The sequence below is a fragment of the Delphinapterus leucas genome, chromosome 2, assembly GCF_059928025.1.
Source record: "Delphinapterus leucas isolate spDelLeu-1000000601 "Yukka" chromosome 2, BTC_Dleu_Yukka2, whole genome shotgun sequence".
NCBI lineage: Eukaryota > Metazoa > Chordata > Mammalia > Artiodactyla > Monodontidae > Delphinapterus > Delphinapterus leucas.
In genome coordinates, this window is record NC_143130.1 from 36,530,938 (window position 1) to 36,603,026 (window position 72,089).

Consider the following 72,089-nt stretch of genomic DNA (forward strand, 5'->3'; position numbering starts at 1 on the left):
GCATAGAAAAAGATTGACAGGAAATACACCGAAGTATTAATCGTTTTTTCTCTAGAGAGGAAGATTATCTGAGTTTTTTACTGCGTGTGTGGTGTGTGTGTTTGATTTTTCTAAAAAGACCACTTTAGTTCTAGAATTTTAAAGAAGTATTTTAAGGAGAAAAGTAGTTCTTCAACCTTTTAGCCTGAGACAGTGTAGTATGCATTATTCTAGAATCTTCCTTAGAGAAGCCAAGGGGCAGGGGCTGGGTTGACTGTAGGAGAGCCTCTCAGACCTGTGCTCTGTAGCCCAGGACAGTCATCTTAGGGCACACAGAGTGGCTGCCTGGGGTCTGCCAGTCATTTATATGGTAATTCTCGAAGCGGATTATTGAGCTCTTATGTGTAAGTCTTCGAATCCCCACAGAACCTTCAAAGTAGGCAGGTCTGACCCTGCTTTCCAGCTAAAGGGACTGAGACAGAGAGAAGGGAAGTGACCTGCTCCTCTCCCACAATTGCACCTGCAGGATCTGTGTCTCCCATCCTTCCCAGCCTTTCTCTTTGAAACAGCGCACTTCAGGTTTGGGACGTGTTATTCACTCACTGATGGTTCTGCTTTGTACATCAAATTCAGAAAAAACATGTGCTTCCACTGCTGCTGGTTGCGTTGGAAGATTTCTGGGGCTTGTTCGGAAAAGTGGGCCATTGTGTAACGTGAGACCTGCCTGCTCTGGTGACCGGCTGGGTGCGAGTGCTCAGAGAGAAGCTCATGGCTTCTGTACTGAAAGCAGGAAGAGCTGATGGGTTGGGAGGCTTAGGCACTGGACTCTCTGAATTCAAAGAACTGGTGAAGTGGGAGGGCCAGAGTGAAAGGACTAGCGGGTGTGAAATTTGTGATCCAGAAGGGGATGTTTGAATGTAAAATCTCCAAGGGAGCAGTTGTAGATGCCTGTGAGTTCCAGCATACGGTGGTGGGCGTGGAGTCTGCCATGGAGTGGGGGGAACATACTCAGAGTTGAGGAGGGCAAGTACTGAGGCAGGGATGTTAGGTGAGTCCTCCACATGGATGCTGAACCCATCCATGGTGACAGCAGGTCTTGGGGTGAAGAGAAGGACTATGAGTGATGTGCTAACATCTAAAAATGAAAGAGGAGCAGTGACCAGGAGGTTTGAAGACTACAGAGAACGGGGGGGAGAGGGATAGTTAGGGAGTTTGGGATTGACATGTACACACTGCTATATTTAAAATGGGTAACCCGTAAGAGTCTACTGTGTAGCACAGGGAACTCTGCTCAATATTATGTAACAACCTAAATGGGAAAAGAATTTGAAAAAGAATAGATACATGTATATGTATAACTGAATCACTTTGCTGTACACCTGAAACTAACACAACATTGTTAATCAACTATACTCCAATATAAAATAAAACGTTTTTAAAAACTACTGTAAAAAAAAAAAATAGGGCTTGCAGGTGAACGAGGCTGACATGGTCAGTCTGGAAGGAGCCTGGGGTCATATGAGAGGAGTGCTGGTTTGGAAGGGCTCTGGGGGCCCAGGAAGATGGCACGCCTACCTCTGACCCCGTAGCATATGGGATGTGAGAGAACAAGTCTCTTCTCCAGAAGAAATGCTGCCAGGGGAGCAAGCAGGTCAGGCTGGACTGTTAGGTCAGGGGGGCTGGGGAAAGGCCCTCAGCTTCTGAAACGAGCTGAGGATATAGGAGTTTGTTTATTTCAGAGTGTGTGTTCCAGAGGGCACCTAGAGGAGATGAGGGAGGAGGGGAACGGGAGGCTTGGATCGTCGTGGTTGAAGAGGACAGAGAGTAGAGAGAGGTGACCAGGGTGGCCGGGAGTTTAGGCACCGGCCAAAGGAAAGCAGGATGGGAATCACGGTGACACCAGCCAGTGACAGGATTACAAAGGAGCGAGTCCTCCTGACCCAGTGGATGAGGTTGGGGGTCAAGGGAGATTCTGGAAGGGGTCAGCTTTGGCCTGGTTGATTGTGTTTCTAGGGACCCACTGGGAACCAGTCCTAGAAGTCCAGACCCATGTTTCTAAGCAGACCAAGGTTTCTGTGGGTCAGGAAAGAAGGTCAAGAGCGGTAGAAATAGCAGCTGTGTCTCCATGCTTGCTTCTCTTCTGGGGAGCCCCATTGTAAGTAAGCTCGGCACCCAGTTGCCATGGGATGGAGCGTGATTCTCAGTCCGTTACACTGGGACTCACTGCCCAGAGCCGGGGGTCGGCCCCCTACCTTCATACGTCTCCCCTGCTATTAAATTTGTCAAAAATCCAATTTCCATAAGCCTTTCAGGAACACACCTACTGCATAAAGTAGGCATGCTTTCCATTCCCAAGGAGCCTGGAATGGGGGTTCGTTGTGCCTGAGGAAATTGGAGAAGCACACGGAGAAATAAACGCTGAAGCTGTTGCCCCTCAGGGTCAGGACAGCAGACCGTGGAAATGTGTTTTTTCATTTCCTCATGTTCCAGGGCTCATGTGCTTCGCAGCTGTGATTTATTTTCACAGCACACTCTGGAATTTGACAGACTTTCATGCTGGCCTGCTTCACAGCTGAAACCATTTGCCATTTGGTAGATGATGAAGCAAGTGACAATTTCCACTGAAACAGCCCTAAAAACAAGACGTCTGTGAGTGAGACAGACAGGTGTCAAACGCTGGCGGGCCTCCTCCGTGCGGGATGGTGCCAGAGCTCCCAGCAGACAGAGAGCCGGGCGACGGGCTTGAACTGTGGGGTGCACCTCCTGCTTAAAGATGCGTGGCTCTGTAGTGGGCATGATGGTGATTACCGGTGTTCGGAGGGCTGCTCACCCCGCACCCTACAGGGCCCTGGTCCACGTGGGGAGCGAAGGCTGCAGTGTCCCAGCTGCTGCTGCAGGTGCTGGGGAAGGAGAGTTGACGCCCCTTCCGAAACCCTGCGTGCCGCCCCTGCTTCCTCCCCTCTGCTCGAAGAAGTGGGAGTCACTTGGGTGGGGGGGGGGGCGTTGCCTTCTTCAAGGACCTTTCAATTTCAAGTGATAGAAACCCATTCAGCTACTTACTGCAAAGGTGTGGCTCTCTGACCACTTTCTTACTCTGACGTTATTTTGTTCCTAGCACGTATTTCCTCCCGACGCACTCTCCTCCTGTCTTCTCCCTTCCCTCCTGCTCTTTGGTTTTTGCTGTCTATTCACGCGCTGGAATATAATGGCCTTTGCCTGTTTAACTTTCTGTGCTTATATTGGTGCTTACATATTGTAGGTGTTTAATAAATATGTATTAAATGATGGCAAGATGACACCTTGGGTAGATTGTGACAATAAATAGGAGTTAGTCAGGCAAAGGGAAGGGAGGTCCCAAGGCAGCTGCAGGGAAGGCCCAGAGCTGAGAGGTGAGAGCAGCCCCTGGGGACCCATAATGAGTCATTGTATGCCAGGGAGGGAGCTGAGCGGTGGTGGGTGACTGGTCAGCAGGAGGGGGTGACAGGTAGAGTGAGGTGAGCAGAGACCAGATCTTGGGGGACCTTTAAATGCCATGCGGCACGCGGGATCTTAGTACCCGATCAGAGATTGAACCCACGCCCCCCGCAGTGGAAGCGCAGAGTCTTAACCGCTGGACCCCCAGGGAAGTCCCACTGGGGGACCTTTGATACTGGGCTGCAGGACTTGGATTTTATCGGGAATCCATCGTGGGAAGCATGAAGGGTTTTCAAGGAGGAGTGTGACAGGATCATTTGTTTGAAGTCTGCTGAGAAACTCACCCTTATTGCTCTCCTTCTGTGTGCAGATCACTTGTGTAGGTGTTGTATCACAATGATCCTGAAAGTGAGATCCTACTCCTCCATTTTGCAGGAATAAAACTGTGGACTAGAGAAGCTAAGTGCTGGGGGTCACACAAGGCATAGAACCATTGTCATTTCTGTGTTTTAAGTAAAGACTTCCGGTAGCTGTGCAGAAGCCTGATTGAAGGGGGCAAGGCTGTTGCAGCACTCCATCCAGGGGAACAGCGAGGGCAGATCTAAGTAGTAGCAGTGCAGATGGACGTGCATAGACCAAGGTGTACAGGAGGGAGAGTTGACAGAATGTTAGTAATTGACCAGATGTTGGAGTGAGTTTTTCAGATTCACTATTTAATAAGCAGTTATAGAGCACTTTCTATGAGCCATGCTCACTTTACAGCATTAACCCATTTAATCCTCACAACAACCACCTGAGCAAAGTGCTATTATTATCCTCGTTTTACAGACGAAGAAGCTGAAGCACAGAGATGTTAGGTAACTTGCCCAGGGTCACACAGTAAGTGAAGGAGGCAGGATTTAAAGCTAGGTCCACGCTCTTAGCTATTAGATTTCTAGATGGAGCAACTGAGTAGTGGTAGTGCCAACGACCAAGGTAGGAAACTACGGAAAAGGCAGCTCTGGATGCTTTGAACAGGAGGACGGATTTGGTTTTGCACCTGTGGAGTTTAAGGTGTCTGAGATGCCCAAGAGACAGTTGGACACAGAGGAGCTTCCCAGAGGTCTGGCTGGAGATGACATCTTGGTGTCATCGGCATGTAGGGCGTAGGGGAGCCAGAACATTACTAGAGGGTCCTGGGGAGAGTGAGAGAGAAAAGGACCAACCCCCCCACACCCCAGGAGTGCCAGGCTGGGCTGAGGAGAAAGAGCTACCACAAGGGCTGAGAACCAGCAAAGGAGAAGCAGGAGAAAGTGGTGTCCTGGGGTAAGAATGTTCCAAGGAGGAGGGACTGGCCAAGGTCAGGGGTGAAAGCAAGAGCAACTGAATAGTGTGTATTGAATGTGGCAACAAACAGGGACCCTGTGGTCTAGGCTGGAGCAGCCTTGTGAGCTGTAGAGAAGGCAGAGTGCAGGGGCCAAGCCATCAGGAGGAGAGGGGCGGGAGACAGTGCACGTGGACAGGACGCTCTGACTGCGGGGGTTAGGGGGAGGATGGGAACTTCAGAAGTTGGGGGACAGGACGGGAACTTCCAAGAAGGATTTTTTATTTGTTCCCCACCCCACCCTGAGACACTCATGATGAAAGATACTTGATGATGTTTGAATACTGGAAGGAGCGGATGGTAGGGAGGGGAGAAGTTAGAAATAACTGGGTTGGAGGGCTCTGGCTGATGGAACAAAGCCCATTGTGGGTGGGGAGGACGCACTGAGATTCAGCATTTCTTCCTCTGAGATGAGAGCACAGCAGGTGATGGGTGCAGATGCGTGTGTGTTTTAACGTAGGGACAGGGAAACAAGGAGGTAACAATCCATTTATACTAGCATGTTACTTAATGCCAATTGTGTTGAAAAGTCCTCTTATGGATGGGTAAAAACAACTCAGTTCAACTAGCAAGCGTATACAGTCGAGCCTCAGTATCCTTGCAGATTAGTTCCAGTACCCGCCACAGATACCAAAGTCCACGGATGCTCAGGTCTCTTATATAAAACAGTGTAGTATTTGCATGTGGGATCTTAGTTCCCCGACCAGGGATCGAACCCACATCTTCTGCATTGGAAGCGTGGGGTCCTAACCACTGGACTGCCAGGGAAGTCCCCCTCCTGTATACTTTAAATCATCTCTAGATTACTTGTAACACCTATATGTAATAACAATATAAATGCTATGTAAATAGTTAATTCAAGTTTCGCTTTTTGGAAATTTCTGGAATTTTTCCCCCCCAATATTTCCCATCCATGGTTGGTTGAATCTGGGAACGCAGAACCCATGAAATACGGAGGGCTGATTGTACACTGAATCAGACACCATAAGTGGTGCTAGGACACAACATTTTAAACTTGATTCCTTTCTTCAAGGCACAGAGCTCAAGGTCAAGGAAAATGAACATGTAATTAAACCATTACGATACATTGTGGAAAGTGTTATAAATGTCTGTTTCTTCCACCAGACATGGTGGTAGACATGATCTTGCACATATGTGCATCCCCTAAGCCTCACAAGATGCCTGTCTCATGAAAAGCATTTGATAAATACTGAAGGAAGGAATGAAGGAGGAAGGGAGGGAGAGAGGGAGGAAGGGAGAAGAAGGAAGAAAAGGACATGAAGCTCTGCCTGAAGGACTTAGAAAAGATTTCCCAGAGGTTGTGACATGTGAACTGGTGCTGAAGGATGAGTAGCAGTTCACCGGGATGACAGTTCATGTGGAACAGAGAGAGAATTCCTGGCAGAAAGGACCATATCTGCAAATGTGTGAGGGTACAAGGCACTTATAGATATGCCTGCCTGGTGAGTGCTTTGATGAGGCCACGGTCCAGAGCTGCTCTCTGTACTGCAGGGAAGCCTCTGACCACATATGGTTACTAAGCACCAGAAACGGGGCCAGTCGGAATTGAGATATGCTCTACATGTAAAATACACACCAATTTCAAAGACTTAGTATGAGAAAATGTGAAATACTCCATTAGTAATTTTTGCAGGGATTACATGTCGAAAGGATAATGTTTTGGATATATTATTAAAAGTAATTTTGGGCTTCCCTGGTGGCGCAGTGGTTGAGAGTCCGCCTGCCGATGCAGGGGACACGGGTTCGCGCCCCGGTCCGGGAAGATTCCACATGCCTTGGAGAGGCTGGGCCCGAGAGCCATGGCCACTGAGCCTGCGCGTCCGGAGCCTGTGCTCCACAACAGGAGAGGCCACAACAGTGAGAGGCCCACATACCACAAAAAAAAAAAAAAAAAAGTAATTTTACCTGCTTCTTTTAACTGTTTAAAAATGCTCCTGCTAGAACATTTAAAATTACATAGATGGCTCTTAGTATGTTTCTCTTGGACAGGGTACTAGGAAATGTAGGGGAAATGAGGTTGAGTGGCAGGCAGGGGTCAAATCATGGACTCTGTAAGGACCTCCTGTAAGCAATGCCGTTTTTAAAAAATTTTTATTTTATATTGGAGTATAGTTGATTTACAATGTTGTGTTAGTTTCAGGTGTGCAGCAAAGTGATTCAGTTATACATATACATATATATATATATATATATATATATATATATTTTCTTTTTCAGATTCTTTTCCCGTATAGGTTATTACAAGAGTATTCAGTAGAGTCCCCTGTGCTGTACACACTCCTGTATATAAAATAGATAATCAACAGGGACCTACCATATAGCAATGCAGTTTTAAGCCAAGGCGGGCACAGTCAGATGCGTGTTGTCTAGACAGCTGTCAGCTGTGTGAAAGGTGGACTGAGGAGAGAGGATGCTGGGGGTTGGAAGTGAGTGAGTCTCCCTCGAGGAATGATGAGCCAGACGAGATGGACCGACTGAGTGTGCGGGAGGCAAGGGAGAGGAAGGTAAGATGACATCTAGAATTCTGGCTTTGATTGCCGTTGGATGGAGATGCTTTTGCGCGTATCTGGGGAGAAGTGGGTGATGCTGCCTTCGAGGTATACAGTCAGCTGCTGGTGGTTTAGATCTTGGTGCTGGAGCTGTAGACGTAGGGTCATTAGGATAGAGGTGATCATGAAAACCTCGGAGTGGATAAAATCGCATAGAGGATGCATAGAACAAGAAGAGAAGATGGCTGAGGTTGGAGCCCCTGGGGGATGAAGGGGCAGACACGAGGAGAGTGGAGAGTGCTTGTCAGAAGCCAAGGGGAGGGGGATTTTTGAGAATCACTGTGCCGTTGAGTAAAGTTCTGCCAAGCAGTCAGATGAGTCAAAGAGAGAACGTGTTTTGGATTTAGCAATAAGAAAGTTGTTGGTGACCCTGGTGAATGCCGTTCCCATGAAGCAGTGGGGGAGAAAGCCGAATTGGAGGGACTGGTGGTGATGGAATTGAACAATGCAGAGGCAGCAAGTGTGGACCACTCTTTGAAGAAAACAAGGCATTTGACTTGTGTGGATTTCATTGCTTAAAGAATGTTGGGAATTCCAAGAAACAAATGACTTGCGATTTGTGTTGCCCCCTGTGTTTTCATTTGCAGAGCTCTCCCTGCACCTGCACCACCCCCCCAATCAAAGGCAGAGACTTATGCAAATGTCCTTCTCTCTCTCTCTCTCTCTCTCTCTCTCTCTCTCTCTCTCTCTCAGGCCGGATCTTGGACCTGAAGACTGGGACGGTCAAGAAAGAAGGGCAGCAGTCATCCATGAGGATGTGCATGGGCTCCCGGAGGTCCTTCATCTGCAGGATGAGGTCTGTTTGGGGGAACAGTGGGCTGGGCTCTGATGGGGTTGCTCCCTTCTCACCTCCGCTGACAGTCCTGGTGGGCTGTAAGATCACACCTTCACTCTGGTGATGGCATCTGACTGCAGCATGTAAGCCTCCTCCTTCTTGGTCTGTCTCACCTGTAAATGGAGAAGATGAGTCGACAGTTGGACATATAGTTCAGGAATTCACGGGCGAGTTTGGGGCTGAAGACATAGAGTCAGGGATTGACGACAGTGAGGTGTATCTAAAGCCCTGAGACCGCATGAGATCACCTGGGAAATGAGTGTTGCTAGAGAAGAGCTCTGAGCTCAGGCCACCCCTGCACCAGGGAGGCAAGGAAGAACCGGCAGAGACTGAGAAGGAGCGGCTGGGCAGATGGCAGGGAACAAGAGAGGGAGAAGGAAGTTTCCAGGAGGAAGGCGTGGTCCACTACCAGATGCTGCTGCTGATTCCCAGATACGAGGACTGAGGATCCATCACTGGACCCCAGAGGGAGAAGCAGCGGCAGCTGGAACTGCAGGCAGGTGAGCGAGGCGGGCGTCCTCCTCTCCTCCAGGAAAGAAGTCGGTCCCCGCTGGCCCGGGCACGTGCTCTCCCAGGCTCTTCTTGAGCACTTTTCCCGACAAGGCCACCCAAGTCCACACCAATCCTGATTCAGCTCCAGCGCCTCCTGCCCTCTCCGACCTCCTCCCCCCCCCGCCAAGCTTCCCGATGCTCCGATCTCAGGGCCGGGCACAGTGGAGCCACTCACTACCGTCACCTTCCTCCAGTGGTTTGCTTCTGGGATGGGGACTTACCACTTGAGCATCTGTTGGGAACTATGAAGTTACAGACAATTGATGTTTAAAATAAGTCTATATTTTCACTAATTCAAAGTCACCTTTTAAAGCAACTCTACTTCTTTTTTTTTTTTTTTTTTTTGTGGTACGCGGGCCTCTCACTCTTGTGGCTTCGCCCATTGCAGAGCACAGGCTCTGGACGCGCAGGCTCAGCGGCCATGGCTCACAGGCCCAGCCGCTCCGCGGCATGTGGGACCCTCCCGGACCGGGGCACGAACCCGTGTCCCCTGCATCGGCAGGCGGACTCTCAACCACTGCACCACCAGGGAAGCCCAAAAGCAACTCTACTTCTTAAACAAAAACTGTTAATCTACGGGCTAGGCCATCTCAGATCACAGGTTGCCTGTGTTGAGGGGAGACCTGCCTCTCTAACCTCTAGCTGAGTCCTGAGAACCGGCAGAGGACTTGAGTATGGCAGTCCTTTCCTCCCAGTCGGCTCCTCTCCAGGCTGAGGCTTTGGAATGCTTCCAGAAGACACGGATGGAATCCCCTTCACCGCCTGCCTCAGGTCATAAGGCGGTGTTGGAGTGACAATACACGAGCATCTCCTTGTGATTTAGCACTGAGTCTGCGCAGACTGCCTTCCCTCTGTTCAGCCTACAGGGGCAAGCTGGGGGGCTCGACTCACATGCATTAGTGTCCACCCAGGGACAGAATGCCATCAGTTAATGTAGTCCAACACAGCAAGGGCTTTCCACAGTGCTTTGGCCAATAGGGTAAATGCCCATCCTAGCTTGATGGACATTCAGTCTAGCACCAGCAATGTGAATTCTTAATTGCACCATCTAAGCAGTTGCCTTGTGAATGAATTTATTGGAAGCATCAAGTTCACCATTCCTGAGTAGCCTCCAGTGCCATTATCACCGCCCTATCGACCAGATTCAGGCGGTCTGCTTCCTGCCCTGGTGCCTCTCAAGACATGCTCTAGGTAGCTTTTCCCAGTGCCAGACCCACACTACCTGGATTTACCTGTAAGGTGTGCAGCACTGCCATCTGCTGAGAGCATGGCCTTCGCCTCCAAATAAAGCAGCTTAGTTTCAGGAAGACACTGGGCATCCCCAGGCAGCAATGTCTTAGATTGACCTGCTGTGAAAATACGCTCGTGCTGGCAGCCATCCCAGGTCTCAGAGTATATAACTGGACTCTTATCTTTGTTGTATTGAATACTGAGGCATCCAGGGCATTACCTGCTATGTAGTTGGGAAATGGAAGCACATGTGAAGAGTGGATGTCCTGAGAGCACAGGTCAGAGGTTGGCCACAGTGCAGGCTTTGGACGTGCAGAGCCTGGATGCTGAGAGAGTTATGGAGAAGGCAGAAAAGGTGCTACCAGAGTGGGCAGTGGGACGCCTTACGTCCCCTGCCTCCCAGAGAAGGACCCCAGAAAGCCCTGATTCCAGACTCATCCCTCCCTGTCCCTACTCTGACCTTTGCCATCCGCAGGCTTGCAGCTGTCTGCTTATTCCTAGTGCCAGAACGTTGCAGGGGACGAGGCAGTTCCCACACTGTGAAGCTAAAGCCTGAGAAGATGCTTCTGTTCATCAATTGGCAACATCTGTTTTGAGTTGATGCCTCTGCTCGGGCCTGAAGAGACACTGTTGCTGTCATCACCCTCTTCCCTTGTTTCCTGAAAGCCACCAAGTTACACTGAAATGATCTGCAGGACGGAGCATGGCCAGGATCTTCCTAGTGTCTTTCTGGATGTCTGTGGCTCCTGGGCTGGGCCCTGAGGCAATTTCCATGTGCAGTGCAGAATGGCTCTTGCCTTCAGTGACAATCAAAATTCACAGGCACGCAACCCTGCTTCTGCACTTTGGAAAGAACTTGGCTACAGGGTGCTCGCATTAGATAAGGCCCATATACTTGCCTACAGCACTATGTGCTTTATAAACTTGCCTAGGTCTTCACTCACTCTAATATATTTATCAAATCTTAGGTGTGGAAATGCTCCTTTGGACCACCTTCCTCTAAACAGAATAACCACCATGAGGAAAAGGTTCAGGTCAGTAAGCCTTTCTGATGTATGTTTTGGGGCTATGCTGGTAGATAGCTTAAATGCAGTAAGCTAAGGAGTAGCCGAACTTGAAGACGGGGCTTAGCCTTGGAGAGCACCAAGAGACCCGCACATCAGGGTTGCAGTGGTTGAGATGAGAAAGGGAGTTGGGTGGATTTATTTTGCATATTCAGACCATGTAGGAGGAGGGAAAACAGGATGGTGGGAAGTCAAGATGGAAAAACACAAGGCCAACAGGAGAACCCAGTAACTTAGATACCAAAAGAGTCATGGACATCCTTGCCTCACCCCCAGATGTTGAAAGCAAGCTCACAGAAGTTCTTTCTCTAGGAATGGCCTTGGCCCTGTGAAAGAAGGAGAAGCCCAGTATGCTGTGGTCCACTGCACAGGCTACATCAAGGCTTGGCCTCCAGCAGGTAAGCAGAACCTGTATATTCATTCCCAGGGGATCTCATGTTATTTCACCTCACCATGGTATCCTGTTAGAAATGCATTCTTTTTTTGTTTTTTTTAACATCTTTATTGGAGTATAATTGCTTTACAATGTTGTGTTAGTTTCTGCTGTAAAACAAAGTGAATCAGCTATATGCATACATATATTCCCACATCCCCTCCATCTTGCATCTCCCTCCCACCCTCCTTATCCCACCCCTCTAGGTGGTGGCAAAGCACCAAGCTGATCTCCCTGTGCCACGCAGCTGCTTCCCACTAGCTATCTATTTTACATTTGGTAGTGTATATGTCAATGCTACTCTTTAACTTTGTCCCAGCTTACCCTTCCCCCTCTGCGTGTCCTCAAATCCATTCTCTACGTCTGTGTCTTTATTCCCGTCCTGCCCCTAGGTTCGTCAGAACCTTTTTTTTTTTTTAGATTCTATATATGTGTGTTAGCATATGGTATTTGTTTTTCTCTTTCTGACTTACTTCACTCTGTATGACAGTCTCTAGATGCATCCACGCCTCTACAAATGACCCAATTTTGTTTCTTGTTATGGCTGAGTAATATTCCATTGTATATATGTACCATATCTTCTTTATTCATTTGACTATCAATGGGCATTTAGGTTGCTTCCATGACCTGGCGATTGTAAATAGTGCTGCAATGAACATTGGGGTGCATGTGTCTTTTTGAATTATGGTTTTCTCTGGGTATATGCCCAGCAGTGGGATTGCTGGGTCATATGGTAATTCTATTTTTAGTTCTTTAAGGAACCTCCATACTGTTCTCCATAGTGGCTGTATCAATTTACATTCCCACCAACAGTGCAAGAGGGTTCCCTTTTCTCCACACCCTCTCCAGCATTTATTGTTTGTAGACTTTTTGATGATGGCCATTCTGACCAGTGTGAGGTGATACCTCACCGGAGTTTTGATTCGCATTTCTCTAATGATTAGTAATGTTGAGCATCTTTTCATGTGTTTATTGGCAATCTGTATGTCTTCTTTGGAGAAATGTCTGTTTAGGTCTTCAGCCCATTTTTGGATTGGGCTGTTTGTTTTTTTGATACTGAGTTGCATAAGCTGCTTGTATATTTTGGAGATTAATCCTTTGTCAGTTGCTTCGTTTGCAAATATTTTCTACCATTCTGAGGGTTGTCTTTTCATCTTTTTATGGTTTCCTCTGCTCTGCAAAAGCTTTTAAGTTTCATTAAGTCCCATTTGTTTATTTTTGTTTTTATTTCCATTTCTCTAGGAGATGGCTCAAAAAGGATCTTGCTGTGATGTATGTCATAGAGTGTTCTGCCTTTGTTTTCCTCTAAGAGTTTTATAGTGTCTGGCCTTACATTTAGGTCTTTAATCCATTTTGAGCTTATTTTTGTGTATGGTGTTAGGAAGTATTCTAATTTCATTCTTTTACATGTAGCTATCCAGTTTTCCCAGCACCATTTATTGAAGAGGCTGTCTTTTCTCCATTGTATACTCTTGCCTCCTTTATCAAAGATAAGGTGACCATACGTGTGTGGGTTTATTTCTGGGATTTCTATCCTGTTCCATTGATCTATCTTTCTGTTTTTATGCCAGTACCATCCTGTCTTGATTACTGTAGCTTTGTAGTATAGTCTGAAGTCAGGGAGCCTGATTCCTCCAGCTCCATTTTTCTTTCTCAAGATTGTTTTGGCTATTCAGGGTCTTTTGTGTTTCCATACAAATTGTGCAATTTTTTGTTCTAGTTCTGTGAAAAATGCCATTGGTAGTTTGATAGGGATTGCATTGAATCTGTAGATTGCTTTGGGTAGTATAGTCATTTTCACAATGTTGATTCTTCCAATCCAAGAACATAGTATATCTCTCCATCTGCTTGTATCATCTTTCATTTCTTTCATCAGTGTGTTATAGTTTTCTGCATACAGGTCTTTTGTCTCCTTAGGTAGGTTTATTCCTAAGTATTTTATTCTTTTTGTTGCAATGGTAAATTGGAGTGTTTCCTTAATTTCTCTTTCAGATTTTTCATCATTAGTGTATAGGAATGCAAGAGATTTCTGTGTATTAATTTTGTATCCTGCTACTCTACCAAATTCATTGATTAGCTCTAGTAGTTTTCTGGTAACATCTTTAGAATACTCTATGTATAGTATCGTGTCATCTGCAAACAGTGACAGTTTTACTTCTTTTCCAATTTGGATTCCTTTTATTTCTTTTTCTTCTCTGACTGCTGTGGCTAAAACTTCCAAAACTATGTTGAATAACAGTGGTGAGAGTGGGCAACCTTGTCTTGTTCCTGATCTTAGTTTTTCATCATTGAGAATGATGTTGGCTGTGAGTTTGTCATATATGGCCTTTATTATGTTGAGGTAGGTTCCCTCCGTGCCTACTTTCTGGAGAGTTTTTATCGTAAATGGGTGTTGAATTTGTCAAAAGCTTTTTCTGCATCTGTAGAGATTATCATATGGTTTTTATCCTTCAGTTTGTTAACATGGTGTATCACATTGATTGGTTTGCATATATTGAAGAATCCTTGCATTCCTGGGATAAACCCCACTTGATCATGGTGTATGATCCTTTTAATGTGCTGTTGGATTCTGTTTGCTGGTATTTTGTTGAGGATTTTTGCATTTATTTTCATCAGAGATATTGGCCTGTAGTTTTCTTTTTTTGTGACACCTTTGTCTGGTTTTGGTATGGGTGATGGTGGCCTCGTAGAATGAGTTTGGGAGTGTTCCTCCCTCTGCTATATTTTGGAGGAGTTTGAGAAGGATAGGTGTTAGCTCTTCTCTAAATGTTTGATAGAATTCGCCAGTGAAGCTATCTGGTCCCGGGCTTTTGTTTGTTGGAAGATTTTCAATCACAGTTTTAATTTCAGTGCTTGTGTTTGGTCTGTTTATATTTTCTCTTTCTTCCTGGTTCAGTCTCGGAAGGTTGTGCTTTTCTAAGAATTTGTCCATTTCTTCCAGGTTGTCCGTTTTATTGGCATATAGTTGCTTGTAGTAATCTCTCATGATCCTTTGTATTTCTGCAGTGTCAGTTGTTACTTCTCCTTTTTCATTTCTAATTCTGTTGATTTGAGTCTTCTCCCTTTTTGTCTTGATGAGTCTGGCTAATGTTTTATCAATTTTGTTTATCTTCTCAAAGAACCAGCTTTTAGTTTTATTGATCTTTGCTATTGTTTCTTTCATTTCTTTTTCATTTATTTCTGATCTGATTTTTATGATATCTTTCCTTCTGCTAACTTTGGGGTTTTTTTGTTCTTCTTTCTCTAATGCTTTAGGTGTAAAGTTAGGTTGTTTATTTGAGATTTTTCTTGTTTCTTGAAGTAGGATTGTATTGCTATAAACTTCCCTCTTAGAACTGCTTTTGCTGCATCACATAGGTTTGGGGTCATCATGTTTTTGTTGTCATTTGTTTCTAGGTATTTTTTGACTTCCTCTTTGATTTCTTCAGTGATCTCTTGGTTATTTAGCAGGGTATTGTTTAACCTCCATGTGTTTGTATTTTTTACAGTTTTTTTCCTGTAATTGATATCTAGTCTCATAGCGTTGTGGTTAGAAAAGATACTTGATACGATTTCAATTTTCTTAAATTTACCAATGCTTGATTTGTGACCCAAGATATGGTCTATCCTGGAGAATGTTCCATGAGCACTTGAGAAGAAAGTGTGTTCTGTTGTTTTTGGATGGAATGTCCCATAAATATCAATTAAGTCCGTCTTTTTAATATATCATTTAAAGCTTGTGTTTCCTTATTTATTTTCATTTTGGATGATCTGTCCATTGCTGAAAGTGGGGTGTTAAAGTCCCCTACTGTGATTGTGTTACTGTAGATTTCCCCTTTTATGGCTGTTAGCATTTGCCTTATGTATTGAGGTGCTCCTATGTTGGGTGCATGAATATTTACAATTGTTATATCTTCTTGTTGGATTGATCCCTTGACCATTATGTAGTGTCCTTCTTTGTCTCTTGTAATAGTCCTTATTTTAAAGCCTATTTTGTCTGATATGAGAATTGCTACTCCAGCTTTCTTTTGATTTCCATTTGCATGGAATATCTTTTTCCATCCCCTCACTTTCAGTCTGTATGTGACCCTAGGTCTGAAGTGGGTCTCTTATAGCATATGTATGGGTCTTGTTTTCGTATCCATTCAGCCAGTCTATATCTTTTGGTTAGAGCATTTCATCCATTTACATTTACATTTAAGGTAATTATCGATATGTATGTTCCTATTACCATTTTCTTGATTGTTTTGGGGTTGTTATTGTAGGTTTGTTATTGTAGGTCTTTTCTTTCTGTTGTGTTTCCTGCCTAGAGAAGTTCCTTTAGCATTTGTTGGTGGTGCTGAATTCTCTTAACTTTTGCTTATCTGTAAAGGTTTTAATTTCTCTGTCGAATCTGAATGAGATCCTTGCTGGGTAGAGTAATCTTGGTTGTAGGTTTTTCCCTTTCATCATTTTAACTATGTCCTGCCATGCCCTTCTGGCTTGCAGAGTTTCTGCTGAAAGATCAGCTGTTAACCTTATGGGGATTCCCTTGCATGTTATTTGTTGCTTTTCCCTTGCTGCTTTCAATATTTTTTCTTTGCATTTTATTTTTGATAGTTTGATTAATGTGTGTCTCAGCATGTTTCTCTTTGGGTTTATCCTGTATGGTACCCTCTGTGCTTCCTGGACTTGATTGACTATTTCCTTTCCCATGTTAGGGAAGTTTTCGACTATAATCTCTTCAGATACTTTCTCAGACCTTTTCTTTTTCTCTTCTTCTTCTGAGAACCCTGTAATTTGAATGTTGGTGCATTTAATGTTGTCCCAGAGGTCTCTGAGATTGTCCTCAATTCTTTTCATTCTTTTTTCTTTATTCTGCTCCCTAGCAGTTATTTCCACCATTTTTATTTCCACCATTTTATCTTCCAGCTCACTTCTCCATTCTTCTGCCTGTTATTCTGTTATAGATTCCTTCTAGAGTATTTTTAATTTCAGTAATTGTGTTGTTCATCACTGTTTGCGCTTTAGTTCTTCTAGATCCTTGTTAAATGTTTCTTATATTTTCTCCATTCTGTTTCCGAGATTTTGGATCATCTTTACTAACATTACTCTGAATTCTTTTTCAGGTAGGTTGCCTATTTCATCTTCATTTATTTGGTTTTGTAGGTTTTTACCTTGCTCCTTTGTCTGTAACAAATGTTTTTGTCATTTCACTTTTTTTTTTTTTTTTTTAATGAGTGATGCTGTATTCCTGTCGTACTTGGTTTTTGGCCTGAAATGTCCAGCACTCGAGTTTGCAGTCAGTTGGATAGAGCTGGGTCTTGGTGCTGAGATGAGGACCTCCAGGAGGCCTCACTCCGATTGATATTCCCTGGGTCTGAGGTTCTCTGTTAGTCCAGTGGTTTGGACTCAGAGCTCCCACCACAGGAGCTCGGGCCCAACCTCCAGCCTGGGAACCAAGATCCCGCAAGCCAGTCGCTGGGGTTCCCTCCATCCCCTTAGGTGTCCGTGGTCCCCCATTGGTACCTGGTAGGTGCCCTAGTTGTGAGGAGACGCGAATTACGCGTCCTCCTAGTATCCCATCTTGACTTCACCAGAAATGCATTCTTAAAGAAAGAGACAGGAAAATAGTCTTATTTTCCTTTGTAACTGAAAGAAAAAGTCCTGCTACTTGAAACAAAGGTTTCTAAAAAGAGCAATCCTGCAAAGGTGGTGGGAGCCTCACAAATCCTTTCTATGATCTGTCACCCAGAGCACTCTGTAAAGTCAGAGTGACATTTGAAATGATAATTGTATTCAAGTCGTTAGAGAAATACAAATCAAAACCACAATGAAATACCTATTACGCTCACTAGGATGGTTCAAATAGACAGACAATAACACGTGTTGGTAAGGATTTGGAGCAACTAGAACCCTCACACTTTGCAGTGGGGATGTAAAATGGTGCACCTGCTTTGGAAAACAGTCTGGCAGTTCCTCAAAAGGTTAAACACAGAGTTGCCATGTGACTCAGCGATTTCACTCCTAGGTGTGTATATATATATATATGTGTATATATATATATATATATATATATATATATATACACATATATATATATGTTCAAGAGAATTGAAAGCATATGTTCACAAAGAAAATTGTACCTGAATGTTCATCGCAGTATTATTCATAGTGACCAAAATGTGGAAACAAATCACATGTGTACATCAGTGGGTAAATAAAAAGTGGTATATCCATATGATGAAATAGTATTCAGCAATAAAAAGCAATGCAGTACTGATTCATGCTATAATATGGGCAAACCTTGAAAACATCATGCCGAGTGAAAGTTAGACGCAAAAGGCCACTCATGATTCCACTTATGTGAAATATCTGGAATAGGCAAATCCATTGAAACAAAAAGTAGATTTATGGTTTCTGGGTTTCTCCAGGTGGAGAAAAATTGGGAGTGACTGCTAATGGATATAGTGTTTCTTTTCAAGGTGACAAAAATGTTCTAAATTTAGATAGTAGTAATAGTTGCGCAACTCTGCAAATCTAAAAACCACTGAATTGTATACTTTAAGATGGCAAATCTTACGGTATGTGAATTATATCTCAATAAATCTGTTGCTAAAAGAATATATACAATGTTAAACCATTTGTGGACACTTTATGGCCCCCAGAGTAGTCTGGTCAGTGAATGTTCCATGTCAGCTTGAGTACAATGTGTATTTCGCTATTGTTAAATGGAGTATTCTTTAAATGTCAATTAGATCAAATTGATTGATAATGCTGTTGAGGACAGCTATATCCTTATTGATTATTTACCTGCTTGATAGATCAATTACTGAAAGAAGGAGTGTTTAAGTCTCCAACTATAATAGTGGATCGGCCTATTTCTCCTTGCAGTTTCCTGTTTTTGCCTCACATATCTTGATGCTTTGTTGTTTGGCTCATACGGGTTATGGGTTTTTATGTCTTCTTAAAGAAATGACCCCTTTGTCATGTAGTGCCCTTCTTTATCCCTGATAATTTTACTTGCTCTGAATTCTGCTCTGTCTGAAATTAACATAGCTACTCTAGCTTTCTTTGGATTAGTGTTAACATGGTATATCTTTCTTATCCTTTAACTTTTGAACTTTGTCTTTATATTTAAAGCGAGTTTCTTATAGACAACCTATAGTTGGGTCTAGTGTTTTTAATCCATTCTAACAATCTGTCTTTTATTTGGTGTATTTAAACCATTCACATTTAATGTGATTATTGATATAGTTTGATTAATATCTAACATGTTTTTTTAAATTTAGCTCAATGTTTACTTTTTTAATTTTTTATTGGAGTATAATTGCTTTACAATGTTGTGTTAGTTTCTGCTGTACAATGAAGTGAATCAGCTATATGTATACCTATATCCCCTCCCTCTTGGACCTCCCTCCCACCCGCCCCCCAATCCACCCATCTAGGTGGTCACAGAGCACTGAGCTGAGAGTGAAGTAAGCCAGAACAAAAAAACAAATATCGGATATTAATGCATATATGTGGAATCTAGAAAAATACCTAGCATGTTTTTGATTCATTGTATTTGTTCTTTGTTTCTTCTTTTTCTCCCTGCTCTTTCACCTTCCCTAGTTTTCATTGAGCATTTTATATATTTATTTTTCAGTCCAGCTGGTGTTGACTTTATATCTGATTCAAACATTTTTTGATCAAACTGTCTAATTCTAAAACATGCCAGTTCAATACCTCATTTGCATGCTATGAGCTCCTTTTTTTAGGGCTTTTTTAAATTTTCTTTTAAAGAGGCAGCCTTTATTTTAAGGATTTTTACACTGAAGAATTCAAAAACTGGTAGGTTTTTGGAACTTATTGATCTGTATTTAAAAGGAACTGTTGACAAAGATTCACCAGAAATAATCTAAACAAGCAGGAAAGTACAGTTAATACTACTGAAACCTACTAAAATAATTCCAGGACATACGGTTTATCCGACATCATTGAGCATTTTATATGATTTCATTTTCTCTTCTCTCTTGGCATATCAATTATATTTCTTTAAAATTATCTTTATTGTTTGCCCCAAGTTTGAAATATACATTTACAACTAATATAAATCCACTTTTAAATAATATCATACCACTTCATGGGCAGTGCAAGTACCTTATAGCTAAGTGTCCTTCCTTCCTCCTTCCCATGTCTCCATGTTGCCCTCATTCACTTCACTTATCCATAGGCTGTCATTGCCCAATACAGTTGACCCTTGAGCAACGTGGATTTGAACTGCGTGGATCCACTTATAAGTGGATTTTTTTCAGCAAATACATATATGTACTGTAAATGTATTTTCTTTTTCCTTATGATTCCTGGTAACATTTTCTTTTCTCTAGCTTACTTTATTGTAAGGATACAATATATAATACATATATCATACAAAATATGTTAGTTGACTGTTTATGTTATCAGTAAGGCTCCCAGTCAACAGTAGCTACTAGTAGTTAAGTTCTGGGGAAGCCAAAAGTTATACACGGATTTTCAACTCTGTGGGGTGTCAGCATCTCTAGCCCCCATGTTGTTCAAGGGTCAACTGTACACTGTTACTGTTATTATTTTGAACAAACAAGTCTATTAGCTCAATTGAGAATAATAAAAATAAAATATTTTATTTTACCTTAATTTATTCCTTCTCTGATGCTCTTCCTTTCTTTGTGTAGATCTGAGTTTCTGAACTATATCATTTCCTTCTTCATGCAGAACTTCTTTTAACATTTCTTGCAGGACAGCTCTGCTGGTGATGAATTCTCACCATTTTTGTTTTTCATAGAAAGTCATTATTTCTCCTTCACACTTGAAGGATAATTTCACTGGATATAGAATTTTAGGTTGGTGGTTATCTTCTTTCCACACTTTAAATATTCACTTCATTTTCTTCTTGGTTGCATGGTTTCTGATGAGAAGTCCACATAATTCTTATCCTTGTTTTTCTATATGTAGTGTGGGACTACTTTTCTGGCTTCTTTCAAGATTTTTCTCTTTGTTTTTGGTTTTCTGCAGTTTGAATATGATAGTGTAGTTTGTTTAGTTTTTTTGTGTGGTTTGTTTTTTTTTCATTATTTGTACTGGTTGGTATTTTCTGAGCTTCTTGGGCCTGTGGTTTGGGGTCTGTCATTAATTTTGGAAAATTCTTAGACATTATATCTTCAAATATTTCCTTTGTTCCATTCTCTTTCTTCTCCTTTTGGTATTCTAATTACATGTATATGTTTTGAAATTGGACTACAGTTTAGGGGTATTCTGTTCTGGGTTTTTTTTATTCTTTTTTCTCTTTACATTTCAGTTTTGGAAATTTCAATTGACACATCTTCAAGCTTACTGATTCTTTCCTTGGCTATGTCCAGTCTACTGATGTGTCTTTCAGAGGCATTCATTTCTATTACAGTGGTGTTTTTTTTTTTTCCTAGCATTTCCCTTTGATTCTTTCTTAGAGTTTCCATCTCTCTGCTTAACATGACCCAACTGTTCTTGATTTTGTCTACATCTTCCATTAGCACTTTGAATATATTAATCATAGTTATTTTAAACTCCCAGGCTAGTAATTTCAAAACCCATGTTGTATCTGAGTCTGGTTCTGGTGTTTAGTTGTCTCTTCAGGCTGTGGGTTTTTTTTGCTTTTTAGCATACCTTGTAAATCTTTGTTGATATCCAGACATGATGCATTAGGTAATAGGAACTGAGGTAATTAGGCCTTTAGTGTGAGGTTTTATGTTAATCTTGTGATGAGTTGGCAGTGTTTAATGTTTGAGACATATGTATATAAATATCTACAGATATATAGATATATCAGTTTTATTTATATTTATATCTTATTTGTATATGTTTTTCTACTTAGACCATAATGCACAAAATTGTCAAGCCGTTGTTTGCCTAAAGGCTGGACTCGAGGACAGGGACTCAGAAGGCGCCAGTACCTTTACAAGTGTCCAGAGCCTGGACCTCAGCTTTGTAGATCCACTGTCAAGACAGTGCTGTCAAACTGATCAGATACAGGGTTCTCAGCAAGAGTTCTCCGAAGCTGACATGTTAATCAGGTGCAATTCTGTGATGCCCTGGGGTTTCCTCGCCACTGGCGTGGATGCCCATGTCCATTGTCCAGGGAATCTATGAGGTTTGGCAGTACTTGAGACAACAGATTTGTACTGGAAGGTTGTCCAATGAGAAGCAAATAAGAGCAAAGGGATGTGGGCAGCCTGGAGAAAAATTTCCAGCAGGGACTCAGTTCACCGAGCACATGAGATGGCCTCATATGTGCAATCTGCTGAGCAAGGCTCTCGGGCACCAGCCATAGCCCATCCCTCAGGGAGCGTGAAGATGTGTTAGTGGGGGACCAGCACGTGCACAGGTGACTCCAGGAGAGAGTGGGCAGGTAGTCAGCCCTGGGACAGAGGAAAGGTCCCTAACGTGCCCCGGGGTCAGGAGAGGCTTCCTGGGCTCCTGAGACCCATTATATAGACGCCCCAGTCCTGCCAAATGCAGCGTCTCGGGACAAGCGGGCCATCTCCTTCTTGATGCTTTCCTCATTTGAACTCATCATTCTCATCATACCAGGCAATTCCTCTTCCTTTTTCTGGCGTCAAAGTGCTTTTTTCTACCACTTTATTTGAGCGCCAGGCCTACACATCACAGGAAATGCCACCATCGTGGTCAAACTAACCCACAGTATCCTTGTGGATGAGCAGGAGAAAGGAGGCTGATGCCCGAGGTGTAGGCAGGTGACTGCATCCGGAGAGTCTGCCAGGAGGATTTGGGGCATGCTTTTCTGGAGTCGCGTGGAGTTCTGTACCCGAGGGTGCTGGAGGGTACAGGGTCACAGGGGCAGGAGGATTTGTTATGCGTTTTCTCCACCGACCGCCCTTGAAACTTTGCCACAGGAAAAACGGTTGAAGGAACCAGAAGTGTTTATCTTGGAGAAAGTGAGACATGACTTTTGTCTTCAAGTATTTAAGGGGCTGTCATATGAAGGAGGAATTAAACTTACTTAGCATAGTTCCAGAAAGCACAAGGCAGATTTTAACTTAATAGGGAGATATGAGCAAAAGCTATGAACAGGGTGTTAAATACATATACAAATATGAATACAGACACACACTAAGCATCTGGAAAAAATTCAGCCTCCTGTTAATCAGAACCGCAAGTTAAAATAATTTTGTACCACCTCCTCTTACCTATCAAATAGCAAAAAATTCAGAAGACAAAACACACAGTATTGGTAAGGTTTAGAAAAATGGACACTTTTATGTTCTGCTGATGGGAATATAAATCAGTACAAACCTTCTGTAGAATAACTTGCGAGTATATATTAAATGCCTTAAAACGTGCATTCCTTAATATACAGGAATTGTAAGTTATTTTAGGGAATTGATCAGAGATGTGTGTGTGTTGTATAGTTAAACATTATTTATAATTGTGAAAACCTTGAATTATTCTAAATTTCAAATTCTAAAATTCTAAATATCTAAATTTAAATAATAAAGAATTGGCTAAAAATAGCATGAAACATCTACATGATAGGCTACTGGACAACCGTTAAACAGGCATGCTTTCAAAAGATATTTAAGAATGAAGCAAAGTGCTAAGAAGTGTTAAAAAGAAAGACAGGTTATGCAACATAAACATCATGGTCGCAATTTTATTTTTAAATTATAAATGAATAGTGTATCTATGCATTGAAAAATTGTACATAGAATATTAATCATTGTTATTTCTGTGTAGTAGATTATTGGTTACTTTTTCTTCCCTATTCAGTCTTACATTTTCCAAAATTTTACATAACTTTCATAATCAGATAAAATGACATTTTTAGGAAATCAAGCTGAATTTTCTAAACAGCATTTCAGACAGTTGGATTGAGTGGTTTGCACTGAATTCAGAAATTGTGTCATTTTGTTTGTTTTTTGGTTTGGTTTTGTTGTTGTATTTAGTTGTTGTGTTTCTATAAAGATAGAGGTTCTAGAAAATAAACTTGTATCCACACGTGATGATTATATCATGCCTCCAGGGTCCTGAGCTGACGTACCTTGTTCCATGGCTGTTAATACTCTATTTGTTGATTGATAACTCCATTCTTTACACATATAACCCACTATCTTGCACTTACATTTAGATCTCTCAAGACCAAGTGCATGCTTCATTTTCTCAAGCAGTACTTAGCACATAGAATGTATTTCACACAGACTGGTTGGATGGATGGATGGATGGATGAAAGGAAGGAAGGAAAGAGTCTTGCCTAGACAAAAAAAATAGTTGACTTAAGGGGATGGGTATTTGAAAGAATTTCTTGCCAGAATTTTCAAAGATATTTATAGAATCCACTTTGCCAGAAATCTTTTGAGAGGGTACAGACAGTCATCTGGCCTAGATGAGGTGACTGAAATGAGGTCATTGGCATGCTTGCCCTAAAATAACGTCATGAAACTGGAGCATTGGAACAGCAACTCACTTGATGCTTGAATGATGCCTCATAAATGTCCACGAGGAATGCTGTCCCTGCTTGTTCATGGGCTTAAGCTCCTTAATTATAAACAATGACTTCGTTAGGAAGTATGAAGATTCCTGAGCACCCAAGTTGTGAACAATATCTACAGGCCATCTTGGAAATCTCTAAAGGTGAGCAGAAGCAGTAGACTTTGTGCAGCAAACAAGGGCCTCATAAGTAATTCTTCGATAACCCACTTGCAACACGTGTGCTTATTTCTGAACCGGTGAGTCCTGCACTCGAGGTTTTGCCTGGTGCCTGTGACTCCACGGTAAACATAAACATTGCAAAAAATTCTGCTATATTCCAGAAGCCCTTTCTATTACACAATGGCCTTCCCAGGGCCTCACATCATCTTATACTACATAGGTTTCATTTAAACTATTTGGGGTATGACTAAAGAAAAAACAGAGTTCCACAGTTGCTTTGTCTAACCCTCCAGTCTCAAGAACAAACGCTGTGTTCAAGATAGTAAAGAAGGCATCACCATAGGTGCAGAAGAAAGCACCCACGATGGGTTGCATTTTACATTTTGTTTATTTTTATTTATTTATTTATTTTGCGGTACACGGGCCTCTCGCTGCTGTGGCCTCTCCAGACACAGGCTCCGGACGCGCAGGCCCAGCGGCCGTGGCTCACGGGCCCAGCCGCTCCGCAGCATGTGGGATCCTCCTGGACCAGGGCACGAACCCATGTCCCCTGCATCGGCAGGTGGACTCTCAACCACTGCGCCACCAGGGAAGCCCGCACTTTACATTTTGTGAGGTATGTTCAGAGTCCAAGGGAAACTTTGAAATTCTGAAGATGTGAATTGTCTCCACCCCACTGTCATTGCGCCGGCACCTTGCATTTGAAGACTGGAATCCAGCTTTGAGCCAGAAGCCATTTCTGTAGCAGAGGCCTCTTTTCCAGTAGTCGTCATCTGGCGTGCTTGGTTCATCACCGAGTCATCCACGGAAAATCTCTGATTAACTGGCAGTGTGTCTGCACAGGAGAGCCAAGGTCTGCCCGGGTGGAGGGAGTGCTTGACCAAGATCTGGTTACCTCCCCTTGGGACCATCCTGGTCAGTAAGAGGCTCGGTTCTCGGTGGCCTCGTGTGCTTTTTCATCAGTGAGGCTGACGCTCTACTTCGTTGTGCCGCTAGACTTTCAGTAAGCCTTGGCCGCAGCATGCCAGAGGCCTGAAGTTATTTTGGGGTTTTAGCTAGAATCTGCGGTGGTCAGGCCTACGTTGTCACTTTACCAGACACCTCAGCCCTGCCACGAGCTCATCGACAGCAGCCCTGCACTTCTTGCGGTTTGCTTCTTGAACATAGTGTGTTTGGTTTTTTCCTTCATTTGAAAATCTTCAAAAGCTGCTTGTCTGTATTGAAGACATCCACCCACGAGGCAAAGCCTGGATCCCTGCTCTCTCCCACCCTCAGCCAGCTCTGTCCTGCCCACGTTGCATGTGCACATCAGGACTCAGTCTCCTGCTCATGATCTCGTTCTGATGTCCTGGTGAGACATCAGAGCCATGAACTTAGCTTGTGAGATGGAGAATAACGGTTGGCCACATCTCCCCTCCTCCTCGTTCTTAGGCAGGGCACAAGCCACCCTTCCATTTCCTTCAGTGAATACTTTCTGATCACCTGCCATGGGCCAGGTACTTTGCTAGGTCCTGGGGATCCTAGGGTGAGTCTGACGTAGTAAGCCCTTAAGGAGCTCACAGTGCAGTGGAGGAGACAGGTAGGCTTGCAGGTCATGCAAAGCCCTGGATCAAGGGTCATAACAGAGGCACTCATAGGGGAAAGCACGTAGGAGGTAGATTCCATCTGCTGGGAATGTCAAGGTTGGCTTCTCACTCCTACACGCTATGGCCAAGCCTCACTGAAAGCCTAATAGGCAGAGAGTAACCTTTGAGCTGAAACATAAACATAAGGGAGAGATAGGAGTTTGCTAGTTGAAAAAGTGCTTTATAGGCACAGAGAGTGGTATGGATAGGGCAGAGGAGGTATACCGATGATCACAGTTTTCATTTGTGAGAGCCCACTATGTGCGGGTGCTGTGCAAAGTACTTTATGCACTTTGTGCCTCAGTGTTCACGACAGCCCTAATGAGGTCCAGGCATTGTTATTATCTCCATTCTGCAGAGGAGATGCTGGAGGATTAGCATAGCGACTTAATCAGCCCAGTTCACACAGTAAGTAGCAGAGGTGGGTAGTGACTCTAGGCCTTCCTGATACTCTGATGTGGGAGAGAGATGCTGTCTTGGGAACTGTGTATAATTCACTGTGGCTGGTATGGAGGATGGCTGGACAGATGGGTAGAGTCAGATCCTGGGGGCGAGGCCTTTTGTGCTAAGCCTGGGAGTTTGGACCCTTCTCTGCTCTCTATGGAGAGTCACTGAAAGCCACTGAAGGTTTTAAAGATCATTCTAGAAGTTGGAATGAAGTGAGAGGAGGGGAGGGATAGACCTGATGGCAGGGGGGCCCAGAGAGGACTAACCCAGGGAGAAATTGTGAGGCCTGAATGAAGGCAGTGGCTGTGCAGATGGAGAGGCACGTGGAGAGTGTACGGACAGGGCGAAAGTGTGAGCTGATGGGGAAAAGCAGGCCGCAGGCTGGGGCCGTGCTGGGCACATGGCTGTTGGGTGGTGAGGCTGGGATTTGGTCCCAAGGAGACCAACTCCAGGGACTTCCCTGGCGGTCCAGTGGTTAGGACTCTCCGTTTCCAGCACAGGGTGTGCGGGTTTGATCCCTGGTCGGGGAACTAGGGTCCCCCATGCCGCACAGCACGGCAAAAAAAAAACTTTTAAAAATAAATAAAAACAAAACCAGGGAGGCCAACTCCAGAGTCTGTGTGTTTAAGAATTACACTAGATTGCCTCCCCCACCCCAGCCAACTAACGTGGAAATAATCTGGGCTTTAGATCCGTAATTTAGATTTTAGATATATGGTCATTATTATTCTACATTATCTATCTTTCAAGAAATAGGTTTGCCATTTGCAGTAAAGCCTAGGACTATGTTACCAACAATTAATCAGCCTCCCTGGTTTCCTCACTCCCCTCTCCTGGCTTCTTGACCGTGCTCCCTCCATATTTTGTGTCAGTACCAGGATGAGCCTTGAAATAATTTCTTCAAGATGGGTGAGTGGGTGCTACATTTCACAGTTCCTTGGACGTGTGAGAAGTTCCTCCTGTTGCTCTTTTATGGCTCTATGGAGGCTTCGTGGGCCACGGGATTCTCCGTCAGAACCCAGGGACAATGCTCCATCATCTTCAGACGTCAGCGCTGTAGAGAGGTCTGAGACCAGCCTGTAGTTCTCTTTTCTCGGTAGGCTGTTTTTCTTTTCTCCCACTATGACTCTTGTAGTTTGTTTTGAGTTTACCCTTGGAATTCAAGACTTTCACTTAGATATGTCTAGCGTAGATCTGTTTTCATTAATTTTATTTGGAGCTGGATGGGCCCTTAGAGTTTTCACACTTAAGCCTTTCCTCACCGGGGGGAAATCTGTCTGGATCTTTCCAAGTTGCCGCTGCTTCTCAGCCCGCTCTGCTCACACCCGGAAGTTCCATATCCGTTTCCTAGATCTGTTCTCCCTACCACTTGAGAGTTTTGCTCATCATATTAATTTCTTTATCCTTCTGTTCTAAATTCTTGGAGAATTTCTCAGCCCCAGTCTTCTATTCATGATTCCCATTGAATATTTTAATAATTTGGCCATTGCACTTTTCATCTGAACTCAATCCTTGCTGAATAAAGGCTGTGCCTTTTTCATAAGCATTATGTCCTCTTGAGTCACACTGAGTAGCTGAATTTAGATTTTTCCTCTCCTTTTTTTTTTTTTTTTTTAATAAAAAAGTCTTTTCTTTAGTGGGAACAGTTGCTGTGGTTCTTTAAGTCATTCTTCTCTTGCCCACATGCTTGTGATTTTCTTCCACGTGGCTCCCCTTAGAGAGGTCGCCGTGTGGGTGTCCATCATCCAGTGTTGAGCATGGTTCCATCACTGGTCATGTGGATTCTAGTAAGAGCTCTCAGGCCCTGACAAGGGCAGAAGAGGAACGTTTAGCTTTACTGTTACCTGACGAGGAGTTCAGTTTTCTGTAGCTGAGGGCCAGTGGTGGGGCGAGGTGACCAAAGTCACAAGCAACCCTGATGGGACACACTGGCATTCTGCCGCCATGCTGTCTCCTGGGAGGCGTGAGGTCAAGATTGGCTCTCCCTGGAGACTTGGCCCGTTCTGTGCCACTGTCAAGCCGAAGCAGCTCTAAGCTTGTAGGTTGGTCCTGCTGGGGGCCCTTCCACACACTCCCTGTTCCTTCATGTGCAGGGAATCATAGCTTACTCAGTTCTTCCCTCAATCCCATCTTGCCCAAACAATACCTCAACAGTTTCTCCCAATTGCTGGTCCTTTAAGGTAATCTCCCTGGTTTCTGGTACTGACATATCCTTCTCCTATCTCAGACTCTGGTCATTTCCACAGTAATTTGGGACAGACAGGTAGCTACTCAAGTGGTCTCCGTTTGCTCTTAGGAGCCAAAAGCACCAGTTGTACTTTGAAGCTCTGCTTTGCAAAGTGGGGGGATCCAGGAACCCTGAAATGCAACATACCTGCAGGTCAGCGATTCCTAAAGTATATTCTGAGATCACAGTCCCCAAAGATACACCATGAAGAAAGGATTCCCTGGTCAATAATTTGAGTACCTTTCTCTCTCCTAGAGAATAGTACTCCAAAGTTGCATATGTCCTGAGAAGGCCTACAGTGATAAAACCTCTTGATCTTTGTTTAAACTATGTTTCCCAAATGTATTTGGCCAGAGAATCATTTTTTTCCCCTAAAACTTATTCATATTCCTCAGAGAACACTTTGGAAACATACTATGAACAAGTGGCTGTTTTTTCCCCGTGCATTTGGTGGAATGAAAAAAGTACGTCTTAATTCACATGTGAAGATGTGAATCCCAGGACAGGCTCCACCCAGTGTTACTGAGAAACAACCCAACTTTCTGTGAGTGTTTGCACAGAGTTAACGCGACCCATAGTAAGACATGAAGAAGTCTTCCTGGCCGATGTTAAGTTTCATCCCAAACAGCAGTTTCCAGTTACACTAAACTTGAGTGTTGTTTCTGTTACTCAAGATTTATTTAGACCTGGCATTAGTGGAAAGTGTTTCCAAAGAAAAGGTAATTTAACGTCAGGCAGAATGGGCTTGTGAAACCAATTAGGAAATCGTTGAAATCTGTTAAAATGGTAGGATTATCCTGTTCCTATTAAAAACCACTTTGAGAAATGTTGCACTTCCCGCCAGGAAAGCGTTCCCTCCCGACACAGTTCTTCCCGGCCCTGGCTTCCAGCCTTGGCCGCCCGCCCTTCCTCAAAGCAGCGTGTTCTTTTCTCTGTTATAACAGTAACCACATGCATTGTGATGATCTGGTTCTGGTTCTCTGTTTCCCGCTCCAGCCATGAACTCCTTGAGAGTAGGAACTGGTCTCATGCGTGCTGAACCCTTAGTGTGTAGCATACTGTCAGGCACTTGATAGGTGCTCAGAAGGTATGTCAAACTTGACTGATCGCCTGGCCAAACTCTGACCTGGTGTTCGGACCGAGAATGTCAGAGTCAAAGAGAACCGTCAGCGTTACCCTGAGCCAGCCCCTCCTCTCTATAGAGGAAGAATCTAAAACCCTTCAAGGCTCTTGCATCTCAGCTGACCCCAACACTTCTCCCCTCCCCTTGACCACAGCCCAAACCCTGCGTGGGAAGCCTGCAGCCAAGCAGAGCTCAGCTACCAAGAGGCTAGCTCAGAAATGGGATGATTCCATGTCTTTTGACCAGTGCCAGGGAAGACATTACCAGCATCACAGCAAAGACGAGAGCTGGATGTATTAAGCCCTATGTGGCAGGGACTGTGCTGAATGCTTGATGTATACTTTCTCATCTGATGCCCAAGGCAGCCCCATAGAGGAGGAACTGTAATTGTTCCTATTTCACAGATCATAGCTATTATTATTCCCATTTCCTGACACTGACAGAGGCCTAAGGCTTTGTAGTCAGTACATAGAGGAGTCAGGGTTCCTGACTTGAGACTCCTCTGGTCACTCCAGAGCTGCAGCCCTTGATCACCAGCAAGTCACCCTGTCCCATAGACTTGTCTTCTGTCAGTGTCAATGCCTGGCATGATGACCATTTTACCTTTAAAGCATCATTTCCTGGAACCAGTTTTGCCACTCAATGCACTCATTGTGAGGCCTTCATAGTGGCACCTCTGCCCCTGACATACAGAGAAAGTCTTGTCACCACCATTTCAAATATAAAGAAACTGCCTACCTTCCTGGATTGAGAGGTGACCTACAGTGTTCAGCTGCTGTGCTCGGAAAAATTCTTCCTATGAATGCAAGTGCCTTCTTTGCTCCACGTGCTTAGGCCATAGACCACTTTCTAAAAGACCCTCATGGTGGCCAGTACACTGCAGGGCAAGACAGGAAGAAGAGCTCAGCCAGCCTGTAACAGAAAGTCATATTATTCTTCTATCAAACCTATTTGCCCTTTGTATCACTTATCACTTCCTCACTTCTTACTTGGGTGAGCTGCACTGGAACAGATTCTGAGATGTGTTTTCCAGGGAGTAGTTGCTAGAATCAATTTCACAGGTGGAATGAACGGCCCTGAAATTGGTGACCGGTGGGGAGCCTTTGAGGTTTTTGGAAAAGGGGCTTGAAATACGGTCAAGGCTGTGCTTTGGTAAGACGAAAGTAGCGATAGAGCAGACCACAGTCAGGGAGAGGCGGGGCTGAAGAGGAAAGCGCGGTAGGAGAACCTGTTGGGAGAAGAGTCTTTGGAGCCCTGGTAACGGGAGGGTTGTGTGTAGGCAGCATCTGGAGGGGGACCAGGGGCTGTGACCAAGGGCTGTTGGAGGAAGAAGTAGCTTCTCCTGGGGAGGGGGTCACAGTCAGGGAGGTGCCCTGGAAGCAGCCACATCACAGAGCCTGTGAGAGGTAGACGGCCAAAGGTTCCGGTCTTCAGTTGCAAAGAGTAAGGTTCCCAAGGACTGAGTAGAAGGAACTTATTTGGGAGCTGGGTAGTTTTGAGAAAGGTGAACAAGGCCAGGTGGAGGCTGGTCTTCATGGGGGGAAGACTGTGGAGCAGAATGCAGCAAGACACTGATGGTGGTGAGAGGTGATAGCAGAATCAGGATGTGAGGGCCATGAGGGGGACCGGCTATGGTGAGTGATGAATCAGCAAACTTGGAAGTCATGGAAGAACTCTTGGTGCCAGCTGGTCCCCAGCCTGCCCAAGACAGAAGTATGGTGACCAGAGGTTGGAGCCATGGTGGAGCCCCAGAGCGGGGATGGGTGACGGGTGGACTGCTAGACACAGCCATAACTTCTAGATGCCTGGTCGGCCCTGGTGAGGGTTTCCAGCTTCTAAAAGGTGGAAATGGGGGAGAAGCCAGTCAATGGAGCATGTCATTTATCTCTGAACTTTTTATAACTGAAAGCTAAAAATAGCAGTGAAGTGCCACAGCTAAACTACGGAGAGGATGAGAGGTTCAGTGTCCTTGGCTTCCTTTGGAATACAGCCCACTGCTTTCCATCGAAATCCCTCCTCTGTCAGGGAAGATAACACATACTCAGGGGCCTCGAAGTGGGCAGGGGGACTGGGGGACCTCATGGCCCACTCCTCTCTGTACCCATGGTGACACCAAGGCTGGGAGAGGGGCGGCTGTCATGCCCCTGAATTCCTTTCTCCTGATGTCTCTGCTGTACCTCAGTGCAGCTTTATTGTTACAGCCCCTTAGCCCTTTGTTTACAGATTACAATTTACTGGAAATGAAGCTCTATCTTCTGAGTCCAAGTTTATACAGAAAATACTCCTTTACAACTTTCCCTTTAGGCAAAAGAAGATGCACGTTAATTTTCATGACTTAATGGCAGTTAATTTGGCAAGAAGTGTTGCATCTCTACCAAATGTTTGAGAATTAAACTTCCACCATCATCACGTGCATTTTCCCTCAATTTGGTAATCGGGGCAGAGCTCTAAAGTCTGAAGTTAAGTACGCCACGCTCATGTTTCTAACCTTGTTGGACAGTGAGGTGCAAACTGGGAAAATTTCCCAGGTATGTGAAGCCCACCTTTTTAAATACCAAACATCATGTGGCAGCCTTTTTTTTTTTATCACCTTTTTATTACTATTACTATAAAACAGACCATCTTTGTTAAAGAATTCAAGATCTATAAAATCTTTAAAAATAAAGTAAAATTCACCTGAAAACCCATTTTTAAAAAATTTTAAGGGGTTGTGAAGTAAAAAGTAAGTCTTCCTTTCCACCCTGGTTCTACCCCCAAGAACCAGTTCATAACACCCCAGTGCTTCTTATTCTAGACATTTTTCTATATATTAAAATAAATGGAGCTCATATGTGTATATCTTATTACACAGCCTGTTTTTTTTTTTTTTTACTTTTCATGGATATCATAAATGTTTCCAAGTTAGTACATATAGCGCTACTTCATTCTTTTAAATGCCTGTGTAATATTCCATCAGCTGCTCCCCAAATTAGAACATTAAGCTTGTTTTCAGGAACTTCCCTTGCGGTTCAGTGGTTAAGACTTTGTGCTCCCAATGCAGGGGACAGGGGTTCAGTCCCTGGTTGGGGAACTAAGATCCCGCGTGCTGCCTGGTGCAGCCAAAAAAAAATTAAAAAAAAAGAAAGACCGTTTTCACTTTGGGGCTCTTGCAGAAGATACCACAGTGGATATCCTTACACATGATTGTTTGCCTATGGGTGCTGGTGTTTCTACAGGATAGTCTCAGAAGTGGAATAGTGGAATAAAATACATTTTAATAGATATCATCAAATTCCCTTACAAGGCAGGACGCGTGTCCATTTTCCCACACTCCTACCGGCTCTGAATGTTTTCCTTCTTTTGTAAGTTTTGCCAGTCTGATAGGTTTTTTTGGCGGGGGTGCAGATGACATATTTTAAATTGGATGGTCTTCATTCGTGAAGTTGAGCATCTTTCCTGGGTATATTGACTACTTGTATTTTACTGTGAGTTGCTTGTTCATGGTATATGCACATTTTCCTGCGGAGTGATTTGTGCTTTTCTTATTTGCTTGTAGGAGGTCTCTATAATATTATGAATATTAATCCTTTGTCTACTATATGTTGCAAATATTTTCTTCTGGCCTGTCGTTTATCTTCTACTTTTGTTTGCAGTATCTTTCATTGCACAGAACTTTTTTTTCTGCTTAAATGAGAGGCCCAGAACATGCTGTCATCTTTTCCCCAGATGATTCAGAGCTGGCATGACAAAGGTCCAGAGCTGGACAGGAATTGAAAGGACAATTCAAAGATGTCCTCAGGACTTTTCAGCCCACTGCTGCCTCCCCTGCGGTTGTTGTTGTTTCGTTGGTTGTTTTTTTGGGTTGTTGTTTGTTTCTTTTTATGCTCTGTGAGGATTCGCTGTCCTCAAATTCACCTACTGGTAGATAATTCTTACTTTCCATGTGCCTATTTTTTTTTTTTTTTTTTTTGCGGTACGCAGGCCCCTCACTGTTGTGGCCTCTCCCGTTGCGGAACACAGGCTCAGCGGCCATGGCTCACGGGCCCAGCCGCTCCGCGGCATGTGGGATCTTCCCAGACCGGGGCATGAACCCGTGTCCCCTGCATCGGCAGGCGGACTCTCAACCACTGCGCCACCAGGGAAGCCCTCCATGTGCCTATTTTTATACTGTCCCATCCAATCACAAATTGCTGGTTCTCATCCTTCATGGTCTAGACAACCAAACAGCACAACTTGTCAGTATCATGGGCAAAAGGAATAAAATAGGTTGTGAGTTGGGAACTGACAGCTTTTCCTGAGAGTAAAGTGCCCAGGCTGTAGCGAACGGCCTTTGACATGTCTGTTAGGGCTGCGTAGAGACCTTATTCTGGTTTGCTGAGATTGATAAACATATAATTTGTTGATGGATGAGGTGCTTTTGTAGGCTTTTTTCTTACATGAGAAACATTTATTTGGAGCCTCTGCCCTCTCTGCATGGGACTCAGAGCCTTGACGCTATATGGAACTGTGCCCGACTCGTTAAGACACCATACTTCACCCTCTTCCCCCTGACGCCATCCCTGGAGACATCTTTCCCCAGTCTCCGCCGGTTCCACCAGACAGACACACCCAATTCTGATGAATCCTTGTCTATAAAGCCTTCACCAGTATTCTCCCAACAACTTCCCAGCCAAGCTATTTGTGTCATGTTGAACTTTTCATTATAGCTTTTTTGCATCTGTCTGTCTTCCCTGCTTATAACAGCGCTCCTGGAAGGCAAGGACCAGATCATATGCATCTCTGTATTATTTAAGCTACTGAGCACAGGGCTTAGAACACAAAGGGGGCCTGGTGAGTGTTTGGTGACTAAATTTCTCTTTGCATCTTCCGCTCATGTACCCTGCAATACCTACTCAGAAGGAACCCAGGTTTACTAATACCACTATTTTAAATTGTTATTTAATCATTACTATTGAAATAATTTGTACAATTTTATAATAAAACACTAAGCTAAGAAAACAGAGGCGGCAAATACGTTTTATTTTATGGCCCACTTTGATGAACTGTTTTGGGTCTGCTTCAATAACTAGTGGGAAAATATACCATAACCAATTAGTGACACTTGTCATGAGTACAGGAACGGGTTCTCCCAGTTCATATGCTAGGTTTGTGTCATGTCTAACCTGTTAGAAAGGCCAAGAATAGAGTATTCACAGAGGTGTTTTGGGTTGAAATGGGTCCCCCTACAAAATTCATGTGTTGAAACCCTAATGTCTAGTACTTCAGAATGTGACCTTATTTGGAAATAGAGTCCTTGCAGATGTAATTAAGTTAAAATGCGATCATACCAGAGTAGTGTGGGCCCCTAATCCAATACAACTTGTGTCCTTATGAAAAGGTAAACCAGTTATGGTATTTGTACAAAGAAACCTATCCTGGCTGACTTTTGGTGCAGGATGGAAATCAAAATTAAACTCTCATTAAAGACTATTTTGTAATTAACCACCGTGGCCCCGTTCCATATCAAGACTTAGTGGATGTGGCCAAAACAGTGTTTATAGGAAAGTTGTGGCTTGAAATGCTTTTCTTATTAAGTGTGGGAAAACTAGGTATTTAACTTATGAAAATAGAACTTATTTAACTTACAAACATGGAAAAAGAATAACAAAATACCATGAGCAAGCTAAAAGGATAGAATTAATGAAAAAATAGAAATGCTAAAAATTAAACTAGAAAACAAAATTTTTATCCTATTGATAAATAGTTATTCATCAAGACTGGTAAAAGAGAAAACCTCTGACAAGTCTATTCCTAACTTTTTTAAAAAAAAGAAAGAAAAGAAGCGCATGTTAAGGGTGAATAGATTTATCAGAGAAAGTTAAAAACCTTATAAGCATAGTGTGCATGATTTAGATTGATACATGCTAAAATCTTTGGGAAGAAAGCTAATTTCTGGGAAAATCAAATCAAAGAAAGGTTTTTGTTTTCTTTTTTTAATGAGAGGAGATCAAAACTTGGCAAGAAATTGCAAAAGCTGACAAAGAACTGCTCTCCCTAATGGTGCAAGGCCTAGAGGTTTTATGAGCAAATTATTTAGACACTTAAAAAGCATAGGAAGAGATAGCATGTGTACTGCCTCGTTTCTTAAAGTTCGCACAACTTTGATACAAAAACAGACAAGGGCATTTTAAAAAAGAAAACCATGAACCCAATTTCATTTATGAACATACAGGTGCTAAATGCAATGTTAGCAAATCAAATTAACAGTTATACGTATACATATTAATTACAAGACTACCTTAGTGCTTTAACATTAGGAAATCTGTTAATGTAATTTAAAAGGAGGAGAGCTAATTAATTTTAGCTATTAATTTTTTAAAATAAAAAGTTTTTGTAAACCAACAATAGAAATATGTTTCCTTAATGCGGACAAAACAAATATCTGAAACCAACAATCAATATCTTGCAGAATGGTGAAATATTAGAAGGGTTCTAATTAAAATGAGGAATATGAGAGGAGTGATCAGTATCACCTCTATTAATCAACATTGTTTTGGAATTTCTGCTCCAGACAATAAAATAAGGAAAGGAAATAGGGACTTCCCTGGTGGCGCAGTGGTTAAGAATCCGCCTGCCAGTGCAGGGGACACGGGTTCGAGCCCTGGTCCAGGAAGATCCCACATGCTGTGGAGCGACCTGGCCCGTGCACCACAACTACTGAGCCTGCACTCTAGGGCCCGTGAGCCACAACTACTGAGCCTGCGTGCCACAACTGGAGAAAGCCTGCACACAGCAATGAAGACCCAATGCAGCCAAAAATATACAAATAAATTTATTTTTAAAAAGGAAAGGAAATAAAGCATAACTAATTGAAAGGAAGAAAAGAAAGAAAATGATGATAGACTTAACATTACTTGCAAATGATATGATTACCTGAAGAACCAAATCCAATCTACTGAAAATCTTTTAGAAAATTGAATACAAAGCCATTTAGGAAATACTAAAAAAATCAGTAACACATTAGACAATAGCATATGAAAAAATACCCATCTATAAAAATAGCAACAATTTAAAATACATGCCAATAACATTAACATGAAATATATTGTAGAAGATTTCTTCACTTAAACTACAAAATAATATTGAAGGATATGAATGTAGCTAATATATGAATTATATATGAATATAGCTAAGTGGAGAGTCACGTGTATTCTTTGATATAAAGGTTTAAGTATTACAATGATTTCAGTTTTTTCTAAACCAATCTATAAATTTAATACAGCTTTAATAATTGCCCCAATGGGATTTCTTTTAATTGAAAATTAATTCTGAAATTCACATGGTCAAATAAATATAAAAGTTGCTAATAACATTTTTTTTTTCGGTACGCGGGCTTCTCACTGTTGTGGCCTCTTCCGTTGCGGAGCACAGGCTCCGGACGCGCAGGCTTAGCGGCCATGGCTCACGGGCCTAGCCGCTCCGCGCGCGGTATGTGGGATCTTCCCGGACTGGGAAACGAACCCGTGTCCCCTGCATCGTCAGGCGGACCCTCAACCACTGCACCGCCAGGGAAGCCCAAAAGTAGCTAATAAAATTTTGATTAACAGAGTACTGGGGAGTAATTGCCTTACCATATGTGAAAATATTTTTTAAAGCCTAAATAATTAAGATGTGATCAATGAATTTTATAAATCCAATTACTGAACAAATATAAAAGACCTAAAACAGACCCAAGTATCTTTAGAAATGTGGTGTGTGATGAAAGATGCATTTTCAGTTAGAAAGTAAAAAATTAGTACATAGTTTGAGGACAACTGACTGATCATTTGGAAAACCATCAAATACAGCATATCAAAAATAAGTTTCAGATTTATTAAAGGTAAATATGAAACTATAAAAGTACTGTATGAAAATATGGGTGAATATTTTACATAATCTTAGGATAGAGGTTGTGCTTTTCAAAGAATGACCCCCAAAGACAAAAACCACAGAGTAAAAACTGACAGTTTTGATTATCTATACTTTAATCATACTCTCTGCAGAAATAAACAAAGAAAACACTTTAAAGGAAAAAAATATAGAAAGTAACTTATATGAGACCCATATATATTCTTTTTCTTTTTTTTTTTTTGGCTGCGTTGTGTCTTCGTTGCTGCCCGTGGGCTTTCTCTAGTTGCCGCGAGCGGGGGCTACTCTTCGTTGCGGTGCATGAGCTTTTCATTGCGGTGGTTTCTCTTATTACGGAGCAGGGGCTCTAGGCGCGCGGACTTCACTCGTTGTGGCACACAGGCTCAGTAGTTGTGGCTCGTGAGCTCTAGAGCATAGGCTCAGTAGTTGTGGTGCACGGGCTTGGTTGCTCTGCAGCAGGGCTCAAACCCGTGTCCCCTGCATTGGCAGGCAGCTTCTTAACCACTGCACCACCAGGGAAGTCCTATATTCTTAATATATAACAAGAGTTTTAAAATCAATGTGGAAAAAACCCGCAAACAGAACTTTTATATGGCAAAAATCACGTACAGGCTGTCCATAAAAGAACAAATGGAAAACAAATACATGTTCAAAGAAAATCAGAGAGAAGCAAATACAACTAGTAATAAAGTACCATTTATACTCTTTGAGCTGGTAATTTCACTCCAAGGGTTTTTATGCTAAAGAAATCATTCACATGCTCCAAGATTTTGTCTAGAAGGATGCAAGTAATTGTATTTCTTGTATGTGTGAAAAACTGGAGAAAAACTAAATGCGTTAAGTATAAGAGAGATTGGGTTAAACAAATCACAGCACATCCATACAAGAAAAATGAAAACACAAAAATGTTTCAACACAGTGAAAGGTTTTCTCAGTAAGCTGGAAAGTTTCCAAAGTAGATTATAAAACAATATAAGAAAAAAAAAGACATTTTATTATACACATATACACACAGTAAAGGACATAAGGATATTAACATAATTAAGGTTAACTTTTAATGTTTGTCCTTTTATTTATCTATAGTTTTCTAAATTTGCTCCAAAAAGACTGGACGGAAATATACCAAGACATCACTTTTGATATTTTTGTGGTAGGTCTTATGAGTGGTTTTTTTACTCCCCTTATTTCTACTCCCTTTTTTTTCAAAATCTTGTTTTTGTACCAGCTTCATTGAGATATAATCCACATATCATAAAGTGTACAACTTGAAGTGTACAATTCAGTGGTTTGGGGTATATTCACGTAGTTTGGCAACTATCATTAGCAATAATTTTAGAACATGTTCATTATCCTAGAAAGAAATTCCATACCCATTAGCAGCTATGCCTTGTTTCCCCCCAATTCTAGGCAACCACTAATCTACTGTCTGTATCTGTGGACTTGCCTGTCCTGCACATTTCATATAAATCGACTCATGGAATATGTGACTTTTTGTGACTGACTGCTTTCACTTAGCATGGTGTTGTTAAGGTTTATCCATGTTGCAGCATGTGTCAGTATTTCCTTTTTGTTGCCAAATAATATTCCAGTGCCTTGGTTTGCCACATTCTGTTTATCCATTCATCAGTTAACAGGCATTAGGATTGTTTCCACTTTGGGGCTGTTGTGAATATTGCTGCTGTGAACATTCATGTACATGTGATTGTGTGGACGTTATGTTTTCATTTCTCTTGGGTGCATACCTAGGAGTGGAATTTCTGGGTCATATGGTAGCTCAGTGTTTAACCTCATGAGGAAATGACAGACTGTTGTCCAAACCGACTGCACCATTTTACATTCCCACCAGCGGTATATGAGGGTCCCAATTTCTCCACATCCTCACCAGCGCTTGTTATTGCATTTTTTTTATTAGAGCCATCCTAAAGGGTATGAAGTGGTATCTCACTATGGTTTCGATTTGCATTTCTCTGATGACTAATGATGTTGAGTATCTTTTCGCATGCTTACTAGCCATTCATATACTTTCTTGAGAGTAATGTTCAGATCCTTTGCCCTTTTGTTAATTGGGGATATTTGTCTTTTTATTGTTGAGTACTGAAAGTCAAAACCCCTTTAAAAGATCATGTGTAGCTTGAGAGCATTACCCAAGCAACGCTTGGAAAATAGAGAAAATCCAAAGATCTGGATGATAATCTGGAGATCGCATATCACTGCCCTGTCAGAGGCATTTCATCAGAAAAGCATGTGAGGGCTTGATCCCGAATCCTTTCCACCTGCCAGTGCCAGAGCCTGCCCCTGCCTTCCTGTGGTTATCCGCAGCCACCTCCAGACCCTGGTGGTCTGAGCAACGATGATCACAGCTTTCTTGGCAGTTGGATCCCTACAGCTGCTCGTGGGATTGTGTCAGAGCCGCCTTTACAAATGTTTGTCTCCACTGTGTTAGATGCCAACCCTTTCATGGGAAAACTGAGTCCAATGTCTTAAGGAGACCATTCAGACAGGCACATAAATAAATTCCTTTAAGGAAGTTTGGGTTTGCTGAAGATTTTCTGGAAATTTTGCAAACACATACTTGGATCTCATTCACAACTAAAGATTACTTGCCCACGTGAAGGCCCAAACTATTTATTTAATAAGTCGCAACTTTCCACCTCATTTGTGCAAAGCCAAGGGATTATTTTAACATAATCATAGTTGGTGGATTAAAATGCCTTCTTACAAATGAGCCTGTTTATACACTTAAAGGACTTGTAGCTTGGGCCCCCATCAACTCCCTTCCTCTACGCTTCTAGACTGATGCACCTTCTAATTGAGACACCTTATTTTATTTTATTGATAAAACCACCACTATTTTATTTATACTCGCAGCTTCTGTGGGCCAGGGGTTGACACAGGGTGCAGTAAGGATGACCCGTCTCTGCTTCTCAGTGTCGGGGACCCCTTGTCTAAAAGCCAAACAGTGTCACTTCCACTGTATTTTATTGGTCAAAGTAGTCACAAGGGAATCTAACTTCAACTCTTGATAGAAGGTACGTAAAGAGCATTTGTGGCTATTTTTTTAAAATCTGCGAAAATTCTCAGTCAACACTGGTGGAATAAAGAACGAATCAACAAATGGGTTGTGATATCTCTAGGCAGATGGTCTCAAGTATCAGCCAATGAGAGCCTCATCCTGCCCGATTCCTCCAAAGGATAGAACAGAAAAACATGGTTTCTTCATGCTGTCCTCTCTGCTTCCTGTTCTGGCCAATGGTATTGCACCCTCATCCTAAGTGTGGCAAAGATGCATCTGTGCCCACTGCCCACAGATGTACCTGCTACCAGCAGTTGGGGAGTGAGGTCAGGGAAGCGAGAAAGAAGCTGACATTCGGGCCTTGGGCTGGGGACTCCACGCATCCTCTCATTCAAGCCTCACAGCATGACGTGAGCTATTTCATACCCATTTCAGACAAGGAAGCAGAGGGCAGAAGAGGCTGGGTCACTCTAACAGACACCACTGGTGCCCTACGGCACTTCAGCCTCAGCTGCATGCAGCAGGCGAGCTCAGACTCACCTCAGGCTGACAGCATCCCATGTCAAGATGTGGTGTCTGGGACTTCTCTGGTGGCACAGTGGATAAGACTCCCAATGCAGGGAGCCCGGGTTTGATCTCTGGTCAGGGAACTAGACCCCACATGCATGCCGCAACTAAGGAGCCCCCCTGCTGCAACTAAGCAGCCCGCCTGCCGCAACTAAGACCTGGCACAACCAAATAAATAAATATATATATATATATTTTTAAAAGCCAAAACGATGTGGTGTCTTTCTCCTCTGCACCAGGGACTCCCCTGCAAGGGTCACAGTTGGCCCAGTTGTAGGCAAAGCCCAGAGTGTGGAGGCGCTTCCCTGATCTTGGCGTTTCTTCCTTTTCTCTTTCACTCTCCTCACTGTCTCACCCCTCCTTTCCTGGGCTCACCTCCCGTGTAAACTACCTGCACTGAAGTCCTGTCTCAGGCTCTGCTTTTGGGTTGACCCTAAACCAAGATACCCACTTGTCCATTTTCTGGAAAAACTAGAATTCGAAAAACTCGGATCTGAACTTGGTTTAGACCACAGAACCTGAGGAGTGGTGTGAGTCAAGTGGCCCCTCGAGACTTTTTCCACTGTCAGCCAGATTCAGTGGAAGAAGAGTTGGGCGTGGGGAGAGCGTGAGGATAAAAGAGTGGATGGGACGGTTGCTTACAGTCACTGTTTCTCCTGCAGCCCTCTCTTGAATAAGACTATTTATCAAGATGGGCATGAACAAATCAGTGAAGGAGGACATGAATCAGTGCGTTCAGTCTTCTAACACTTTAACTTCCTTCTCAAGTAATTTCTGGAACTGCAGTCAATGACAGTAGTTGCCGTACCACTCGTGAGCACTGTAGCACGTAGAGGCCTCTCCCAAGGTGGGTGTAGAGACGTCGCACGGACCTCATTTTAATGCAGGCTAAGATGGAGCTTAGCCAGTGTGGCTCCAGGATCCTGACTTCTGTGTCATATATTGTCAGTGGCATATACCATGCTAGAGAACTTTCCATGAAGTGAAACTGAAGAATATGGATACTACCCCCAAGAGGGTTTAAAAACCATCTAAGACACAAATAAGCTTGAACTTAGATCTTTAGTATTTCTTCTAAGCAGCATATGGTTAAGTCTTGCTTTTTTATCCAATCTGATAAACTTGGCCTTTTAATTGGGGCATTTAGACCATTTATATTTAATGTGATTATTGTTATGGTTCATTTATGTATCGTTTTCTATGTTCCTATTTGTCCTTTGTTCCCTTTTTCCTCTTTTCCTGCCTTCTTTTGGAATTTTTTTAGGATTTCATTGTATCTCCTTTTTTGAATTATTAGCTGTAATTGTTTTGGTATCTTAATGGTTGCTGTAGCGCTTATAATATGCATCTTAACTTATTAGAGTCTATCTTCAAGCAATATTATACCACTTCACATACAGTATAACCATCTCACAATAGTGTGCATCCATTTTTTCCCCTCCTGGCTTTTATGTTACTGATTTATTTCATAGGAAAATAATCTTGGAAATTCCTTGGCGGTTGGGTTCAATCCCTGGTCAAGAAACTAAGATCCTGCATGCCGCGTGGTGTGGCCAAAAAAAAGAAAAAATAAACTTACATATTTACTCATGGTTACCGTTTCCAGTGGTTTTCATTCCTTTGTGTAGATTCATATTTTCATGTGGTGTTATTTCTCCTGTGGCATAAAGATGGTTTTAACATTCTAATAATGATGGTGTGCTGGTGCTGAACTGTTTCAGCTTTTGTATGTCTGAAGAAGTCTTTATTTCACCTTTATTTTTGAAAGATATTTTCACTTGATATAGAATGCTAAGTAGACAGGATTTTTTTTTCAATACTTTAAAATATTATCTTCTTACTTACATTGTTTCTGACAAGAAATCAGCTGTCATATTTATCTTTGTTCCTTTGTATGTAAACATGTCTCTTTTTTTTCCCTCTGGATTCTTTGAAGACTTTCTCTTTTTTTTTCTTTTTAATTAATTAATTTTTGGCTGCGTTGGGTCTTCGTTGCTGCGCGTGGGCTTTCTCTAGTTGAGGCGAGCGGGGACTACTCTTCGTTGCGGTGTGCGGGCTTCTCATTGCAGTGGCTTCTCTTGTTGCGGAGCACAGGCTCTAGGCGCGCGGGCTTCAGTAGTTATGGCTCGCGGGCCCTAGAGCACAGGCTCAGTAGTTGTGGCGCATGGGCTTAGTTGCTCCATGGCATGTGGGATCTTCCCCAACCAGGGCTCAAACCCGTGTCCCCTGCATTGGCAGGCGGATTCCTAACCACTGCACCACCAGGGAAGTCCTGAAGACTTTCTCTTCCTCACTGGTTTTGAGACATTTATGATGTGCCCTGGTGTAATTTTCACATTTCTCGTGCTTGGGGTTTATCACCATGCACTTGCAGGAAAAATTAATTTCAAAATTTAATTTAAAAGTGCTGGTTTCACTTGAGAATGTCCTTGATGAAGAAGTAAAAAGATTAATAATATTAATTGTACTAAAGTCTGAAATTGTCAGTATGTATAAAGTGACCTCTGCTGCATACCAAAGCATGCTGGTTGTGTCAAGGAAAAGCGCTCGTGCAGTTGTTTGAGTTGTGAGCTGAACTAGCTGCTTTTTTCACAGACACCGTGTTTTTACGTGAAAGAATGACAACAAACTATGGTTATTCAAACTTGTGTGTTTGGCAGGTAGTTTTCTTAAAAAGTTAGAATGATCCTCTGTCACTTCAAGGAAAGCAGTTGATAGTATTTGCTGTCAGTGATAAAATTCAAACTTTTCAGTGAAAGTTTGAGTTTTGGAAAAGTTGTAGCCACCACCATAATCATGACCAATACCTAACCATATCTTCTGATGCGATACATGGTGAAATTAACAAGTGTGATTTTTTTTTTATGTTGTATAATGTAATGTGTCAACATTTAGAAGATCTGTGTAATTTGGTAAACCAGTTTTTTCCAAATGACCAATGCATGATGTTCAGAATCATGTATGGGTGAAAGATCCAGTCAAAGTGTTAGACCAATCTATTCTCATGTAACAGAGTATGAAAAATTCATTGATATAGTCAGTGAATCACATTTCAATTAACCTTTAAGAAACTATCACTTGTCAAGGTTCAGGAAAATGTCAAAGAAGAATACCAATAATTACCTTAAAAAACTTCTCCCCCTCCAACTAGCCTCCATGTGAGGCTGTATTTTCTTCATATTCCTCAAGTAAAACAACATATTGTAATAGACTTTATGCACAGCAGATAATAGAATACAGCTATCTACTATGAAGCAAGGCATTAAAGAGATTTTCAAAAATGCGAAACAGTAATTCAGAGATAATTTTTTAGGTATCTTGTTTAGTGGAGAAACCCTTGAGACATTTCCACTAAGTTCAGAAACCAGGCAAGAACACCCACTATCTCTACTACTAGTCAACATTGTAATAGAGATATTAGCCCATGTAATTAAACAAGAGAAATCAGAGGCAAAAACGGTGTAAAGAAGAAGGAAAACTATCTCTATTTTAAATTATATGATAATATACCTACAAAAGCCCAGTGAATCAATAATAAAATTAACTGAAGCAATAATTCAGTAAAGTAACACAATACAAAGTTAATATACAAAAGTCAATAGTCTTTGTATACATAAACAATACACAGAAGCATAAGGGTAGAGAAAACCCCATTTATAATAGCAAGAAGGAAGGTGAAATACTTAGGATGGGGCGAGTAGGAAGACCCTGAGCTCACCTCCATCCATGGGCACACCAAAATTACAACTATTTACAGAACAATTACCAATGAGAACAACCTGAAGACTAGGAGAAAAGATTTTCCACAACTAAAGAGATAAAGAAGGAACCACAGGGGCTTCCCTGGTGGCGCAGTGGTTGAGAGTCTGCCTGCTGATGCAGGGGACACGGGTTCGTGCCCCAGTCCAGGAAGATCCCACATGCCGCGGAGCGGCTGGGCCTGTGAGCCATGGCCGCTGAGCCTGCGCGTCTGGAGTCTGTGCTCCGCAACGGGAGAGGCCCACGTACCGCAAAAAAAAAAAAAAAAAAGAAGAAGGAACCACAGTAAGATGGGTGGGAGGGGCAAACATGCCATATAGTCAAGACCCACATCCCCAGGGAGGTGACCCACGAACAGGAGGATAATCACAATTGCAGAAATTCTCCCCATAGAGTGAGGGGTCCAAGCCCCACATCGGACTCCCTGGACTGAGAGTCCTGCATCAGGAAGACAAGCCCCCAGACATCAGGCATTGAAGGCCAGCAAGGCGTACATATATGTGATGGTGTTGGGAAAATGGACAGCACGTGCAAAAGAGTCGAACTAGACTACTTTCTCACACCATACCACAAAAAAAGCAAGATGGATAAAAGACTTAAATGTAAGACCTGAACCCATAAAACTCTGTGAACTAAATATACTATGCTCTTTGACATCCATCTTAGCAATTTTTTTTTTGGATATGTCTCCTTAGGCTAGGGAAACAAAAGCAAAAATAAACAAATGGGACTACATCAAACTAAAAAGCTTTTGCACAGAGAAGGAAACTAGCATTAAAATGAAAAGGCAGTCTACTGGATGGGAGAAGATATTTGCAAATGATATATCTGATAAGGGGTTAATATCTAAAATATACAAAGAACTCATACAACTCAGCATCAAAAAAGCAAACAACCCAATTAAAAATTGGGCAGAGGATCTGAATAGACATTTTTCTAAAGAAGACTACAGATGGCCAACAGACACATGAAAAGATGCTCAACCTCACTAATCATCAGGGAAATGCAAATCAAAACCACAGTGAGATAATCACCTCACACCTGTCAGAATAGCTATTATCAGAAAAACAACAAATAATAAGTGTTGGCAAGGATGTGGAGAAGAGAACCCTCATGCGCTGTTAGTGGTAATGTAAATTCGTGCAGCCACTATGGAAACAAAATGGAGGTTCCTCAACAAATTAAATATAGAACTGCCATCTGATTCAGCAGTTCCACTTCTGGGCATTTTTCCAAAGAAAACAAAAATACTAATTCAGAAAGATATATGCACCCTTATGTTCATTGCAGCATTATTCACAGTGGCCAAGATGTGGAAGCAACCTAAGTGTCCATTGATAGATGACTGGATAAAAAAGATGTGGTATATATACACAACTAAATATTACTCAGCCATAAAAAAAAAAATGAAATCTTGCCATTCGTGACAGCCTGGTTGGACCTAGAGCGTATTATATTGACACTAAGTGAAATAAGTCAGGCAGAAAAAGACAAATACCATATGATTTCACTTATATGTGGAATCCAAAAATCAAGACGAACAAATAAACAAGGTAAAACAGAAACAGACTCATAGATACAGAGGATAAACGAATGCCAGAGGTATCAAATAAATAAGTAACAGGGATGTAACGTACAGCATAGGAAATGTAACAACTTTTAAGGTGACAGATGGTAACTAGACTTATTGTGGTGATCATTTTATAAAAATATCAAGTCACTGTGTTGTACACCTGAAACTAATATGTCATTTACACTTAAATTTTTTAAAAAATTTAAGTACTTAGGAATTTTCATAAGTATACAAAGTACAAGTATATATGAGGAAATTTTTAATACAGTTCTGGGAGACACAAAAGCAGGCGTACAAATGGAAAACATCCCCTGTTCTTGAGTGGGACAATTCAACTTTATAAAGATGTCAGTTCTCCCGAAGTTGATTTATAAATTTAATTCAGTCCTAATAAAAATAACAGCAAGCTATTTATGGAGTTAAATAAGTTGATACTAAGTTCATGTGAAAAAATAAACGTCTAAGAATAGGCAAGAAACAATGAAAAACTACAAGGGAGGAATAGCCCTGCCAGATACTAAAACATACAATAAATTCTCTGTAATTAAAATCCTGTGGTACTAATGCTTGATGGACAGTTGGCCTGTGGAATAGAAGAGAAAGCCCAGTATTAGACCCAAATACATATTAGAATTTATAGTATGATAAAGGTGGCATCTCAAATCACTGCATTTTTAATAAATGTTAGTGGGACAACTGGATAGCCATTTAGAAAAAGATAAAATTAAATCCAATATATCTCACACCGCTACACAAGAATAGCTCCACATGGATTAGGGATCTAAATGTAAAAAAGGAAACCATAAAATGTCAGAGGAAAACAGGGCTGACTTTCTCTTTAACCCTGGTGTAGGAAATGGCTTTCTAATTATGGCTCAGATACTAGAGGTAATAGATTGATAAATTTGACTACATAAAAATTATAAATTTTTTCAATCATCGTAAGGGAAGTCAAAAGACAAAGGCCCACCTGGGAGAACATATTCACAACATATACCACAAAGGCTTAATATGCCTGATATACGAAGAACTCCTGAAAATTGAGGGGCAAAGGATCAAAATCCCAATAGAAAAATGGGAAGGGGACTTCACTGGTGGCGCAGTGGTTAAGAATCCGCCTGCCGGGCTTCCCTGGTGGCGCAGTGGTTGAGAGTCCGCCTGCCAATGCAGGGGACACAGGTTCGCGCCCCGGTCCGGGAAGATCCCACATGCCGCGGAGTGGCCGGGCCCGTGAGCCATGGCCGCTGAGCCTGCGCATCCGGAGCCTGTGCTCCGCAACGGGAGAGGCCACAGCAGTGAGAGGCCCGCGTACCGCAAAAAAAAAAAAAAAAAAAAAAGAATCCGCCTGCCAATGCAGGGGGCGCGGGTTTGAGCCCTGGTCCAGGAAGATCCCACGTGCTGCAGAGCAACTAAGCCCGTGAGCCACAACTACTGAGCCCATGTGCCACACTGAAGCACGTGCACCTAGAGCCCATGCTCTGCACCAAGAGAAGCCAGCACAATGAGAAACCTGCACACCTCAATGAAGAGTAGCCCCTGCTCGCCACAACTAGAGAAAACCCAGGCACAGCAGCGAAGACCCAATGCAGCAAAAAATATATAAATTAAAGAAAGAAAACCTTTTTAAAAAAATGGGGAAGATACACAAATAGACAATTCACTAAAAGGTAAGATACAAAACTAATCCTCAAACATATGAAATGATGTGCAGACTCACTCATAATTAGAGAAATGCAAATTAAGACAGCACTGAAATACCATTTCTAACCTATCCAACTGACCAAAATTAAATCATTATGACAGCATATTCTGTTGGCCAAGACTGGGGAAAAAGGCCTCTCATACCTTGTTGGTGGGAATGCACATTGGTACACTCCTTCTGGAGGGGAATTTGGCAACACCTAACAAAACTACATACATATACACTTACCTTGTAACCTAGAAATCCCACTTCTAGGGTAGGTGTATCTTCTGGGTGTATCTACACCTCCAATTCTTAAGAAAGTGTGTGTGCACAAGATTATTCTTTGCAGCCTTGTTTGTAGTTACAAAGTATTGGAAACACCTAAATGTTCATACATAAGAGGGTGGTAGTATTCAACCTTGGTTACTCTACATAATGCAGCAATATGCAATTCTGAAAAAAGAATAAGGAGGAGCTCTATGAATAATTACGGAGTGACTTTCAGGACATACTGTGAAGTGAAATAAACAAAGCCCAAAAGAGCGTCTACAGTGCACTGCCCTTCATAGGAGAAGAGGAGACAGATGCTCATTTGTGCAAAAGAAATACAGCAAAGGATAAAGCAGAAACATAAGGGGCTGGTTACCTCCAGCCGGGGGGGGGGGGGGGGGCGGGGGAGGCAGAGAGGAGTGTGAAGAGGGTGGTGGGAATGAGGAGGGAGTGACATTTCTCTGGCCCTTACAGCTAGAGTCGTGTTAACACTCCCTTCACAGTCTGTAGTGATGGGCTGTCACTGTGCTTGCGTGATTCCATCACCGTGAACCTTCGATCTGACCTAGTGCGAAAATACTTACGTTAAGTGTTATGCAGTATAAAAGGGAATTTTCTACTTAACAGCTCTCGTCTAGGAGATATCAGAGCAGAATGCTTGTTTCACTACAACAGTTCTAACCAACAACAATGAGGATTGTTTTAACCAATTCCTTCCTGTCCAGAGCACTGGTTTTTAGTGCTTAATCATCATTCCCATCACCAGTTTCTCCTTTCTATCCCTCGAAAACCCTGACTTTACATCAGAAGGGTGAACACTGGTTATGTTCTCTTCCCTGGCAAGTTAGTCATTTTGGTTTTGGTGAGTTTTGTTTTTTGTTTTTGTTTATGATTCTGCCTCTGATGGTCTTTGATTTTTGGCAACAGATAAGTGAAATATTTACATAATTTGAAGTGCCCCTATACACTTCTTACCGAAATTTCTCTTATAACCAAGTGTTTTAGCCAAGTTTTGCAAATGTATAAATGAATAATTTGTTTCATCTTCCTTAAATCCCTCTGCATCATCCACAGATGCGGATGACAATGTACCGTGAAATTATCAAAAGACATCAGGCAGAGAGAGGAGCAGGAAATGAGCGAGGGGTGGTTAATTCATTGGCAGCTTCCCAGACCCTGCAGGGTCAACAGTGGATCTGTATCTTTGACTGTGTAAATAAAATCATGGACACTTTTACCCCTTTACGATTCATCTTGGACATGGCATTGATGACTCTGGCATTTCTCATTTCAGGAATGACTATACCCGAAGAAGATGCCGACGTGGGACAAAGCAGTAAATATTGCCTTGTGGCAATTGGAAGACTCCAGGTAAGAAAAAGCTCACAGCCTTTTTGATCTCCAGGGAAGGCTTATTATTGCAAAGAGCAAGAGCCTGTAGGTTTGGATGCCTTTTTCGAACTCCTGTGTCCTCAGTATCGTTGGGTTCTGTGTCTCGCTCTGTGGGAGAAGGATGAGGCTGAATCTGGGAGAAGAAGGGGGGCAGGGACTCTGAGCTGCGGGCAGCAGAAGCAAGCTGTCCTTGCTTCACTGAGGGCCTGAGTCAGTCCGTCCCCACATGTGCGCCAGTTACTGCAAAGTTGAGCTCTGCTCACATCACACCCGGGTTTTTAAAATATTTTTTATTCAAGTATAGTTGATTTACAATATCATGTTGGTTTCAGGTGTACAGCAAAGCGATTCAGATATATAGAGAAAGATAAATAGAAATATAGATAGATAAACAGATAGATAGATAGACAGATACATAGATTGACACATAGGCACATAGATAGACACATAGGCACATAGATATTGGGTTGGCCAAAACATTCATTCACGTTTTTCGGAAAAACCCGAACGAACGTTTTAGCCAACCCATTGCGTAGACAGATATATCTTTTTCAGATTCTTTTCCATTATAGGTTATGACAAGGTACTGAATATAGTTCCTGGTGCTACACAGTAGGACCTTGTTGTTTCACACCCCTGTTTAATCCCCTTGAATGTTGCCCCATCGTCTGCAGGATAAAGCACTCACTCATCTTACAACCCCACCTCCTCCCTCCCCCTTCATGCCCTGTTCCCAAACCACAGCATGCCCTTTCCACAAGCCCACCGTGCACTTCCCCACGGTTGCAGGTGTCCACGGGCTGTTCCTTCTGCCTGGTATTTCCTTGTTTCCCTTCTTCTCCTTTTACAACTCCTTCTCCTCGTGTTTACTTCCTATTTCCTCATCCTTCAAGATCCAGTGAAATGACTCCTTTATCTGCTTAGTCAAAATGAATCACCCCCTCCTCCCTACACGCCTGGCGTTACGTTCATACGTCAGTTCTTCACTGTCTGTTTTCGTATAGTTAGTTGAGGGCAGTCCCCTTCCTTGCAAGCTCCTCAAGGGCAAAAAATATGTCTTTTTAGTCTTTTGAGAATTAGATATGCTGAATAATGTATATAAAGTCCACTGGCTTCATGCCTGGCACACACAGTAGCCACTCAGTCTTTCTCCTTGCGGCATCGAGGGCCTTCTCCGTACTGATGAAGGGGCCGTGACAGCTGTAGTTCAGAGGACACTGACCTTTCACATCCCTGGTTTCCTAGGTCTTACCATTTTCAGATAGATGAATAAGCTATTCCATTCACATGTGATAAGCATTGGTTATTCCTTGCAAATGGGGAAGAAAGAATACTGGGTAAATTCAGTTCACAAATATAGGCTTTCCAAATATTTTGACCAGTTCCTTAGACTCATTTCCCATCCTTAATAACGGGAAGGTGGGGGAAGGGAGGGGTATTAACATTTCTGAGCACCAGCTGTGTGCCAGGTGTTGTGCCAGGGTTTGACGTGCAGTGTCTCTCTGAACCTCACAACCACCCTATGAGGTTACAGCTTCCTGATTCCCAGGGACTGAAAAGGAAACTGGGGCTCAGAAATGTAAAGAAAGTGGTCCACTCTTCCGGTTAGTCCAGGGTGTGGCCAAGGCAGTTTGAAACGTTTTAGACTCATTGTACTCATGACCTGGAAGGATCTGTGAAATTAAATCCACATGGGGGACTTCCCTGGTGGCGCAGTGGTTAAGAATCCGCCTGCCAATGCAGGGGACATGGGTTCGAGCCCTGATCCGGGAAGATCCCACATGCCACGGAGCAACTAAGCCCGTGCGCCACAACTACTGAGCCTGCGCTCTAGAGCCCGCGAGCCACAAGTGTTGAGCCCACATGCCACAACTACTGAAGCCCGTGCGCCTAGAGCCCGTGCTCTGCAACAAGAGAGGCCACCGTAATAAGCCCGCGCACCACAACGAAGAGTAGCCCCGGCTCGCCGCAACTAGAGAGCCCGCGCGCAGCAACGAAGACCCAACGCGGCCAAAAATAAACTAATTGATTAATTAATTAATTATTTTAAAAATCCACATGGATTTTTCCCATTCTCTAACTCAGTCTCCATCACCACCCCCCTGTGGATTTCTCCATCCAGGTGACCAGCTCTCCTGTGTGCATGGACATGAGCGGGATGTCGGTGCCAACGGAATTCTTATCCCGGCATAACTCTGACGGGATCATCACATTTGTGGACCCAAGATGCATCAGTGTGATTGGCTACCAACCCCAGGTAGGTGGTTTTGAGCTCATGGCAGTCAGCTAGAGATTTAGTTTTACTTAAAATGCCCCTACTTCATTTGTTTGAGATATTGTACATCACAATATAGGGAAACACAGGATAAAAATCCATCTCCCTACCTGGGTACAGTAATGTCCTTCCAAAGCAAAAAAGAACATTGTATGCCACTGCACTGCTTAAAATTAACTCTCCATTTTTTGCCCTACCCACTTTGTTTAATCTAAATGATTTTTCTCAAAACTAGAATTAAGATGCCCTATGAAAAAGAGGCTCTCTGATCAATTAAGTTTGATTAACACCAAATGGAAAATCTCCTTAGAAACTTCAAAAGTATATTAGTGTGAAAGATGCTGAAAGTCTTAAAGATGTTCAATTAATTTTGTCTAACTGCTTGTTTCTCAAATGTATTTGGAAACTCTTTTTACAGGGGGCACATTTTCAAGGCCTTTCTTTAAAAAAAGTCCATGAGAAACACAGAAGTCATAAGAAACACCAAAAGGCAGGAGAGATTGTTCCAAATTAAGATAAACCAAAGAGATAAAATAATAATATGTAATGTAAGAGCCTTAATTGGGTCCTCAGCCTGAAGACTTATAAAGGATGTTTGGGAGGATTGTTAATATGTATGGAATAATGGGTGATTTTATCAAATAGCTATTGATTTTTTTTAGGCATAATATGGTATATTATGGATTTGTGAGATGGTGTCATTTTTATGAGATACATATTTCAGGGAGAAGTGTCATGATTTCTGCTAATTATTTTCAAATGATTCAACAAAAAACTTTAAAATACATGTGTATATGAAAGATATTTCTATATATTTTATGTTTCACTTATATATTTATGTTTACATATATATGAAAGAAAGAGAAAAATGCAAATGTAGCAAAATATTGACAATTGATGAATCAAGCTAAACGACACACAGGTGTTTATTATACCACCCTTTCAACTTTTCTGTAGATTTAAAATTTCAAAATAAAAAGCATTTGAACAAAAAAGAAAGAAAAAAAAGGAAAAAAGTTTGGGGTATGTTGATATGGGTATTTTAATTATATATATATATTTTTTTATAAATTTGTTTATTTTATTTATTTAATTTTTGGCTGCATTGGGTCTTTGTTGTTGCACATGGGCTTTCTCTAGTTGCAGCAAGCAGGGGCTACTCTTTGTTGCAGTGCGCGGGTTCATTGCGGTGGCTTCTCTTGTTGCAGAGCACAGTCTCTAGGCACATGGGCTTCAGTAGCTGTGGCACACAGGCTCAGTAGTTATGGCTCACAGGCTTAGTTGCTCCGTGGCATGTGGGATCTTCCCGGACCAGGGCTCGAACCCATGTCCCCTGCATTGGCAGGCGGATTCTTAACCACTGCGCCACCAGGGAAGTCCCCCATGTAGATTTAATTTCACAGATCCTTCCAGGTCATGAGTACAATGAGTCTAAAATGTTTCAAACTGCCTTGGCCACACCCTGGACTAACCGGAAGAGTGGACCACTTTCTTTACATTTCTGAGCCCCAGTTTCCTTATCAGCCACCAGGGAAGCCCACATATATATTTTAGAACAGACCAAATTGAAATATTGGAACCATTCATATAATTCTACATCTCTAGGTTGATGCAAACTTCAGATTTTGGATTGGAATGATGGGGAAAATTAATCTCTTTCCAAAATCACCATAACCTCTGATGGCCCTCTGTTTCCAGCCAGATCCATTTATCCACCAGCACCTTCCATGGGCATCTAGATGCTTTTTGGCACACAAATAAGACTTCCTTTCCACTGTCAGTGTCCGCTCGCACTGAGGCCATTTGCGGATTTGGGTTCTGATCGATGACTTAGTTTAAATCCTTTGCCATTTAAGGCACTTCCAACTGGACCACTTTTCTACAACGCATTTGCCTTTTGACGGTTTATCTTTTTATAGTTGGTTTCATTGCAAAACACTTTTGTTTGGGGTTAATGCTGGGTCCTTTGAATAAAACATAGAGGAGCAAAGGTAGGTAGTAAACAGGCTTTTAGCAAGTACAGTTATTTTATTTTATGATAACAGCATTTCTCCAGGCACGAGAGAGCTGCAGTTTCCCCATTTAAACAATTCCAGTTTTCATAGGCAACACATCTGTCCTCATGCTATCATTTGCGTTCTTTTTGTTCATTAAAATGTTTATTGCAGTTTGCCTCTCCAAAATTGCATTTTGAAGCTGCTGCTCTAATGCCTTAGCAAAATTAGAAGTCGATGTTGAACATGCCGAAAGGACTGAGGATAGCGTACCAGACGCCAGCTCCATGATTGCTCAAAGAGAAAATTTGCATCCACTTTTTTTCCCCTAATGATGGTGTGAGCTAAAGGGTTGAAGGGGGTGTATGTGAGTGCTCTTGTCTAACGGTGAGATATAAAAAAATGAAATGTGGGATTGGAGATGATTAAAGCTTGTCTCTTTATTTAGGATCTTCTGGGAAAGGACATTTTGGAATTCTGCCACTCTGAGGACCAGAGCCATCTGCGGGAGAGCTTTCAGCAGGTACCACCAGTGCTCACTTACAGGTGACGTAGAAGCTGGCTACACACGGATGTAGTCCTTCGATGTGCCAGACAGGCCAAGCAGGGTCCCACCGAAGGCATCAGTCAGGGCCCCTGCCGTGAAGGGGCTCGCAGTCCAGGGGGGACGGCAGACCGTCAGGAAGGAATTTCTGTTCATGGGAGAAGAGCAGAGGAGGGAGAGGTTGACAGTGTGGGGAAGAGGCCGGAACAGTCTCTGAGGGGAGGCAACAATTGGGATGGGTCTTAAAAGATGAGCAGAGAAGAAACGACATTCTAGACTGAGGGGCCAGCACCTGAGATGCAAAAGAGCATGGCTTTTTGGGAGAGTTGTGAGTAGCTCCTCACGGCTGGAGTGACACTGGCCCGCTTGTGGGGAGGAGGTGGGCAGTGGTCAAAGATGAGGCCGGTGAGGCCAAATTCTGAAGGGCCTCATGTGCCATTGCGAGGCGCTTAAATTCTCTCCTGAGTCGTTTAAGTGCGGATTCCCTTGAGGATTTGAAGTGGAGCAGTGTTTTTGAAAAACAATTTTGGCAGCCCAGGTATGCAGAAGAGACAAGGGTACTAAATAACTGGAACAAAAGACAAATTGGGAGCCTGCTTCAGTCACCCAGGTGAGAGGTGGTGAGACCTGAAATAGGGTAGGAGCAGCAGAGGAGGCGGTTGTGGGGTTAGTGATGCTTTGGATAGAGACAGTGAAGGAGAGAGAAGGATTGAGGATGACCGTGAGGGTCTGAGAGGAAGGCCACACCACTGACTGCATCCCGAGCATCATCATGATCAGCTGCTGTTTATTGAGCACCTACTATGTGCCAGGCGCTATGGAAATCCCTTTCGCACACACTGCTTTCCCGAATCTTCACGACAGTCACGGGAGATGGGCATTATTATCTTCATGCTACAGTGAGTCAAGTGAAGCTCAGTGAAGGAAGAGCACCTTAGGGCAGGCTTCTCACTGAGGACCTGCCACCTCCTGAGCCCGGGTCCACCTGGGAGGAGAGAGAGAGAGCCAGTTTCTCAAAGGGCTCCGGCGACTCGCTTCAGCCCCCGCAAAGAAAAGGACGGGTAATGTTACAGCAGAGGGGCCTTTAAATGACTTTTTAAGAGGGGATAATAGTTCGTCATTCATCTGAGAGAATAAGTCCTTGACATTCTGCTTTACAAGTGTTTCAGAATGAGGGCCTCTGACAGCTGAGCTCTCCTATTAAAGGCCTGGGTATGTCTGCACAAATAGATCTAGTGCTCCAATTACACGCCTCCTGCGCACGCAGATCTCATAACCCCTCCTGCGCGCTCCGCTCTGTTCTTCCCAAACATCACCAGCTCCTGGTTTTCTTTCCACCTGTCAGACTGCTTTGTCGTCCCTCTTCTGCCTGCGTCTCCAAGCCATGATGCCCTAGGGCTCTGTTACTGACCTTCTCTCCTTCTCTCTAATATCCCCCAGGCGATTTTTTTCATTAAAAAAAGTGTTACTGGAGTATAGTTGATTTACAATGTTGTGTTAGTTTCAGGTGTACAGCAAAGTGATTCAGTTATACGTATACATGTATCCATTCTTTTTCAGATTCTTTTCCTATATAGGTTATTACAGAATACTGAGTAGAGTTCCCTGTGCTATATAGCAGGTTCTTTTTTTTTTTTTTTTTTTTTTTTTTGCGGTACGCGGGCCCCTCACTGCTGTGGCCTCTCCCATTGCGGAGCACAGGCTCAGCGGCCATGGCTCACGGGCCCAGCCTTTCCGCGGCATGTGGGGTCTTCCCGGACCGGGGCACAAACCCGCGTCCCCTGCATCGGCAGGCGGACTCTCGACCACTGCGCCACCAGGGAAGCCCTATAGTAGGTTCTTGTTGGTTATCTATTTTATATACAGTAGTGTGCGTATGTTAATCCCAAGCTCTTAATTTATCCCTCCCCCCCCCCCCCGCCCAGTGTTTCCCCTTTAGTCACCATAAGTTTGTTTTCAAAATCTGTGAGTCTGTTTCTGTTTTGTAAATAGGACAAATACCGGTATGATATCACTCATAGGCAGAATCTCATTTTTTTTAATGATATAAATGAACTTATTTACAAAACAGAAACAGACTCTCCCAGGCGATTTTATCCACTGGATGACTTCAGTCCAGACCATCGCCTGCGGATATATAGGCACCTACCCCACCCTTGCACTCGAATGCCCGTTAACCTTCAAACATAGAATGCTCGATTCTCTTCTCACAGCCCACAATCTCCCTTGCACCACTGTCTTTCTGGTTGCAAAGGCCAGAAACCAAGAAACAGTCTTCTCTCCTCCCTTGATCTCCCTCCACACATCCAGCCCATCGAGTGCCCCTGTTACACCTCAAGAGACACCCGTAACCCGCCCCGTTCTCCCTCTCTTCGCTCCTACTGACCTTGCCTAGGCCACCCGTCCATATCTCTCATTTTGACTTTTGCAACAGCTCCCTGGCTGGTCTCCCTGCTTTTACTCTTGTCCCAGGCCAAACCATTCTGAAAACGTAAATTAGATTTTGCCACATCTTTACCTAAAAAGTGCCGACGGCTTTCCCGTGCACCTAGAAGCAGGTCCAAGCCCCTTACTCACCACGGCTGCAGGAACCTTGCCCTGCGTGTCTCATCCACATGTGTTCACTACACATGGGCCACCCTGGCCTTCTTTTGGTTCCTTGAACACATTATGCTTTCTCCCACCTCAGGGCCTTTGCACGTGTCTCCTCTGACCCTCACTCTTCACGTGACTGACACCTCTTAGCTTTTAGGTTTTAACTCCTGTCACCTCAGAGACCCCATCAGTGACTACCCTAGCTGAGAAAGATCCCCTAACCTCCTTCTCAGTCCCTCATTTTTCCTCCACAGCAACTATTCCAGTTTTCAATTTTTTTCTTTGTCCGTTGATTTCCTTTTTTTTTTTTTTCTGTCTCCTCTACTAAAACATAAGCTCCCTGTGGGCACGCTCCACATCTGTGCTTTTCACCATCGTCTCCACCACTGGCTGTGGTGTTTGCATGTGGCTGCTCTTAATAAAGTAGTCTAAATGGACCATCACCCACAGCAGGTGACTTTCAGTTCAGAAAAAATGGGAAATCGGAATGGTTAAACATTCAATAAACACTGCTATAGTGTATCTCTTATGCCATCTTTGCTAAATATGTGGAAATTATTATGAACTGTGTGGTCTAGCATTGTCCCCTTTGGACTGGGTTGGCTTCGTTTTCATATGGAAATGAAGCTCTAACAGTGATGGGACACCCCCCACCAATCACTGTTGGTAACCAGCCAGACCCTTTGTCATACATTATCCTATATGATCCTCAATCCTTCACAGTATATTATCACCCCCACGTTTTTGCAGTGGAAACCAGGACTCAGAGAGGTTCAGTCACCTGCCCCAAGTCACACAGCAAGGCAATAACAGATCTAGGGCTGGAGGCTGCCTCCTTCCAAAGCATTCATCCCCATCACCAAAGCCCCACACCGGCCTCACCATTTGACAGCACCCCTGAGATTTTGAAAGAAAAAGAAGGAATTTAACATCGATCCCACGCTGGTATCTGGCTTAAGTAACGCTCGCTCTGAGAGCAGCCACCTCATTCCTCAGGCAGGAGGCAAAGCCAAAGCAACCACGCCCTAGAGGCGGCAGCCAGGGCAGGTCACAGGGCTCAGCGGGCAGCAGGTAGCAGCCACAGGGACATCCTGGGGAGCGCCAGGCCTGGGCCCCTCGCTTGTGTTCTTTGGGTTCTAGCCACCAGTGGTCGGGGTGAGGGACAAATGTTGATAAAGGGAAGTGGCTTGTTTTTGCAAAAGCACGGAGAAGGCTATGTCAGTTCGGAGTCAGCCCTTGAACTCTGGATTTAAACAAAAGTATTTGAATGGCCCTGACATGAGACCTTAGAGTGGGATCGAGTTTGTGAGGAATATTGAGGTTGGTTTGTGAGGTTGGCTGGGAATCCTGAGTTCGCTCTGGTGTCTGCTCTTGGATTCCCTCTCTGGATCCCAGCTGACCTAGAAGTCAGATGAAAGAGTGGAACCCAGTGAGATTTAAGACAGGTTCCTTCTTCTCTCTGCTCAGATGCCTTCAGTGGTGACGGTGGTAGTAGTGGTGGTGGTGATGAGTAAAGCTGTTCTCAGGAAGAGCTGGGCTAGGCTGGGTTTATGCCTGGCCTTTGTGATCTAGGACACTAGCATCGCACCTGAATAAGGCGCAGTTGAACATACCAGCCTGGCCTCCAGGCCTGGACTGTGATACCCACACTGCCTTAACGTGCCTAGTCTCATCCCCCATCGCACCTCAGGTCTCCCCGCCCCCAGACATCTGCTCACGCTGCGCCTTCTGCCAGGAGAGCCCTCCCCAGAAGGCGCAGCGTGTTCACTTGCCAACATTTTACCCAGACCCATCTCCCTCCAGGAACCCTTTCTGGATCCTGGGAAAGGCTGTCTCCTCGACCTGCTGGTAACCTGTGGCACCTGATCTTGATCTCAGGTGGCCTCGGCCTGCAGCAGCTTGAAGCAGGGCTTCCGGTTCCCGGCCAGAGATTGAGGTCAGGTCACAGCAGCGAGAGCACCACATCCTAGCCACTAGACCAGTGGCCAGTGACAAGGCCCTGGCCCTTCAGCTTTGCAGAAAAGAATCCCACAATGACAGAAAGCAGTGAAACAAGTAAAATGTTCATTAGGAAAAAGAATATGTGTGGATAGACACACGGGCAGGCTCAGAGAGAGAATCGCTTATAGGGGGCATTTCTTCCCGTTTCCTTTGTCCAGTCACCTTGCTTTGCCCGGTTCTGAGTCCGTATTTGATTTATCTCAGGGTCCTCCCATGTGTGCACGCATCTCTTAGCCAAGGTGGATTCTAGTGAAGAGGCCTACGGGTAGGTTGACATCACCTACTACAGGGTGGCTCCCCTTTCCTTTTTGACCTCCAAGGAGCCTTTCTGCACGTGTGTAGTCGGGAAGGTCTCCTTGACTTCGAGGGTGAGGAATATGTGGTCTTTTATCTCTTATCTGGGCGGGGCCCAGCTCGTCTCTCACTCCTGCAATTTTGGAGTGTCTGCCCACAGCGGGGCAAACTCCAGCTGCTGAGCCTGGGACCCATCTATCTCCTGCCTCAATCTTATGTTTCTGTAGTGGTATTTGCTCTCTCTGAGTTACAGTTACCCATGCACCTGCCCTGCCTGTGCTAGGTGAGAAGCTCTTTGGGGACAAGTGTTCTGTCTCAGCTATAGTGATTCAAGAAAAGACAAGGGGCACAGGGGTCAGGTAGACCTGGGATCCCATCCTGTCTCTGCCCCTCCTTAGTCATAAGGCTTTGGCAGGATAGTTAACTCCTTTAAGGCTCAGTTTCCAGTTACACAAAATACTGCTGTGAGGACTGCGTGAGGTAACATGCACAAGATGCTTGCCCGTCGGCCCCGAGGCGGGTGCAGGGCTGCGCTCCCTCCCCCGGCTCTTTAGCCACAGCTCCAAGGGCTGAGCTTGCACACGCCGTGCCTTGGGAGTGTTTGTTACATGGAGTTAAAAAATTTCACACCATCTCAGGCATCCTGCTTAGAGGAAACATGAAAAGGTTCCATCCGCGAGCTTCAGAGTGTGGAAGATGTGGTCTCACGACGGGGGTGCTGCCTGTGTCCCGTGTGCTTTGTGCAGACTCAGAGGAGGACCCCTCAGAACATCGACTTGAGGGGCACGTGGCCTTGACCTCTGGCCAGCTTCCTGTTGGGTCTGCAGGCCGGCTGGCAGGCACCCCTGAGCTCCCGGCCTGGCCTCGCCCCACGGCTGTGCTTCCTCACGTGAGGTGTCAGGAAGGGTCTCCCCTCCTTGCGCTTTTGGTCTGGTTTCTTTATCACGTGGACTTTCCCACCAGGGAGCCCAGCACCCTCAGGTTTCATCTCATCCTGCTCCCCAGGGGTGGTGCAGAGAGAGGATGGCCGCTCCGGCTGCATCAGCCCAGGGCACGGGGCCAAAGATGCATCAGGTCGGCTCAGGAAATGTGCTTGAGGGGCCTGCTCTGTGCCGGGCCCTGGGCTGAGGGTGGGGGAGACTCAGTGACCGAGGGGTCCCTGCCCCCAGACTGGCTACTGACATCCAACCTGGAATAAAGCACAAGTGCCTCCCCGACCCCTAGGACCAGGTCCCCATTCTCATCTCTGGTCACGCTATGGTCTGCAGTCGGGCCGGCCCGCTGCCCAGTGCCTGGGGCCTTCCCATCCTGAAGGCCAGGAGGGGGCCCTCCTGTTTGCCTTGCTTTGTCCTGGGTGCATGAGCACAGCCAGGCCCAGACGCACCAGCCATCTGCGTCCTTTCTCCTCACGTTCCTGCTTCAGCCGAGAACTGCCCCTGAGAACTGCCGCTTTCTGCACCTGCGCCCGCCCGCCTCCGCATCTCCAGGTTTCTGTGTGTGATAGATCGTATGTGTCTGCACAGAGCAGGAAAGCCAGCCGTGTGTCCGCTGAAACACACTTGTGGTTTGGAAGCAAGATCTTGGTTCCTGTCCCAGCTTTTCCACCAAAGTTGTCCAATCTTGGGCAACTTATTTCTGTGACACTCAGCGTTATCCTCTGTAAATAGTAAAGCCCACCTCACCTAGTTCTTGTGAGGGTTTACATTTGGAAGTATTCTGGAAACCATACTGCGACATAAAAGTAATCGTAGAGGGACTTCCCTGGCAGTCCAGTGATTAAGACTCCACGCTTCCACTGCAGGGAGCACGGGTTCAATCCCTGGTCAGGAAACTAAGATCCTTCGTGCCACACAGCACAGCCAAAAAAAAAAAAAAGGGTAATAATAGATACATGCATACAAAGAGATAATGCATAGAAGTTAGTTATTTTATTTTATCTCCTCCCAGAGAGTATATTTAATCCAATCTACAATGTTAAACAGAGGTTAAGAATTTCTTAATGAGAGGTATGAATAAATAAACCCATGAATACAATGTCACGACATAGCTGAGTATGAGAGCCTTACTTCACAGGAGCACTGTCACCAAACCCAGAGCGCCCTAGCAGCCAAGGCAAAAAGGGAAACCCTCCAGCTTGCAGAGTTCTCATGATCTGATTTGTAAACGCCGAAACGTTCTGATATCAAATGGGCATTGACTAGTTGGTTTCTCACACGGTGGCAACAGAACAACCTAAATGCAGTGCCCTGCCTCACAGGGGAAGTGGACAGAGGGCTCCCGTCAGGTGACCGCTCTCTCCCACCCCCACCCTCCCTCCGTGCCTGTCTTTGGCTACGATGCTCCTGTCCTGAGCTCCCGCTGGCTGCCTCCCCCTCCTCTGTCTGGCACCATCCTTCCTCCTGCTGACTCCCTTCTCCAAATGTTTGCTCAGGTGGTGAAGCTGAAAGGCCAAGTGCTGTCGGTCATGTATCGATTCCGCACCAAGAACCGGGAGTGGGTGTTAATCCGCACCAGCAGCTTCACCTTCCAGAACCCCTATTCTGATGAGATCGAGTACGTCATCTGCACCAACACCAATGTCAAGTACGTACCTTCCCCTCCCGGAGCCCCTCTCAATTCCCTCCTGAGGTGTGAGACCCCAGCGGCCCTCCCGCTCCGTCAGCACAGTCGGTTCGAGGTGCTCTGGTTTCCCATGCTGTTTCCTCTGCAGAGCCCAGCAGGGCAGAGCTGGGGGCTTCCTCGTGCCTCTGCCGTGTACCTGCCGCCTGACCTGGTTTCGTGATCCTGCTGAAGCCGGGGGCAGAGGAGTGAGGCTGAGCCTCTTGGCAGCGCTAGGGTGTCGGGGCAGGCGGCGTGGGGGTGGGCACCCCCGGGACACGTGGTTTCTCTTCTGCCTGATCACTGACGCAGTCCTCCCAAGATCTTTGCTGGCATCACCACGGCTGTGTCCCGTGCATGTTAACACACAGACCCGAGCTCCGGTCTTGGCCCCCCTGACTTCCCAGCCATGTGATCTTGACTGCTGTGTCCCCTCATTCCTCATGTGTGGAAGGGGTGATAACACCTCCCTCTCAGGTTCCTGTGAGGATTAGATGAGGTCCGGCTCCTAGATACAGACGGGTCATGCCTCCTCTCCGGACTTCCTCTCGAGGAAATAGAAGTCCAGAGAACCAACAGGAGCAAAGGCAAAATGATGTTTAGGTGTGTGGCAGGAATTGTAGCCTTCAGGGGCGTGCGATGAGCTGACTGGTGAAACTGTCACCGTGGCTCCCCGTACCGGTCAGTGCACTGCCGTCCTCCACTTCCTCAGGTCCGATACTGAGTCCATGGAGTCTGTTCCCACCCTGGCCACCTCCCATCTTCATGTGCTAGCAGCCCCCCCGGGCACCGATGCCTCCGGGCACTCACTGTGACCTCCTGGCCTCCCTCAGGGCTCTCCATTGCCATATCCCAGCTCCCTGGGTTTGGGGGTTCCCACCTGGGTCCCACAAAGCAGCCTCCTTTCCAGGCAGCACCCTCAGTGTCTCGGCTTTGGCCCTGCTCCTGGGCCACAAGGCACAGAGCTTGACAGGTGGGTCCACACAAGATCCCTCAGAGGACAGGTGACCTGGGTTTCAATCCTAGCTCCCACCTGGCAAGTCACCTGCTCTTTTGAAGCCTCAGTTGCTCATCTGTAAAATGGGGAGAATAACAGAACACCGCCCACCCCCCCGCCTCGGATCCTGCACGTAGACGGTGTGTGTGAATCGCCCTGGCGGAGTAGCAGCCCTGGGCGGTGGGGTCTGCAGCAGTCAGCACCAATGCTCTGGAGGCGGCAGCAACCCCTCTGCCACCTGCCGCCGCTGCTCGGGTTTCTTGGCTTGTTGTCTACGGGCTGCCCCAGATCCGCTAAGTGCGCGCTTCCTTCGAACCCTGCGCACATCGTGTTGCCTTCCAGCGAACAGAGAAGCCAGGGCCCTCCGCGTGAACCTCTCCCTGTTCATGTGGGGGTCTGTCTCCATCCCCTCCACTCCTGCTCTGCTGGCTTCTCCCTCCAGGGCCAAGCCCTCCATTTGCTTTCTAGCTCCCAGCGCATCCTCTGTCTCCCGTGGCCCCTGGGTTCTCGTCCAGTCCCGCCACAGCCTCCCTCCCAGGCCCTCACCTAGCCACGTGTCTTCCTGATCTTGGAAAAACCCTGTCTTGCCAATCCTCCTTGCTTTCCTCCCACCTGGCCCTGCCACCTGTCTCTACTGGAGCCCCCTCACCATGCATCTCTTCTTGACCCCCGAGAGCCTGGCTGTGGCACCCAGCTCTGCTACCTTGCTTTCCCAGCAGCCACCAGGGACCCCATCAATAACTCGTTCTCACTGGTCATTCTTCCCAGACTGTCTGGCCACCTCCTCTTTTTGTCTTTTTCTTTTTTTATTATAATATAAATTAATTTATATATTTATTTATTTTGGGCTGCATTGGGTCTTTGTTGCTGTGTGTGGGCTTTCTCTAGTTGCGGCGAGCAGGGGCTGCTCTTTGTTGCGGTGCACGGGCTTCTCATTGTCGTGGCTCTCCTTGTTGCAGAGCGCAGGCTCTAGGTGCACGGGCTTCATTAGTTGTGGCTCGCAGGCTCTAGAGCGCAGCCTCGGGAGTTGTGGCGCATGGGCTTAGTAGTTGTGGCTCGCGGGCTCTAGAGCGCAGGCTCAGGAGTTGTGGCGCATGGGCTTCGTTGCTCTGTGGCATGTGGGATCTTCCCGCACCAGGGCTCGAACCCAACTCCCCTGAATTGGCAGGCAGATTCTTAACCACCGCGCCACCAGGGAAGTCCCGACTCCTCTTTCTTTACATCTTATCCCTCGGCTTACTTGATTCTGATTCTTCTTACACCTCCATATTCTAGTCAGGGCTTTGCTGGTGGTGAGAATAACAGGAGGAAATATAGCTGTAGGTCCAGGTATGCAAAAAGATAATGCTGTTATGTTTTAATAACTGACTTTGTCTAGTCACTGCTTGGTAAACTCAGTCAAATGGAGGGGTTTTTGCTTCTCCCACTTCCCCCGACCTGGGCAGGAGAGGGAGCCGAGCGGCACCTGCTAGTGCCAGGCCTATGTCCCGCCCTGGCCTTGGGGAAAATGGTGAATCTCAAGAAACAGGAGGAAGAGTCAGACGGGCAGGGCTCAGGATCCCATGGCTCCTTCTTCATTCCACAGAGCGGATGCGGAGGTGAGACACAGGCCTGACCTCCAGGAGCTCCTAGGATGAAGGTAACAGGTGTGCTCATTGACCTGGAGCCAGGGACGGGCAGTGGGAGCCCCGGGGGACGAGGCTGAAGTGAGCGAGAGAGCAACAGACCTGCTCGGCATCTGTTCAAGCCACAGCTCATCTGCAGGCTCCCCCTGCCTGTCCCGGCCTCTCTCCAGCCCCGCCAGCTGCCTGTACCCGAAGCCGTGGAAACGGGCAGGCCGGCCACGCATTCTGTGCCGTGGTCACTCTCCTAGAACGTTCACCCTTTTTTTTTTTGCGGTACGCGGGCCTCTCACTGTTGTGGCCTCTCCCATTGCAGAGCACAGGCTCCGGACGAGCAGGCTCAGCAGCCATGGCTCACGGGCTCAGCCGCTCTGCGGCACGTGGGATCTTCCCGGACCGGGGCACGAACCCGTGTCCCCTGCATCGGCAGGCGGACTCTCAACCATTGCACCACCAGGGAAGCCCCCACCCTCTTGATGCCCACCTGTTGACTGGCTCTTAGCGCAAGGTGCCTCCTGCTACGATCCTGTCCCTCTTCTCTTCCATTCATCCCTGCGTGCCTTCCTGCCCCACGCCCGCCGCGTGTGTGGTGCCTGATGTCTGTGGCTTGCTGCGAGAGAACCTCTGAGGGTGTGGCAGGAACAGCCCACCTGTCACTGAACCTGCTCAAGTGCGGGCCTCCCTCTGCAGTGGAGAGCATGGTCCCAGGCTGGGCACCGGGCAGAGTCCTCTAGACTTAGGGCAGAAGAACAGACTGAAGCTCCCTTTTTTGGGGTTTTGGTAGTTTTACCTTTTTCACCGTTCATTCACTTCTAACATGAATACAAGCTTCAGCCATCACGGTCGCGTGCCTTGTTGCGACTCAGTTCAACGCAGTGGGTAGTCACTGAGCACTGTGCCAGGCGTCCAGTAAACTCAGGACGCCTCTGTTCTGGCCTCTGCACCACCACCACCCCGCCTCCCCGGAAGGCTCCCATCACGTGGAGAGCGTGAGAAGTAGGCAGCAGGAGGGAGGGACAGGTAAAAACGCCATCACGAGGGCACAGGGGAGACAGAGAATTCACGCTTCCACACAGGGCCTCCGAGAAAGCATCCCCAGCAGGTAGCGTTGCAGCGGAGCCTGGAAGGAAAGTGAAGCCCTTCCTCCTAAAAGCAGTCACAGGCAGAGGTTTTGATTATTTCCTGGAAGTCAGACATCGTTGACAAAACAGAGAACATTCTGTCCCCGGGGGTGTCCCTACATCTCTTCTCAGGACGATTGCTCCTGGCAGCTCACTGAGGTTAGATGGGGTGACGATGTCCCTCGGCACATGGCCTCACACCAGAGGCCTGAACTATTATCTGCTGGACCAAAAGGTCTTCAGTGGGTAAAGATGGTAGGAAATGTTTACTGTGGACAGTAGAGGGCAGTGACAACTGTCACGAGAACCGTCCGCCCTGCTTCACATTTGTGGCTAAACGTCGCCAGCAGTAGGCAGACTTGTTATGCAGAGGTCCTTACATGCTCTGTGCTGGCAGGGCCGGGGGCGGGGGGTGGGGGGTGGGTGGGAGGGAGTTGCAAACCCAGTTGCATTCAGTCAGGAGCATTGAAAAGAAACTCCCCAGGGAAATGGAGTGTTAATGGTCAGCATTTGAAGCTGCTGAGAAGAAGGCCTCTTTGTCACCCTTGCCTATTTTCCTGGTACGTTGATGGAGGAAAATGGAGCGAAGTGCAGAAAACACAGACTCCCATTTCACACACTGGTGGCACAACTTTGAAACGTGCCCACGTCTTAGGGTCTAGTGATCGACACTGTTTCAGGTAGACAAGCCGTGGGCGTCTTGGTGCAGGAGTCATTCGCACGACCCAGGGGCTGTGCTTTCCTTCGCGGGGACGGAAGGCAGCCCTTTGCCTCTGCTGGGTGTGAGCCCTGTTTGTGCCACAGCCCCTTGCAAAGTCACTGTGGGTCTTCATAACCACAGCTGTGTGTTGTGCCTGTGTGTGTGTGTCCTTGAAACTCCACCACGCCCGTAGTCACGGTGGGCGTCTCAGGGCCCGCCGTCCAACCCCACGTCTTCAGGGACGGCTGTCTCGGGCCCAGCCCCCCTGGCCGGTAGTTGGCAGGATGTGGGAGCAGGGAGTAAAAGGAAGCAAAGGAGACCTACAAGGAAGGTGTCACTCCTGGTCTCTGCAGAACTTAGAGAAGGGGAAGGGGCCAAAACACCCTGTCACCAAGCCCCATCCTGGCACTTGTCTTGGGTCCTGCCCTCTCATCCACCTGCAACAGACAACCTGGCAGAGAACCGGCCCCCAGGTTCCGTCTGGGGTCCTCTCTGGCCCTCCTTCTCCTCCTCTGCCCCTTCTCCGATGACCCCATCCAGGCCTTTGCCATCTCCTGGGTGAGCATCCGTCCTCCTTCCTGACCGGTTCCTCCTGCCTTCCATCCGGCCCCAGACGCCATCTCTCTAAAACCGCACTCACACTGCACCCTGTCCCTGATCAGAACAGTTCCAAAGCCCTTGACAGGCACCCAGAGTCCTTCACAATGGGCATGCAGACGGCGCTCAGTCAGTGGTGGGTATTATTCGCCTCGCTCTGGTCAGCTGAGCTTGCCCAGCCCCTAGATGGCTCCAAGCTGGATTCCGGTTCCACCCAGGGGTGCGATCACCCGCTGCCCCCGAATGCCCCCCTAATGGCTGGTTGCTCACTTACTCAGGCTGAGTAAAAGCCTCCATTCTGGGAGCGTCAGAGATAAATAGACAGGATCTGCCCGACATCCTGCGCCTTCCCGTGCAGGGAGGCCACACGGACAGGAAGCCTGGGCTTGATGCGTCTGGCTTCTAACCATCAGCTCTAGTCCCCCAGCTAGTGGGCAGGGGCCAGGGGGCAGCGGTCGGGGGCAGTGGCAGCCCGGTTCCCTCAGGTCCCTCCCGTGCACTGTCAGTCAGCTTGCAGCCGAGCTGCTGTTTGTCTCCCTCTCTGGAATTTGCAAGCACACCAAGGTTTATTTTTATTCCGTTGCCGTGAAATGTCCGAGAAAGCTCCTTTGGCTTCTTCTCAGGATGGGGCGGCCTGCAGGTCAGCATTTCTTCCCCATGCACTCGGCTACGGAAGCGGAAACCAAAGGCCAGGACAGAGAATCTGATGTCCGGACCACAGGGGGAGTGAGGTTAGGATCCTTGGGATTTGCCAGCCAAGGCTGAGACTTTATTTTCCTTCTACGGTGAAAGTTGCTTTCTCTGGTCTCAAAGCCCCCAGAAGCAACAGAGCTGAGAACAAACTCCCATCGTAACACCTCAGGCCCTGACCACACTTCTGTGCAAATTAGAAGCCCATCTTCCCTACATCGCAGACCAGCCCCAGGGCACACAGCAGGGTGAGTGGAGAGGTCTGGGTTTCTGCCCTGTTCACCCCACGGCCGGGCCCCAGGCACAGCAGCACAACTGCCCACTCACCAAGATTCTGTGCTTGGACTGGACACCAAGGCTGAGCCGCAAGGTAGGAGTGGTCATTATTTCCTGGAAAAATGCTTGTGGGTTGAAGGTTGGGCCCTGGGAAACTCGTGAAAGGAAGGAAGGGTGGTCCACGGATTCCCGCCATGAAGGAGAGTTCACTGCTCCAAAAATCCCAAAGCACAGGTCTTTTTTTTCTCTCCCACCTGGTGGCTCAAGGTGGTGTCTTGTGGGGCCCACAGCTCTGGAATGGGAGGCGTGACATGATGGTTCCTGTTACACCTGTGGGACAGAGTGCGGGGTCTGCAACCAGACAGACTTGGCTTTGAGTCCTGTGTGCACCACACAGAACTGTGTCACTGAGCCTCAGTTTCTTTATCTGTAAAATGGGACTTTTGCAGAGATGTGAAAACAGTAGCGAAGTACTGGCTCTGGGTACTACGCTCAGATTTTAGAGGCCCTGCAAATGAAAGATGAGGGTGCCCTCAAGATGTAAATCAAAATAAAAGAAAAAAAACTGTCAAGTAAGAATAAGAAAATATAGAAAGTTGTGGTGATTTTTCTGTTGATGATTGTATCGATTCTTTAAAATGTTTTTGAAGTACCCGTTTTTTTGAAAATTATTTTTAGTGCTCCTGTTTCCTGGTGTTAACAAGCATAGTCTTAGACTGCCTGGTGGGCAATCTCAGGAAGCTGGTTTTATTGTTAACCTTTTCCCTGGGCTCTCACAACAAGGTGGGAAGACATACTGTGTGCTCAGATAGAACCTCATTCTTCCCGTGTCGTGGCCTTAACGTACCGCAATTGCTTGCCACCTTGTCTGTTTTCCTCGGGAGGCTGTCAGCTCCCCAGGGGCAGAGACCGCATAGGTTCTGAGTCATCACCCTCTCTCCAGTGCCTGGCACAGAGCTTGGCGTAGGTATTTCAGCACACTTCACTGAAGACATGGCTCACCCGGGCTTAGTTCCAAATAAACTATTCACTGGGTCCTCCAACTGGGGTCCTTTTCTAGGATGTCTTCCCTTACAGGGGACACACACGCCAGGGGCACCAAGTGAAAGGCACGGCTGGAGGAGTGAATAGTGTTCGGACCGTACATCTCTGAATGCTGAGAAAAAGAGTTGAGAAGCACAATTCAAGTTCTTTTGTGTTTCCCCAGGGCAGAATTGGAACTCAAACTGGGAGTTGCAGGAAGGTAGATTTGGGCTGTTTTGGGGACAGACTTTTTATGTTGTTTCTGTCTACAAATGGAGCAGGCTGCCTCGGAAAGGAGCAAGCTCCCCAGGACAGTGGCGGTCGGGCAGAGACTGGCCAGTGGCCCATCTGAGATGATGTATCAATACTAGGGACTGCTCCAGCTGGGGAGCTGGGGACCAGATCCCCTCTGTTCATTCCGTTCCTAGTTGCTGAGAATAGTCAGGAAAAGGAATGCTTCCGCACTTGATGTTAGAAAGTCTCTTCGTTCTCAGTCTTCACCGCCTACCAGCCTGGCGGTTGTGTTGACGTTCGTGTTTGCCCTTTGAGACCTTGTTTCCACACTCTGCCCTGTTATGTGCCCGGGAAGGGCCAACGTTGAACTCTATGGACAGGAACGAGAGGGTTTCCAGTTGTCCGGCCAGTGGAGGGACAGGCTGCAGACAGTGGGGTGAGAGGAGGCCGGCCACCTCCCAAGGCGAGCGGAGGCTGCATCCATCATCAAGCAGCTGATCCCTGCCGGCTCCCCCTGCCCCTTCAGCCCGGGGGGAAGTTGGGCTTCCCCCCACTGCTGCTAGCCCAGGGGTTCTTCAGTATCCAAGCCGAGTCTCCCTTACCACTGTCCCACACCTGCCAAGTAACCCCTTCCCTACACCCTCTTTGATCACCCCTTCCAAGAGCGCCATCCAGTCTCTGCAGCCCGGTAGCCTCTCTGGGCCTCAGTTTCCCCACTTGTAAAGGGAGTTTCTAAAATATCTACCTCAAGGGTTAGCTCACGGTGAGGCTGACGTGAGTTGCGTGAGTGCAGAGCCGTAGCAGAGGGCTGGGGCGGATGCACAGTGGATGCCGGCGTCTTTGCCCTCCCCCTGGCCCAACTACACCGCTCCTCCGAGGGGGGCCCTCCAGATCCTGATGATTCAGGTTGCAGTTATCCCACTGTGAGCTCGCAGTGGCCCCTCTGCAGGGACCTGCTCCCCTGACTGAGCCGATCCACACCAGCCCACCCCTCCGTTCCTCCCCGTGGAGTGTCTAGTGAGCTCTCCGTGCACCTCACACCCCGAGTGAAGGCGGGGGGAATCTGTGAGCTGTCCCTCCAGGGGTCCTGCTACCTCCCTGTCCAGGGCGTGGCCAGGGATGAGAAAAGCTTGATGTCCAGAGATGTACAAAGGGACCCCCTAGGATCATTCTTGCCTTAAAATAGTGAAATAGTGAAAACGAAAATCTATCCAATTAATGCAAGCACTTAAGATATTTTTTTCCATGTTCCAAATCTTATTCACCCACATAGGACATAACGTTTGTAGCCATAATCATAGCGTCCGTAACATTTCGTGCTGAACTTTTCCACACACTCTTATCACACCTTCTGGTGTTTCCAGGTGGTCTTCACAGTGGCCACTGCTGGTGACCGTGGAGGATTTCCTCAGCAAATTAATATACGTAGTTTACCAAGCCGCTCCCCTATTATAGCCAGCTTTGCGTGGATAGCTCTTGTTTCCTGCCCCTGAATCATTTCCTTAGCAGAAACCCCAGCAGCAGGGGGACCACCTGGAAGGGAAGGGTGTGACCCTGGCCGTACCTCCTAATGTGGTCACCGTACTGCTTTCCAAGAAGATTGCGTCCACACACGCTTCTCCTACAGAGTGTGATCTGAGTGGCTTCAACACCAAGCCACCACACTAGGCACGTTTTTACTAACTTAGTAGGTGAAAAATTATACTTCGAGGTTATTTTAATTTGCACCCTAATTACTTGCTTGTTATATGTATACATATTGCATATTACATATTTGTTTATGCTTGAATGGTCTGTTCATGTCCTTTAAATTGATGCACGGGCAAGGGTGGGGGACTGGTTTTTGTCAGTAATTTGCCAGTAAGATTTTGTCTGACATCCTTGTTGGTGTTTAAGGGTCATCCTGCCCCTTTTTTAGGCTCTGAGCTGCAGGACTCACTGCGCCTTGAAAGTAACCCAGTTTCCATACTTTAAAACGTCAAGCAACCATTCCCTCTAAGTAGTCTTTTGGTTTCCCAAGTCAAGCAGCCCAGTACCGTGCAGAGAGCAGAGCAAGCCGGGTCAGACGCGTGAGGTCAGATCCTGGCTCTGTCGTGTCACAGCCACTTGCCGGTCAGCCAACTGGGACAACCGCTTGGCCTCTTTTGACTTCCATCTCTTAACTTGAATGTGGGGTAAAGTAACCACTGTGAAAATTTAGCGTGAGACTTGGATGGGATGATGTCACCTCCTACCAGCTTACCGGGAAACAAGCATTGGCTGAAGCCAACAGCATCGTTGGGCTTTTCTGAATTTTGCCTTAAATGTTTTTCTCTTTTAATGTTGGTGTCTTTTACTCTGCATAAAATGAAGTCATAAATCAAAACTTATTTCCTAAATATTGGCGGCCTACACTTGAAAGACAAGCCTTGGGGTCTTGATTTGGGACATAAAAATAATGAAATCTGTCATAACTGAGAACAGTTTAGAGATCCATCGGCCGCTGCCGTCTGTGCCCTTGGGGAGCGGGGACAGTTGTGGCTCCGCCCCGTCAGCACCACTTCTGTTCTTCGTGACTGCTGACTCCTTGTTTCCCAGGCAGCTTCAGCAGCAGCAGGCGGAATTGGAGGTGCACCAGAGAGACGGGTTGTCATCCTACGACTTACCGCAGGTGAATTTCTGGAAAGCGCTTTCCCAGTTGGAACTGTCTCCAACCAAAGGACTGCGGACTAAATCTATTCCTTAGCTTGAGCCCCTCAGCTCAAGAGGTGCTGTCTCGCCCTCTACCCACCCTGCAAAAAGCATTTTGGTCCCCGGAGTGGGGCGGGGGGTCGGCTGTGACTCTTCCATGCAGAGCCGAGCCGAGCCATGAAGAGTGTAAAACAGGAAGCGCTAGGAGACGCGGTCAGCCAGCACAGTAAGTGCCCTACATACGAACCTTCAAG

The 72,089-nt window shown here is 45.3% G+C and overlaps 1 long non-coding RNA gene across 1 annotated transcript; it reads left to right on the forward strand.

Annotated features, from left to right (window-relative positions):
* Positions 1-11,064: 11,064 nt before the first annotated feature.
* Positions 11,065-55,456, forward strand: LOC149749984 (uncharacterized). The gene is made up of 4 exons (XR_016391967.1): positions 11,065-11,405; positions 49,507-49,583; positions 51,727-51,861; positions 54,322-55,456. It is a non-coding gene; the product is annotated as an uncharacterized LOC149749984 (long non-coding RNA).
* The last annotated feature ends 16,633 nt before the right edge of the window (positions 55,457-72,089 follow it).